General features: G+C 45.3%; 3 pseudogenes; 1 reads left to right on the plus strand and 2 right to left on the minus strand.

The window, feature by feature from the left end:
- The first annotated feature begins 22094 nt into the window (after positions 1-22094).
- LOC119251169 (class I histocompatibility antigen, Gogo-OKO alpha chain-like) lies at positions 22095-34795 on the plus strand (annotated as a pseudogene).
- Positions 34796-67372: 32577 nt separating this feature from the next.
- Positions 67373-68305, minus strand: LOC119251170 (lathosterol oxidase-like; annotated as a pseudogene).
- A 3180-nt stretch (positions 68306-71485) lies between these two features.
- LOC119251171 (popy Class I histocompatibility antigen, A-1 alpha chain-like) overlaps positions 71486-72089 on the minus strand; it is a 12456-nt pseudogene continuing 11852 nt past the window's right edge.

A 72089-nucleotide genomic window follows, 5' to 3' on the forward strand; every position in this document is an offset into this window, starting at 1 on the left:
ATAGTTGGCCAGTTAGTTCATGTTGCCAGAACTTCAACAGTCAGCAGTGGCCATGGACCATCTTACCTGTCATCCATTTTACTGCCTGGAGACAGCTTCTGTGGTTTTTCTTGTAACAGGATGCTTGAATATAATTTTGAAGTGCTCAGTTTTGAAATCTGCACTAAATTTCCTTGTGGGCAGTGTCATAACTAAGTATACAAAGTACACAAAATATGTCTAACATAACAAAAAAGACAAAAATGAATTTGTTCCACCCTTGCTTCCTTGCTTGCTCAACAGTCAAATTACATTTTTTTGAGCTTTTATGTAGTTGTTTATTGGCTTTATATATATTTTTACATGAGTTATTGTATCTATTTATTTATTTATTTAAATTTTTTTTTTTAATTGAAGATTGTGAAATGGGCAATTTCCATAGGAAGAGTCATGAGTTTGCTAGATACTCTAGAAATAGATGTTTATTAGATACACAATTTGGATATAGGTTTCACTTAAAATTTATTTCTTTGGGAATTGAAATGTCATGAAAATGACATACAACTGTCATAAGAATAAGTTGAAATGAAAGCTAATATGGTCACATTACATTCAACAAAATAATAAAATTGCAAGGAATCATAAAAAAGAGAAGCACGTGCAAAATAGTATTAGGTAAAAAAGGCATTAAACAAATTTTATGATATCATTTGTAGAAGCTTAAAAACATCATCTCAATTTCAGTGATTCCTGGGTTGTATGATAATGGACAATTATTGTGTACTTTTTCTTTAATACTGGAACTGTTATTAATGACTACTATTATTTTAATAATTTTAAAAGTTTTTTTTTATAAAGATAAGCTGCTATCCCTGTAGTAGGAATAGCACTGGAATAGTGGAAACACTGTCTTGATTGCTGACACTAATCAGTAATGATACATTACTAATGTGTCACCAGAAAAAGATAAGAACAGAGTGCGGAGCTGGATAAGAGCAATGCTGAAGAATAGTCAGGTTCCATTTAAATAAACTTTCCAGGGCCTCCCCAGGTGGCTCAGTGGTTGAGCGCTGGGCTGCGAAGATGCCCGCAGCCCCTGCACCGCCAGTTCGATGCCCGGCCGTGGGCAAGGGTCCCACATGGTGCACAGACCTCTCCTGCCACGCCCACTGCTCCCCTCAGCAGTGTATTTCGTCAGTCTGCCTGTTCTGTTCCCCGCTCTGGCTCTGGTGAATTCTCTTACCCTTCCGTGCTTCTGACTGTACCCCGTGCTTGTATGAATAAATAAATAAATCTTTAAATAAATAAATAAATAAACTTTCCAGTTGAATACCCAATTGTTCCTGTACCTTTCATTACAAAAGTTTTCCTTGACCCCAATGCATTACTTTGCTGTGTTTGTTAAAAATTAAGTGATTGCCCAAGTGTATCTATTTCCAGACACTCTAAAATCTGTTCTGTTGATAACTGTCAGTACTTAAGCCAGGATCACACGGTCTTGGTTAATACAGCTTTAGTAAATTTTGAATTCAGGTACTGTAAATTTTGCAATTTGTTCTTTTTCAAAGGAAAAGGTATATATGTCCATTTATATGTGTTTTCTGCAGCCAACCTCAGAGAGGAAATGTTCGGAGGCTTTGCAAGTAGCTGAGTGACTGAAACTGTTCCTGGTTTTGCTGCTATCACAGCCTGGCAGGGAAGGCGAGACCTAGAGCCGGCACCTCGCTGAGCTTTGAGTGTGGCCATTTGTCAGGTCTTTCTGCTACTGCTGCTGCTGTTTTGAGTGTCGCTTGTCTGGTGCTGTGCTGGGGCATCTCGGCAGCTCCGTTGAGTATCTCCTGTTGTGTCTTCTTCTGTCTTCCTGAATTGGATCCCGGCCTATAGTCTGATGGCCATGTGCTCCAGGCCCTCAGTGGCAGGAAGATGCTACTTGGGAATATTTGTGTTTAGGACTTTAAAACACTGCCACTGCTTCAGGTGAGGTAAATGGCCATTTGTGGTCTCAGTAACTTTTTTGTTTTTCCCTGGCTTTAAAATAATTCCCACTATTGTTGTCTTCTGAACCTGAGTGTCTTGTAATTGTGTGCACAGGGGAAGAACTCAGACTGGTAAACTATTTGGGCAGTGTCCTTGGTCAGCTGTACTGCCCCTTGCTGCCCTGTATCAGACATGATAGTGGTCTGCATGAGAGGCACCCCAGACCTTCAAACTTGTACATTTAAATGGGTTCTGCCACCCATTGCATAAAGAAAAAACATACTCTAATGCATAAGATTTTCAATAGAAAAGGACTTTAATACACTTAGAGAGCAGCAAGGGGCACTAAAACTAGCCAAGGACAGTGCCCAAATAGTTTACAGGTCACTGTCTGAGTTCTTCACCTGTGTATACAATTGCCAGACTACTCACTTCAGAGAACAACGATAACAGGATTTATTTAACAAACAGGCAAAACAAAGAATCACTGAGGCCACAAGGGCTGTTTATCTCACCCAGGGAGTGTTGCGTGTTTTGAAGTCCTAAACAAAAGGCATCTAAGATGGCATCCACCTGACACTAAAGATATTCAAACCTATCCTGAGAAAAGGCATCCCTCCCAAAAGGACATCTTCCTGCAACTGATGGCCTGGAGCCTATGGCATCCAGACAACAGGCCAGTATCCAACTTGCTAAGTCAGCAGAAGACACAACACCAGATGCTCAATGGAGCTACTGAGAGGTGCGAGCACAGCAAAGACAATCAGCATTGAAGAAGTAGCTGCAGGGCCTCCCCAGTGGCACAACAGTTTGAGCACAGTGCTGTGAAGCTGTCCACAGCCTCTGTAGTGCAGTTTCGATTCCCAGCTGGCCAGGGAGATACCTCTCCTGTCTTGCCCACTGCGCCCCTCAGCAGTACTATCTGTCCTCTGCTGCCTGTTCTGCTCCCCGCTCTGTTGCTTGTGAATCCTCTCACCCTCTGTGCCTCTGGCCTGTACCCTAGCTCTTGTATAAATAAATACATCTTAAAAAAAAAAAAAAGAAAGAAACAGCAGCTGCAGTAGCCAAATGGCCTAAAGAACAGCCCTAATCGGACACAGCTCAGTGAGGCGCCCAGTTCCGGGTCTTCACCTTCCCTTCCAGGCTCTAACAGCAGCAAAGCTGGGAACAGGTGAAGAAGCTGTGATTGCGTCTCAGCCTTGGCCTTGTACCAGAGACTTGGGGGACATGGAAGGAGACATGTGAAACAGATGTGGGTGCAGGGAGATTACAGTGGCAACATTTATCTTGATTTTGCTTTTGCTTTTTTACTTCCTAATTTGTCTGGCTTTTTCTACTCCTTTCCCATAGGTCCCCACCAGAAGGTTCCTTAGACTTTTGACAGGTTTTTGGGCCACACTGTTCCTGTTTTGGGCCAAACTGTTTGGCTGAGGTGACCCACAAGGGGATGGGTAACTTTGGGTCCTTGATTGGGATACCATAGTCTCTATTCTGTCCCTTTATTCTCTTCTTGCACAGTGATTGTATTAAAGTCCCTTACCATTAAATGTTTTATGCACTAGAGTGTGTTTTGTTTTGATGCAGCAGATGGCAGAACCCATTTAGCATGGGCAGGTTTGGGGGTCCTGAGTTCCCTCACTCTGCCTGGTAACAGAACCTCCCTTTACTATGGATATCACACTGTTACAGTCCTGCCCCTAAGCAAAAAAAAAAAAAAAACAAACATGAAGTTTTCTCAAAATATCCAAAATACACCTTCCTTATGGTCAAGCATTCCATTCCTTGGTATTTATCCAAAGAAGGTAAAATCACTAATTCCAAAGGATATGCGCCTCCTGTGCTCACTGCAGCACTGTGCACAATAACCAACTATGGAAACACCTCAGTGCCCAACGACAGATGAGTGGGTTAAGAAGAGGTGGTAGACAGACACGATGGAATACTACTCAGCTGTGAAAAAGTTGAATTTGCAACAACACGGATAGATGTAGAGGGGATTATGCTAAGTTAAATAAGTTAGAATGAGAAAGTCAAATGCTGAGAAATTTCACTCATTAGTGGAATATAAAGAAACAAAGCAGGGACAGATGAGACTAAACCAAAACATACTCTAGAAACATGACTGGAGAACTGAGGCTATGTGGGAGGGGAGGGAGTAGGTTCGATGTAGGAAACAAAGTAGGAAGAGGGCCCGGTGATGGTGGTGAGGACTGTGGGTGCCCTTAGGTGGGTGTGAAGTGGTAACAAACATCTGAAGAGGTGTGATCCTGTGCCTCTGCACACATAGTGTGTAAACCAATGTTGCCTCAATGGAAACAATACAAGCATGGGGGCCTGGGAAAGAAACTATCTTGAGCAAAAGAAAGATAAATTGTCTCCTCCATCAATCACTGACCTCAGGACTTTGCCTTTGCCTCCTCACTGTCATGCAGGGTCAGGAGCTGGTTCCCCACAAGGTCAGAGGCAAGAGGTGCAGGGACTCCTGGGGCTGCTCAGACACCACTGAGTAGAGACACTGCAGAGAGGGTGACTCTGAGGGGACCAGAGACAGAGGGTCAGAGTAACCCCAGTGTTGAGTGAGGGTCTGGTTCCCAAGGAGAGGAGTGTGTGTGTGTGTGTGTGACAGGAGAGAAGGGACACATAACATAAGAAAATGAGGGAGAATTATACATCAAGTCCCAACATAAATAAATTCAAATCTCACAGAGAGGGAGAATGTCAGCCAATACCTCAATAAGTACAGTTCCAGGAAGAAACTGTCTTTCAGCAGGACGTGAAGAAGCACTGGGCCTCAAGAATAGAGTTAGTTTAAAATATGTCGTGGTTAGACTGAGCTGAAGGAGCTGGTTAGGACCCACTCGAGGCCCCTGCTAGGATGTGGTTGCACTTGACATCTCCCTCCCCCAGACTCCAATGTTCACTTCAAGCTCTTCTCCATTGGGATCACTGTAGAAAACCCACAGGCTTCAGAGTCAGGGGTCTCCAGCCTGGCAGCCCCTCTGTTTCCCAAAGGTTCACTTCCTCCATGGGTTGCAGCTACTCTCTTTCCAGACCAGAGCAGGAGGGCATCCCACAGGGGGAAGGATGTGCGTGTGCCCTGTTGGCCTGGCTCAGGGTCAGGATTCGCCCAGGTCACACCAGTTACTGAGCTGAGCCTTTGTCCATAGTCCAGGAAGGGAGGAAGAGATGGAGCAGGGTCCACCTCAGCTCTTGGAGGAAGGTGTAACATTAGAGTGGGTAAATTGATGTTTCTTTCTCATTCTGGGGCTCTCCCATCTCCCCAGGGTAACCCTCCATGTGCATCAGGGAGAGGCTGTCAGATAAACCCAGGCTGATTACCCCACCTCCCTCCCCACTATAGTGTCAGGATGAATCTCCTTGTATTCATGGCCACACTGGAGGAAAACACAGAAAGCTAATGTTTTTACTGTATTTGTTGTGGGGATTTGAGGTAAGATTTTTTTTTACTGTAAAGCTACTTTCATTATTATTTTTTAATTAATTTATTTATATATACTTTACATCATTTTTCCATTTTTAAACAATGTTTGCTTTTTTTTTCCCCTTCAGGTGTAGTCCCCATAGAATTTCCTCCACCAATGCACCCCCTGCACCATCACCTCAGTCCCCTGTGTTCCTCCCTCCCTCTTCCAAATCCTCTCCCTCGCCCTCACCTACAGGATGTCCCTGGTTTATAATTATCTGTATGTTTTTCTTTTGTTTTCTTCTGTGTTTTGTATTGTTATTATTTTTCCCCTTGATGTCTTATTTGGTTCCCCTATATTCCTTCTATAAGTGAAACCATCCAATACTTTTCATTTTCCTTCTGACTTATTTCACTGAGCATAATTCCTTCTAGTTCCATCCACATTGCTACAAATGGCATTAATTTATCTTTATTGATTGCAGAATAGTATTCCATTGTGTACATGTACCACATCTTCTTGATCCAGTTATCTACTTTTGGGCATTTGGGTGGTTTCCACATCTTACCCATTGTAAATAGTGCTGCAGTAACTATAGGGGGACAGGTGTTCTTTTGAATCAATGTTTTTTTGTCCTTTGGGTAGATCCCTAGGAGAGGAATTGCTGGGTCATATGGTAGCTCCATTTTTAGACTGAGGAAACTCCAGACAGCTTTCCATAGTGGTTGGACCAGTTAGCACTCCCACCAGCAACATAGGAGAGTACCTTTTTCACCACATCCTCGCCAACATTTGTTGTTGCTAGTTTTTTTTTTAAATGTGCCATTCTTATTGGTGTAAGGTGGTATTTCATTATAGCTTTGATTTGCATTTCTCTGATTATAAGGGATGTTGAACATTTTTTCATATGTCTGTTGGCCATTTGCATTTCTTCTTTGGAGAAGTGTCTCTTAAGTTCTGCACATTTCTTGACTAGATTATTTACTTTGTTTTTGTTGAGTCATGTGAGTTCTTTGTATATCTTTGTGATCAGTCCCTTATCAGTTGTATGGAGTGCAAAGATTTTTCCCAATCAGTGGGGTGTCTCTTTGTTTTGGTTAATGTCTTTTTTGCTGTACAGAAGCTTTTCAGTTTGATGAAATCCCAGGTGTTTATCTTTTCCTTGACTTTCTTTGCTTTGGGTGATGATTCTTTAAAGATGACACCGAGATATATGTCTTGTGGTGCTTTACCTGTATTCTATATATTTTATTGTTTCAGATCTTATGTCCAGATCTTTTATCCATTTTGAGTTGACTTTGTGCATGGTGAGAGGTAGTGGTCTAGTTTCATTCTTTGGCATGTGGTGGTCCAGTTTTCCTAGCACCATTTATTGAACAAATTGTCCATGTTCCATTGCATATTCTTTGCTCCTTTTCAAATACTAGTTGTCCATTTATGTGTGGCTTTATTTCTGGGCTCTCTATTCTGTTGCATCCATGCCCCTTGGTTGCTTCCAGTTACCCTTGATTTTGACCTGTCGGTCTGCCTGGTGCAGCATGAACTTGTTGGTCTCCTTTTGACGAACCTGGGCTTCTTGAGGGGGTCTGGGGGCAGCCCTGGTGTCAGGTGGGAGACAGCCGCCACCTCTGCAGCAACACCCAGGAAGACACATGATTATTTTTATAGTCCTTGGAATTACACATCCTTAACCTAACAGTCCACTTCCTATTACTAATATATAGGTTTACACAAATGTAGGAATCTTGCAACTATTTAGACATGTGTACTCTGTATCTTTTATGTTGATGGTATTTCCATAGGTGACAAAGCCCGGGAATGTTTTAATTTTCATTTTAAACCATGTTTTTGTATATTAAATAATGAGAAAGGGAACAACAAAAAAAGTGTGATAGATATTTGCATTCCTGATGCTCTTTCTCTTCCCTGAGAGTCTGAGTTTCCCTCTTGTATCATTTGCCTGCAGCCTGGAGATTGCCTTTTACCATTTCACAAGGAGTAGACCTTTGGGGACACAACCTGTGTTTTTGTTTATCTGAAGACCTATTTTGTCTTCACTCATGAAGGACATTTTTGATGAATATAGAATTATGGGTGGACAATTTTTTTCTTTCAGGAGAGGTATCCTACTTCCTTTGCCCCCCATTATTTTTTGGTTTTTGTTTTTTTTTCTCATTTTTGAGGTATCATTTGTTTAAGCCCCTGTACATGACTTAGGGATCAGGCTCACACCTCCCAGATGCAGGTGCCCACACCACACCCACCACCCCAGCACCCACAATCCTTCCCTGTTGACCTTCATGGCCTGTGTTTTCTGCTGAGAGTCATCACACGGGAAAGGAGGCACAGAGGTTCCAACCAGAACTAGAGTGAGGGAGGGAAGATCTATCACATCAGCCTCTGCCATCATCCTCACGGTCATGCCAAGTGAAAGCAGAGGAGGCCGCGCATGAGCAGTCCCTGCAGCACTGAGAGAGGCAGAGCAAGATGAGGAAGGAGGATCCATTTGGCTCCAGAAAATTCCATCAAAGAGAGGGAGGCTTATCATGTCATCCAGGCCACCCAGACAAACCAGGCACTTTTGGAAAAGAAGGAGCAGGGGAGGGAAATACCTTAGGACTGTAAAGTACAATCAATAATAAAAGGGTCCATCTGCCTGGTCTCATCCAAGGGCGCAAGGCCAAGAGCCAAGACACAGTGGGCCTGGCCTTACTGAGAAGCCGCGTCGGCAACACCAAAAAGCTGTCTCCCCGCACATCAGTAACTTCCAGTAAGGACAGAGCCCAGGCGGATGGCCCTGCTCACACCCCAGCTCCTGGAGATAAGGCTCCTTGTTCTCCTCAGCGCACAGACAGGTCAGATAGGCGCATTAACTACACACCTGTTATGGGCTGGTCTCTGTAAAAATCCTTGGAAGTGTAAGATGCTTTCCTGTGGACTCTATAAAATTCTCATCGTGAGGCTCAGAATTTGAACAGCTTTGCCAGAGCTGTTTGGGGATCCTGAGGAGGCTGCACCAGGCTCCAGTCCTCAGTCTTATCTGTCAGGAAGCTCACCTTTGCTCCCTTCATCTTATTAAAACCACAGCCTTCAAGGACAAGGATGATTCCTGCATGATTTCTGGTGGCAACAGCATCCCCAAGCCTCAGACAATACAAGTGAAATCCCAGGACTTGGATACACGCTGCTTGGCTCACGTTGTTCGCATCCCAAGGCTCACTGGGGTGAGTTACTGTGGGGACACCCCTGCAGGACCCCGTTGAAACACATCCCATGAGTCTTTGTCAGAGTGACCCCCCAGATCATGAAAGTGCTTCATCTCCTCACACCACGGACTCTTATGTCACCGGGGTTTCCTGATGCTGAGGTCTGTCTGGGGATCGTCCTCAAAGGTGAGGAGCCAAGGGCAGGAATAAGACTGTGTCTCCACAGACAACACAGTGACTGAGGCACCTGGGGAACTTGGAAGATCTCGTCCAGGAAGATCTCGTCCTTGTTTGGAAGATCTCGTCCAGGAATTTGCCTTCCTATGAAGCATCCCAGGGGGTCTCCATGCACCCCCACTGCTAAGAGTCCAGGGGCTCCCTCAGGGAGAGGCTGCCTGGCTGCCGAGGTGGGGACATCAGCGCCTCCAGCAGCTCAGCTCAGCCCAGAGCCCCGTAAATCACAAAGCTTTTGTCAGCACGTGTTTTGTTTTTGGAAAATGTGGAGCTTAGATTTGGATTATTTTCTACTGTATCTTTTTTTTTTTTTTTTAAAGAGGCATGTATTTTTATTTATTTATTTATTTATTTTTTGTTTGTTTGTTTGTACATGCACTGGGTACAGTCAGAAGCACAGGAGGGTGAGAGAATTCACCAGAGCCAGAGCAGGGAGCAGAGCAGGCAGAAGGACCGAAGTACACTGCTGAGGGGAGCAGCGGGCGGCAGGAGAGGTCTGCACGCCATGTGGGACCCTCCTCCAGTGGCCGGGGAGCAGCTGGGGATCGAACCGGTGCCACAGAGGCCGCAGGCAGCTTCGCAACCCAGCGCTCAACCGCTGCGCCACTGGGGAGGCCCTTCTACTGTATCTTAAGAAACTGGAGGGGAAGTGTCAGAGGAAAGGCCGTGCTCATACGTGCATCTGCCACAGCTCCTCTTGGCATCAGTGGGCAGATCGGGGGACATGTGGGGAACACAGAAAGGCCATGCAGGTCCTTCTCTCACAGACTGGCCAAAGGAGAGTCCCCAAGTGTCTCCTCAGGGGCCTCTGCTGCCTCCCCTAGTGAGCAGAGGACTCACGTCAGGGAGGAGGGAGACTGCCTTGTCACATCTTCCCTCCTGGGGATGAATGTGGGGAGTGAGCCCCAAGCATGTGTGCAGACAGCATAGGACCCAGCACAGGGTGTGCTTGACCTGAGGGCTCCTAGGGCATTTGTGGGAAGTAACTTGAAATATAATTAGAAAGAAGAGTATAAAACAGCACTGAGCTACCTCTGCTGAGAGCCCAAGTTCTAGCTCTCTGGTGACAGCTGAGACAGACAGGCTGGCTCACATGCATGCGGCATTTTCTTTAGCCTGGCTGGGGCCTGGCTTAGTCCTTTTCCTGAGCTCAGGGTTTTCATCTGTTGTTGGGTCTGTGAGAAGGGAAGTCTCTTTCCCCAGCACAACATCATGCATTCAGGTTTTTGCTGGGGGTTCAGGGTGCTCATAGGCCCTTCACAGGGATCCAGGTTGCTTATGTGAGGATACCCTCCATGGTCAGGATCTGGGCATGGGGGCTGTGGCTGGAAATGGATGGTGATTAGGGCCTGGAGCACCTGCCACGGCTCCTCTTGGCATCAGTGGGCAGATCAGGGGACACGTGGGGAACACAGACCTTCCATGCTCATGACCCACACGCTGTGATGTGGGGAGGCTGACACGCCTGTCCCTTCATTGATGTCAACATTGGACTAATATGATAGAGTCCCTGATGCCCAATTTCAAGACTGTTCTAATGAGCGACCGTGGGAAAGCTGTGTCTCTGCTGGAGAAAAGGTGAGTTCTGCCGGTGTTCTCAGAAACCAAAGATTGGGGCTGTTTCTCTTTCATATTTCTTAAAAAGAAAAATATAATGGCCTGCTTTTCTGCACTAGTGATGGTCACCTGTCCTTTTTGATATCCAAGGTCACCTCTGTCTTTGGGATATTTTTGCAGGGTCAGTTTGCTTTCTGGGGTGTGAAAGCCCAGAACTGGCTCACAGGAAGATGACCCACAGGGCCCAGAGAGATTCTTCCCTTTCCCTCAAGGACTCTCCAGCCCCCCAAGGGTGAGTGTCCCCATAAGACAGTGTCACCATCAGTGGCGTGTCTGAGGAGCAGCCTCTTCCCCAGCACAGGGGCCTGCTGTCCAGTCTCTTGGAGGAGCACATGACTCAGTAGAGAGACTCCCACAGTTCCCATCTGTGAGGACCCAGGGCCTCAAGTGAGGTGTGTCACTCCAGGACCTCTCCCACTTCTAGAGAATGAGACTGAGATCAGAGCATCACTGATGGACACAGGAGCCCCAGGGCTAACTTACCCCTGCGTAGACTCAGAGCAGATCATGTCAGCGATCTGTGGCTCATTTTCTCCTCTGCAGCAAGGTATACCATTATTATAATTATTTTTTAAAGATTTATTTTTATTTATTTATGCATACAAGACCTGGGTGTAGGCCAGAGGTTCAGGGGGTGAGAGGATTCACCAGAGACAGAGTGGGGATCAGAACAGGCAGATCAACTGAAATACACTGCTGAGGGGAGCAGCAGGAGAGACAGGAGAGGTCTGCTGCACCGTGTGGGTGAGCTCCCTGGTCAAGGATTGAAGTCATGCTGCAGTGGCTGCTGATAGTTTGATAGCGCTGAGACTTTAACCCCTGCACCTCCTTGGAAGCCCATCCTATTATTATTCATGAATATTATTGAAACAATTTATCATCCTCTTACAATGCACACAGAGCACATTTACTGCTCACCTGACTCTTGAGGCAAAGGGGAAAGTGTGGCTTCTCCTTCCCAGGAGAGAAGCGGGTCTCAGGAGGGGGTGGTCTGCAGGTCACTTGCCACCTAGGGTGGAAGAGCAGCTCTAATGGGGCCCTGGAGGTGACCTTACCCTGTGTCTGCAGTACCCACATGGGGGGAGGGGTCTCTAGGCATCTCTGCCCTTGATGTCCATCCCCACTGTCTGGCTGCAGAGGCCGCTTCTGCCTGATGTGGATGCTGGCTGTGCAGATGACTGATTGGAGGCTGGCTTGGAATGTGGTTATGTGATCTTGTTCCAATGAATGGGACTGGATGGTAAGACCAACCCTCAGTGTATAACATCAGCCTTGCAGTGAGCAGAGCAGGGCACTATAAAGCAGACTGGCTGGGGTTGGCATCAATACCAGGGAGGACAGGCTGACTAGTAGGTTGGGGTGGAAAATTGGAGCAAGGCCAAGTAGGTGGCCCTTGTGTTCACCAGGAAGGTGATCTCTCTCTTAAAAGAGAGAGATTCATGGGGTCACCGAGGCTTGTCCTTAGAGATAGTACATGGGGGAGCTTGTTTCACTTCTGGGCTCCTTTAGAGAATGTCTTTTCCTCTTGCACTGGGGTCTTCACAGCCAGAGGCAGCTTATGGTTTGTTTGTCCTCCAGTCTGGCCTGTAGTTTGTCTGCCCCTCCTCAGTAGAGAGTGGGACAGTCCCTTTTCCCACACCCTGTGTGATGGCACAGAGGGCATGGCCCTGGGGCGGTCTCTTGGACACTTGAGGCTGAAATGTCCCAGTTGCTTCAGGCCCTTTAAGCGGCTGAGTCCCGAGCACCCTGGGCACACATGGGGTCTGAGGTGTCTAAGGTGGGGCCACTGCCAATGGCTGCTGGCATATACTGGGTCTTTCTTCCTCTCCTCATTTAGTCTGGCTGGTCTCCCTGTCACTGCTGACCCTGAAGGTCATACCCAAAAGTGTGAGAAAGGGGTCTGAGGCTCTGGATCCAGCGCAAGACTGGCTAATGTAGGGGCGGCTAGAATGGCTTCATTTTTTTACAGCCCCTGGGGCCAGATTAGTATATATTTTTTATGGCCTCAGCAAGTCTAGCCTGTAGTAATGCAGGGCTTTTATCAGGCTCCTGAGTAACCTTCCTCAATGTGTTACAGTTGAAGGGCTTAACAGTTGTTTTTTGTGTGCCCTGAAGGAGGCAGGTGATCACATGGGTGCTGCTGTAAGGCCAATTCCAGGGACCACTCACCAGAATGTATGATGTTTTAAGAACTCATAAATTTTAGAACATTCTTATTAGTTTATTTTTTTAAGATTTATTTATTTATTCATACAAGAACTGGGGTATAGTCCAAAGGTGTGGGGGGAGAGAGGATTCACCAGAGACAGAGTGGGAAACAGAACAGGCAGACTGACTGAAACACTCTGCTGAGGGGCGCAACGGGCGAGACAGGAGAGGTCTGCTGTGCCATGCACATCAGCTCCCTGGCCAGGGATCGAACCTGTGCTGCAGTGGCTGCGGATAGCTTCATAGTGCTGCGTCTTTTTTTTATTTTCTGGAATTTATTTTTTAATAATAAAAAGCAAATCTTATTAACACAAAAGTAAGATTAAAATCAACAAGTGTTATTGAATGTATTTGATATAAAATAGCTACAGAGTCACATGCTTTACAAAGGGGTAACCAAACAAAATACCGTGTAATTCTTGTGTTCAAGGAGTTTACAATTTCTTTTGAAAACAATATGCCCTGAAGAAAAAAATCAGATAAATTTAGTATTAAGTGATTTAACAATTAATTTTGATTTTTATTAATATTTTTATTTGATAACATTTTCAAACTGATAGTTACAAAAACAAAAAGACCACCCATATAGGATTTGCCCTTTGTTAACATTTTACTCCACTTGATTTTTCACTTGCTCCATGTCTGCGCATACTTAACTATGCCTGGGGAAAACAATAAATGTAATACAAAATTTTGTGTGTGATTTAAAACAAAACACTTCCCTTTACATTCCATTCCATAGGAATGGAACCTCTGTAAGTCAAATAACAAACAACCCAATATGGATAACCATTACTCAAGAATTAATAGTGTTGTGTCTTAACCCCTTGTGGCACCAGGGAGGCTCCCTATTAGTTTATTTTCATGTTGAAAAGGTGTAACCATTTTTTTTGAATGGCAAAAAAATGTTTCTTGACTGGTTTTATTATTATTTTTTTAAAGATTTTATTTATTTATACAAGCACTGGGGTACAGGCCAGAGGCACAAGAGGGTGAAAGAATCCACCAGAGACAGAGCAGGGAGCAGAACAGGCCGAAGGACCAAAATACACTGCTGAGGTAAGCAGCTGGCAAGACAGGAGAGGTCTGCTGCACCATATGGGAATTGAACCTGCACTGCAGACGCTGTGGACAGCTTCACAGCACAGCGCTCAACTCGCTGGGCCATCGGGGAGGCCCTTAACTGGTTTTAATACACTCAAATTGACCCAATTTGTTTACAAGGAAAACAATTTCACCACATGTCTTAGGAGTCCTTTCAAGACTTTTAAAAAATTATTTTATATATTTTTACATCATTTTTAAGTTTTGTACAATGTATGCATTTTCAACTTGGTTATAGTCCCCTGTAAAATTCCCAGCCCCCCCTTGTCTTGATCCTACTCCCTTCTCCCCGGGCCCCCCCACCCCCAACCCGTAGTGTGTCTCTGGTTTATAGTTACCTGTTGATTTTGACCTTTCAAGACCTTAAAGAAAAAAACTTTACTATTTTAGAATATTTACTTTATTATTTTAGAATACTATTTAGAATATTTCATAATCCTATGTATAGGATTATATTCTTATGTACAGGATTATGAAATATACAGATTTTTAAAAACAATTACCCAGAGTGACAAAGATTTTTAAGAGCAGATCTATTTTCTGATAAAGCTTGGCAATGGTGACAGGATTATTAAAAGTTAGTAAAGACAGTCCAAGAATACTTTAGTTCTTCTTGCAAATCAAAAATTTCAGTTTGGTGTCACATAAGGACACTAAAAATATTAAAGTTTAGCTTAAATGCTATTCTAGTGAGTTAGAAGACCGCATAAAAAATTTTTATGATGTCTTTCTTAGACTTTAAATATTTTCTTTTTCTTTTCCATTTATATAATATTTTATTTCAAAGATAGCCAGTTTTATTTTGCTATTAAACCCTTTTTTAAAAACATACATTTAGCCTTACTTGTATTCAGATTTTTTTTTAAGATTTATTTTATTTATTTATTTTTTAAGATTTATTGATTTATTTATTTTATTTATTTATACAAGCACTGGGTACAGTCAGAAGCGCGGGAGGGTGAGAGAATTCACCAGAGCCAGAGCGGGATGCAGAGCAGGCAGAAGTACTGAAGTACACTGCTGAGGGGAGCAGCGGGCGGCAGGAGAGGTCTGCGCACCATGTGGGACCCTCCTCCGGTGACCGGGGAGCAGCCGGGGATCGAACCAGCGCTGCAGAGGCTGCGGGCAGCCTCGCAACACAGCGCTCAACTGCTGCGCCACCGGGGAGGCCCAAGATTTATTTTATTTATACAAGAACCGGGGTACAGGCCAGATGTGCGGAAGGGTGAGAGGATTCACCGGAGACAGACTGGGGAACAGAACAGGCAGATGGACGAAATACACTGCTGAGGGGAGCAGCGGGCAAGAAACGAGAGGTCTGCAGTGCCAAGTGGGATACGTGCCGGCGGGCCAGGATCAAACCCGCGTTGCAGAGGCTGTGGACAGCTTCACAGCGTTGCACTCAACTGCCTGCGCCGCCAAGAGGCCCTGTAATTAGATTTATAACACCCTAGTTTTTTTCCTAGATTGTAAAATTTTGAAGCAAATACATTTTAAATTAAACTACTAAATTTTAATTAGTTTTTATTTGTGAAGACATGGAGAAATTTTTATTAATTTAACTTTTAAGCAGTTTTGACTAATTTGAGGTCATTACTTAGGTCTGCTGAGCCTAAGTAACTCTCTCCAAGATAATGAGTAAGGTCAGGAGTAGCAAAGCCCTGGGGCCTGTGATTAATAGTCACATCAGAGTGGAAACAGAAAGTGATTCAGAAAAGGGAATCCTCTCACCGCCCCACACCTCTGGCCTGTACCCCAGCTCTTGTATGCATAAATAAATAAATCTAAAAAAAAAAAAAAAAAATAGAAAAAAAAAAAAAAAGACCCGGAGTCTTCACTTTACACCACACAGCCTACCCTGAGACTTTTAGGCCAACAGACACCCTAATGGTTTCTTTTTAATTTATTCATGCATACAAGAACTGGGGTGTAGGCTAGAGGTGTGTGTGTGGTGGGGGGTAGTGAGAGGATTCACCCTTGGCAAAGTGGGGAGCAGAAGAGGCAGACTGAATGAAATACACTGCTGAGGGGAGCAGTGGGTGAGTCAGGAGAGATCTGCTGTGTCATATGAGTCAGCTCCCTGGCTTGGGATCAAATGCATGCTGCAGTGGCTGGTGATAGTGCTTAAATGTGCTGAGATTTAACCCTTGCGCCACCAGAAAGGCCCCCACCCTAGTGTTTTCTTTTTAATTATTCATTTATTTATAAAAATTTTATATCATTGTTCATTTTGTGCAATATTTACTTTCTTTTCTCAGGTCTAGTCCCCATAGAATTCCCACCACCAATTCTCTGAGGCCCCATCACCATAGTTTAGTCCCTTGGGCTCTTCCCACACTTGTTTTGATCCCACTCCCTCCCCCTCCCCTGCAAAATGTCTCTGATTTATAGTTGCCTGTTTTTGTTTTTTGTTTTGTTTTTTTATTGTTATTATTTTTCCCAATCCCTTATTTTTTCCCCATATATTCAATCCTATAAGGGAAACCATGAAATATTTTTCTTTTTCGTTCTGACTTATTTCACTGAGCATAATCCCTTCTAGTTCCATCCATGTTGCTGTGAATGGCATGAGTTTATCTTTTTGGATTGTTGAATAGTATTCCATTGTGTATGTAAACCACATCTTCTTCATCCAGTCATCTATTTTGGGGCATTTGGATTCTTTCCAAATCTTACCTATTGTAAATAGTGCAGCAATAAACATAGCAGTGCAGGTATACTCACCAAGTGAAGGAGCACCAACATCTATAAGACAACTGTTATCAGCTCTGAAAACAGAAGTTAGAGAGAAGAACGTTGAAGGAGACTTCAACACCCCACTCTCACCAATGGACAGATCAACGAAACCAAAAATGAACAAGGACACTAGAGCCCTAAATAAAGACCTAGACCTCATGGGCTTAACAGACATCTATCGGACACTCTACCCAAAAAAATCCGAGTACACATTTTCTGAAATGTGCATGGATCATTCTCTAGAATCGATTGCATATTGGGCCACAAGATAAACATCAACAGATACATTAAGATCAAAATCATTCCAACTATCTTCTCTGATAATAAAAAGGCATCAAACCAGAAATAAACCATGAAAAGAAAGGAGGAACTTCCCACTTCATGGAGATTGAAACCCACACTATGGAAAGACCATTGGATTAAAGAAGAGATCAAAGTAGAAATTAAAAAATACTTTGAGTTGACCGACAGTGAGGACACAACTTTCCAGAATGTATGGGACACCCTACTGGTTTTTGTTTTTTTCTAAATTTATTTATACAAGCACTGGGTACAGTCAGAAGTGCGGGAGAGTGAGAGAATTCACCAGAGCCAGAGCAGGGAGCAGAACAGGCAGACTGACCAAGTACACTGCTGAGGGGAGCAGCAGGCAGCAACAGAGGTCTGCGCGCCATGTGGGACCCTCGCCCGGCAGCTGGGGATACAACCGGCCCTGCAGAGGCTGCAGGCAGCTTCGCAACCCAGCGCTCAACCGCTGCGCCACCAGGGAGGCCCCCCTACTGTTTTTTTTTTTTTAATTAATTAATTATTATTTTTTTTAAATAATAAATTTTATTTTTATATTCCCCCCTACTGGTTTTTAACAGGCCCACTGGGCCCTGGTAATTTGGGGGTCCTAGTAAATTTCTTTAATAAGAAAACATTTGTTTTAAGTTTGAATTTATAAGAAATACTTGTTTTTTTGGCTTTAAACTGAGACAGGGGATTTACATTAGTTTCCCAAAGGTCTTGTTTTTCATTTGGTGTCACTGAGAACAAAGGCAGCTTCCCATCAGCTGCTGTGAGTCTCTCACTTTAGCCTCCAGCATTTTACCTCCTGCCTTGATTTTGGTGTAAGAATTGGAATTCATACTCCCAACCTCCTCCAGGATTTCTTTGTTCTCTAGTTTATGAGCTGGCCAGGCAGGAGTTCAAAAGATCTGAGGACACAGTCCAGGGATGAGCAGGCAGTGGAGGCCTCATTACCCACCTGGAAGAGAATAACAGGAAAAGCACCCCTTTTTGTCATCTCTGACCTGTAGCCAAAAGGCACCCCTTTGGGGTCTCAGAATTTGGAGGGGAAGGTGCCTTCACCCACAAGTTGGGGGGAAGAGATCCTATGGATTAGTCACCCTTACCCATGCCCAGCAGTTTCTCTTCCTGTCCCTGCAGTCGGGCACCTGCCTGGAGGGCGGGTCTCAGGGGCTGGTGAGATGCCAGGACACGGAGGAGGAGCCTTTCCCAGATTCCAGGACAATATTTGTGGTGCCTGAATGGAGGAGCAGGGAAACCAAGGAGGGGACCCAGGGGCCAGTCCAGGGGGGACAGAAAATCTGTGAGGACAGACTCGGGGCTGACTAGGACCAGGGTAGTTTCCAGGGTTATGTCCCAAGTGGTATGTGGGGAAAGGTGGGTGTAACTCAGGGCTTGGGACAGATTTAAGAATCACAGATTATTGAAGCAAAACCATGACCACGTGTCAGGGACGTGGACAGAGACCACCTGGCCCAGTATGAAGAATTCTGGGGTCCTGAGAGGAAAAATCTGGAGACAAAGTAAACTGACTTGATAGTCTAGAAACTGAAATAACAAACCACAGACCACAGGCAATGAAGTGGAAACCACGGCTCATGCGCACTCAGTGAACATGGGGAGTTTTGTTGCCATTTGAGGGCCAAAAAGCCACACATTCATTTAATCACAGTGTCAGTGAGGATCATCATGGCTTTTAATATTGTCCTCTGCTTAGGCTCAAGGACGCAAATTGACCCAAAACAAGGTGGATACAATCTGAGCAATTTTGATGGTCATTTCAGCTAAAACCTGGAAAATAGTTTGACTGCCCCACCACTTTACAAAGGTATGTAGTTTGTATGCGGTTATATGAAATGATTTTTATTTTTATGTCTTCAAAAATTGAGAAAAGCTGATGGTTGATGTGATGTTTAAGGCCATAAGTTTTCTGGCTTGTGTGTTTTCTATTAGTAACTTGTTATATAATGTGAAAGTAGTACTCATGTGAAGGAATTGATGTGATTTGGGTGAGTATATACAGGTTAATTATAAAGTGAAATCATTATTTCCTTGTCTTTTTTATTAAAGATTTGTTTTTATTTATTTATGCATACAAGAACTGGGGTATAGGCCACAGGTGTGGGGGTAAGAAGATTCACCAGAGACAGAGTAGGGGAGCAGAACAGGTGGACCTACTGAAATACACTGTTGAAGGGAGCAGCGGGTGAGACAGGAGAGGTCTGCTGTGCCTTGTGGGTTAGCTCCCTAATGAAATGATGCTTCAGACATTGCCTGTAAATGCAAGTTTTTCTAATAAAACTGATAATTAAAGTATTTACCATAGATATTAATGATAATATATGGCCATGAAGGTATGAAAACAGCTAAGCTGATGCTTATGATTAACTGATAGTTTGTGGATGAAAGGAAAAGGCAGAGTTTGATAAACTTATCTGATGAAAGACCAAAGATGAATAACATATCATATATTGATATATCATATTTTTATGGGGCAATAACATATATTTTGGAGTTTTGCACCTATAACCCACCCAAAAATATGGTTGAAAAATCAAAGTTATCAGAATAAATATAATAAAATAAATAACTATGAAAATGAATCAGGCATGGACTCTGTTCCAGGCAGAGTATTGTCTGGGAATGTTCTGAGAATGGAGGGACCAGGGAGGCTTCAGATTGGACTGCAGTAGTTACTCAAAAGGAGGGAGGGCTGATAAATTATATAGTTAAGTGAGACACATCATTGAATTATTTAAATGTTCATTGTTTCCAAGAGAAGAAAGGAATAATATATCATAATGTTCTTCATAAGTGTCAAAACTCCTTTAATTGTGTACTTAACAATTGTGCATTTCTCCAGATAGAGTTTCATCTCAAAAAAAATTCTTAACCCAAGTGTTGAGAAATGAAATGTGGGGAGTCCCTTATGACACAAGGGGTTAAGGCTCAGCACTGTGACACTATTGGCAACCACTGCAGTAAGTTTGAACCCCAGCCAGGGAGCTGACCCACATGGTACAGCAGACCTCTCCTGCCTTACCCGCTGCTCCCCTCAGCAGTGTATTTTGGTAGATCCACCTGCTCTGCTCCCCACTCTGTCTCTGGTGAATCCTCTCACCCTCATATCTCTGACTCTTGTATGCATAAATAAAATAAATGTCTAAAAAATAAAAAAAAAAGAAATGTACTGTTCTGCAGCTAACTTTGAAATGCACCAGAAAAACAAGATGGATGAGTGAGATGGATCCGTGGATAAAGATAAGTCATAAAGCAAATGTGGCGAATGCTAATGCTGGATCTAGGTGGTGTGCTTTGCACTGTTATTTCAATTTTTCTGTGTATTTGAAAATGTTCATAAAGTACAACAGACTGACTGGTGAATGTGGCCACACTCTGGGGGCAGGTCAAGGCCTCCAGCCTGTCCTTCAAAGCTTCCAAGGGCACCCATTTTTCTGAGTAGCCTGGAGGATGGAGACCATCACTCACTAAGGTGTTCCGTGTGCCTGTCAGCCTGGCAGAAATCACGGCTCTGTGTGGAGTTTTCAGTATTTCCTCAGTGTCAGCTCCCAACATGCTCACGCATCTGCTTCTTGGAGGTTCTGCAGCAGCTGCTCTCTGGACTTGGCCTGGTCCATGTCTACCAACACCTGCATTGGTTGAGATGCTTCCTGTTAGAATTTTTTAATATCTTCCGTGACCAGAATCATGTGTTCTTTCAGAAAAGTTGTCTCCTGTGTCAGGGCTGTGGCACTACAGAGCACGGGGGCATGATCTGAAGGGCCTGGGGACCTGCTTCCTCCTGGTGCTTTGGCTCTTGGGTGAGCAGCTGCAGCCTCCTCCCCGGGGAGGTTTGTCACTGTCTCTTGGCAGTCTTTCTAGGGCTCCTGATGGTCGCCCTGCTCTCTGCTTCTGCACATGGAATCTTTCAGCCAGGATCTTGGAGATGTCCCTGTCCACACAGTCCAGGCCTCTTGCCCAGGCCTTGAGAGCTGGTTGAGTGGCAAGGAGGCCTCAAAGTGGCCCCTCAGATCCACAACACAGGCATTTGCCCCCTGAGGCCCCTCTGGCAGGTGGTTGAGATACACACCAGGATTGTGACAGCCAGTCACAGCTGACCAGTGAGTAGATCAGATACTTTTCCTTCTTGGATTTTTTTTTTATTGGCCCTGGAATTATAATTATCCTGTTCCCTCACTAGCTTAGTTCCTGTTGTGCTCATTCCTAATCACCCCCAAGACCACCCTGGGGTCGGAATCTCCATGGACATATCACACACACCAGCTATTCTGCCCACCTCATCCTGGGGAGACCCCTGTCCCACAGCCTCAGTCCTGCCTCCCGGGGCCTGGGGCCTGCTCACCTGGGCAGGGCTTAGGCCCAGATCTCTCACCTCACCCTTGGTGTCTTTCCTGTCCCACTCCCCTGTGGCTGATTTTCCTGTGTCTTGTTCTCTGTGTCCATCATCTTTGTTTCCTCTTTGCCCAACGGTGTCCTTTGCCCACTAGAGGAGGGACGTGGAAAATAACCCCTGAGACCATGAGCAGCTGAAGTGAATGTCTGTGCCCCCAGTGCCTCCCTCACCTGGGCCTGACATGGAGTCTGGGCTGGATTCCCCTGAGGACTGGGCAGGCCTGGCTCCAGGGTCTTCTGGCTTCCAGGTCTGTGTTTTCTCTTGAAGGTTCCAAGGTCTGTCCTTCTCCAGCCTCTTTCTGAAAGTTCCTGGTTGCAGGTCATTGTGATACTGAATGTTGGCCTCAGTTTCCCTCAGCCAATAAAAGGAAACAGAGTTTGAGGAAAAGGAAAGTCTTGTTTTAATTTGTCGACAAATGAGTAGGGCAGCAGACTCCTGTCTGAAAGACAACCGTCTTACTCTTTGGCAGAGTGCAGGGGTATTTATACAAAGGGAAAAACGGGGAGATGGGTTAGAGTCTGCAAAGGGGAGGGGGAGGGGGTCGGCACAGAGACAGGTGGGCGCCAGCTTGCTTGTCTTCAATAGCTGAGGTTTAACTCCCTCTTCCTTGAAACGCAGGAGGACTTGTTAATGCTCATGTGAGAGACATGTTAAAAAGACACACCTGTCAAACAAGGGGGAAATTGCAGGAAATAAGGGAGAGACAAACTTGTTAATGCCTATCTAAGAGACCAGTCATTCGTGACTGCATCATAATCCCCACTCTCTGCTATGACCTCTCATTTCTATGGGAGAAAGGGGCGTCACATCTTCTGGCTGCTTCCTGCTGAATGCGGTCGTGGTGGTGGTTGTGGGGGTTTACCATGGAAGGCCTGCACTAGCTGCGCCACAGTTCCCGACGTGATGTTAAGGCTTTGGTGGCGGTGTGGCAGCCGTAAGTTATACAACATAGCATAGTCCTAGATGTACGAGGGATTACTTTTTCTCTTCCTCAAGATGATGACATTTAGGGTACAGCCCTCACTGAAGAGGACCAGAGACTAATGTAAATAGTTACTGAGACATAATTTCTCTCTACCCTCATCCCAATTCTGTAAAATAGTAAAGCAAATCTAATTTTAAACAATTTTCCCTATATTTGTTTAAACTCATAGGGCAGAATAACCAAAAAGAATATTGTTGGCTTTGTTGAAAACTCCACAGGGCCTAGAGTGAGCCTTTGACACCCAGTCCATGCAGGCTGCGTCAAAGTCACGGTCTTACCAGACTTCACATGAGATTTCCTCTTCTCGAGGTGCCCAGGGCTTTTCCCAGGGTTTTTCCAGCCCTGCCAATGGGGGCAGCTTCCTTACCTTTCATGGAGGGCTGTGGAACCCAGTAAGCAAGGGGACAGGCTCTTCTTGGCTCGTTCCTCTCAGCTCAGCTCAGCTCAAATTTTACTCCCAGAAGAATTTCAATCAAAGCCTTGTAACAAAACATGTTTTTAATTTTCTAATTTAAGAAGAAATAAACCAAATTCCCTATTGAGATTATGCAAAGATACACATGGTCCTGAGAAGTACAAATATGGTCTATACATTTTTTGGGATGAGAAAAGTGAAAAACATGTTTCAGTTTGCTCATAAAAAGATGCAACTTGCTACTACTAAGATCATAGCCCAGTTTAAAGACACGTTTTCTGGAGATAAAACAAAACATTAAAAACCAATATACTTTTTGAAAATGTCATTAAATATTATACAAATCCTCCTCACTGTAGTTTTCCCGTGTATTAAGTCTTTTTATCTTCTGTTGGTAATTTTCATAAATCCAATTTTTGATAGGCTTGGTAGGTCTTCTCAGTTCCAAAACATATCTATATTGTCAGTCTCTTTTTGTGAGCTTTCTGAAGACAAAGCTCAGCAAGTAACCTTTGGAAATAACAAAAACTTATAAATAACCATACCTAAAATTATGGTTTAAGGCAAGAGACAAGGATGTTTGCTCAATTTTATGACACACCCACACACACATATATTTCAGAATAATCAGAATCATCCAGAATAATATTATTATTATTCTGGTATAATAATAATATTATACCAGAACATAGTAGGTTTTAAATATCTCCTATATTTTAGAACACTTTTTTAAAAAAGATTTATTTATTTATTTATATAAGAACCGGGGTACAGTCCAGATTCGCAGGAGGGTGAGAGGATTCACCAGAGGCAGAGCAGGGAACAGAAGAGGCAGACTGCTGAGGGGAGCAGCGGGCATAACAGGAGAGGTCTGCCATGCTATGTGGGACCCTTGCAGGCTGGCTGAAACCGAACTGGTACTATAGAGGCTGTGGACATCTTCACAGCGCTGCGCTCAGCAGCCTGCACCACCAGGGGAGGCCCTATTTTAGAACACTTTAATCAATTTTTATATATGCTGAAGAGGTATAACTTTTTCCTCAATAATGATATTTTTTTTTCTATGAAGTTTTAACATCTCTAGATTGGTCCAATGTGTTTTAGGATTTTCCACATATCAAATCATTCTACTGATCAAAAACTTTACTATTTTTTTTTTATCATTTTACCCATTTTTTTGTCTTTTTTTTTTCCAATTGCAACCCCCCATTCTGACCCCAATCCCTCCCCTCCCACCCCCCACCCCCCAAAAAGTGTCTCTGTTTCATAGTTTTTTGTTGATTTTGATTTTCACTTTCTTATAGTTATTCATTTTCCTGGTCCCTTATTTAAGTTTTCTAGATTCCTGCTATGAGTGAGACCATCCGGTATTTTTCTTTTTCTTTTTGGCTTGTTTGGCTGAGCATGATCCCTTCCAGTGCCATCCATGTTGCTGCAAATTGCATGTGTTTATCTTTTTTGAATGCTGAGTAATATTCCATGGTATATATGTACCACATCTTCTTGATCCAATCATCTATTTTTGGGCATTTGGGCTGTTTCCAAAGCTTGGCTATTGCAAATAGTGCTGCTATAAACATAGGGTGCAGGTGCTCTTTGGAATTGATGTTTCTGTGTCCTTTGGGTAAATACCTAGGAGTGGAATTGCTGGATCCTATGGAAGCTCTATGTTTACTAGGTCCAGAAATCTCCACACAGCTCTCCATAGTGGTTGGACCAGTTTGCACTCCCACCAACAGTGCAGAAGAGTTCCTTTTTCTTCACACCCTCGCCAACATTTGTTGTTGCTAGTTTTTTTAATATGTGCCATTCTCACTGGTGTAAGATGGTATCTCATGGTAGTTTTGATTTGCATTTCCCTGATTACAAGTGATGTTGAACATTTTTTCATATGTCTGTTGGCCATTTGCATTTCCTCTTCAGAGAAGTTTCTTTTTAGCTCTTCTGCCCATTTTTTGACTGGATTATTTTCTTTGTTGTTGTTGAGTCTCATCAGCTCTTTGCAGATTTTTGTGATCAGTCCTTTATCATTAGTGTTGTGTGCAAAAATGTTCTCCCAGTCAGTGGGGTTTCTCTTTGCTTTTGTTATTATCTCTTTTGCTGTGCAGAAGCTCTTTAATTTGATGTAGTCCCAGCTGTTTATCTTTGCCTTCACTATCACTGCTTTGGGTGATGTGTCTGTAAAGATGTCTTTGATGTGCAAATCCCGTAGTGTTTCGCCTATATTTCCTTCTATATATTTTATGGTTTCAGGTCTTATGTCTAGTTCTATAATCCATTTTGAGTTGATTTTTGTGTATGGTGTGAGGTAGTGGTCAAGCTTCATTCTTTTGCATGTAGCGACCCAGTTTTCCCAGCACCATTTATTGAACAATCTTTCTTTGCTCCAATGCATAGTCTTTGCTCCTTTGTCAAAGATTAGTTGACCATAAATCTATGGGTTTATTTCTGGATTTTCTATTCAATTCCATTGGTCTGTATGTCTGTTCTTGTTCCAATACCATGCAGTTTTGATGATTATGGCTTTGTAGTATAGTTTGAAGTCTGGGAGTGTGATGCCTCCATTCCCTTCTTTTTTTTTCAGGAGAGCTTTGGCTATTTGGGTTTTTTTGTGATTCCATATGAATTTCATCAATAATTGTTCTATTTCTTTGAAGAATGACATTGAAATTTTGATTGGAATAGCATTGAATCTGTATATTGCTTTTGGTAGGATGGCCATTTTAATAATGTTTATTCTTCCAATCCATGAGCAGGGGATGTCTTTCCATTTCTTTGTGTCTTCTTCTATTTCTTTTAACAGTGTTTTATAGTTTTCTTTGTATAGGTCCTTTACCTCTTTTGTTAGATTTATTCCCAAGTATTTGATTTTTTTTTTGTTTTGATAATAAAAGGGATGTTTTTTTTTATTTCTTCTTCTTCAGATTTATTGTTTATGTATAGGAAGGCCACTGACTTTTGCGTGTTGATTTTGTATCCTGCCACTTTACTGAACTGATTGATGAGTTGAATGAGTTTTTCTGTGGAGTTTTTGGGGTTCTCTATGTATATTATCATATCATCTGCAAATAGTGATAGTTTGACTTCTTCTTTTCCTATTTGGATTCCTTGGATGTCTTTCTCTTATCTTATTGCTCTGGCTAGGACTTCCAGTATTATATTGAAAAGCAGTGGTGAGAGTGGACATCCTTGTCTTGTTCCAGATCTCAATGGAATTGCTTTCAGCTTTTCACCATTGAGAATGATACTGGCTGTTGGCTTGTCATAGATGGCCTTTATGATGTTGAGGTATGTTCCTTGTATCCCAAGAATTTCAAGGGCTTTTTTCATGAATGCGTGTTGCACTTTGTCAAAAGCTTTCTCAGCATCTATTGATATTATCATATGGTTTTTATATTTCTTTTTGTTGATGTGTTGGATAACGTTGATTGATTTTCGGATGTTAAACCATCCTTGTGTCCCTGGAATGAATCCTACTTGGTCGTGGTGAATTATCTTATGTATACATTGTTGGATTCTGAAAGCTAAAATTTTATTGAGGATTTTTGCATCAGTGTTCATTAGGGAGATTGGTCTGTAGTTTTCCTTTTTTGTGTTGTCCTTGTTCGGTTTTGGTGTTAGTGTAATGTTGGCTTCATAGAACGTGTTTGGTATTGTCCCTTCCTTCTCAATTTTTTGGAAGAGTTTGTGAAGGATAGGCACTAATTCGTCTCTGAATGTTTGGTAGAATTCATTTGTAAATCCATCAGGTCCTGGGCTTTTGTTTTTGGGGAGGTTTTTGATTACCATTTCAATTTTGCTGCTTGTAATTGGTCTGTTTAGGTGTTCTATTTCTTCTTTCTCTAGCTTTGGGTGATTGTAGAGTTGTAGGAATTTGTCCATCTCCTCTAGATTGTTGAACTTATTTCCATATAACTGTTCATAGTAGTTACTGATTATTCTTTTGATTTCTGCTGTGTCCGTTGTGATTTCTCCTCTTTCATTTGTGATCCTGAAAAACTTTACTATTTTTGAAATTTGACTTCAAGAAAAATTTTGTCACAGGCTTAATAAATATATACAGATTTTTATAAAACAACACTAAATTACCCAGACTGATAACTGGAGGTTTTTAAAAGTAGAGATCTTTTCACAGTGCTCAACAATACTGACAGGACTACAATTTTCAGTTAATCAAGTCTGAGGGTAAAAGAGAACCAAGATGTTAGATCACCTAAACACCTTTAATTTCTCATCAGGAACTAGTAAAAGCAGTTTAAGAATACTTGAGTCTTTACTGCAAATGAAAAATAAATTAAAGTTTGGTTTTACGTAAGTACGCTGCTGACAATAAACTTAAAGATTTCTAAGGCAAGTCATTCTAGCACATAACATTTTTTTTAAGATTCCTCTCTCACACCTACAGACCTTCAACACCTTTTTTTTGCCTTCCTATTTTGCACCTTTTTTTTTTTTCAAAGATAGCCATTTGGTTTTGACACTACATTATTCAAGACTTTTAACATACCTGTTTTAAATAAATGTCTTTCTTTCTTTTTAAAGATTTATTATTTAGGCATACAAGAACTGTGGTACAGGCCAGAGGTGCGGTACTGCTTAGGGGAGCAGTAGGACTTCTCTTCACTGACCTCCCTCAGAGGAGGCAGCTCTCCTGAAGGCCTCCCACCTGCGACCATGCAGGCCTCTCTCAGCAAACCTATTCCTTTCAGGACAACTCTTCCTGGCCCTTGTGTATCTATGCAAATGTCTTTTTCTGTTTTATCCCTTCCTTAATAAACCTGGTCTTTAAACATAACTATCATCTCTGTCACGTGGAGAAACTCACCTGGGAACTCACCACGTGTTACTGAAATGGGAGCTCTGATGAAAGCTTTCCAAGAGTGAACCCAAGGGCCCCACACTCCAAACCCACCTCCTCCATAAACCACATCAATGTTAGCTTTCCTGCTTCTCTGCTTTCACAATAAACACACTCTTTCCTCCCAGCACTTGGTTTAGGTCGGGTTTGTCACCTTTACTCAGTGTCCATCTCTCATGACAGTGCAAGCTCCATGTCTCCAGGGTCCTCTCTCTGCTCCCCATTGTATCTGCAGGGGAGGCAGCTTGGGAGGCAGGAGCCAGCCAGGGAGAGGGATGCTGGGAAGTGAAGAGGAGGCAAAGGCAGAGAACACTTGGGAGATGCTTCCTGGTTCATTGAGGCAACCATTTCTCAAAGTGTGGTCTGTGAAGCCCTTGAAGTCACCCAGAGCCTTTCATGGGATCCATGACGTAAAACTATTTTCAAAACATCACTTAGACACAATTTGTCTTTTCACTATTTTGGCATTCACTGAGGTAAAATTTAGTAAGAGTGGAGCTTATAGTACCACTGCAGAAGTAGTAATTCCTCACCAGCACTTACCTGCAGAAATAAAAATTAAAGCCAGTTTCACTTGAAAATGTCCTGGAAAAAGCATTAAAAGTTATCTTCATTATTGTGTCACCCTCAACTCCACATTTTAAAATATGTGGTGTGCTGACCTGGAAGGACACACAGAGCACTTCTGCGTTCCCAAGCACTGTGTCCCAAGGAACATATTTGTATGAGATGAATTAGACTTTTTTTATTTGAGGGCAATAGCAATATTACTTGAAGGGATGAATGACAAAAACTAAGGTTATTTAAATTGGGTTAATTAGCAGACACTTTCCTCAAAATAAATGTCTGTTTCTTGAAGAAAATTAACAATTGGTAAATGATGGTAATTTTACCTGATAAAATATAAGCTCTCAGAGAAAACCACGATTATGAAAAACTGAGTGCATCACTACTTGACAACTTATACTACGAATTTTTCTTTTGGAATTCGTCATTAAAAAATAAAACATTTTTTGATAATTTGATTCCAGTATAATTAGCATTGAAAATCTATGTAACTTAGTGAAACAATGTATCACCTTTAAAAAGCCATGCATTAGCACAAGTTCCAACCAATGCAAGAGGACTACGGAAATGTAAGAGAATAGGAAATATTCCATGATATTATTTCAGGTTTCACTTTGCAAATAACCTTCTAGGAACTACCACCTGTACAGTTTTAATTTAGTATCAATATTCACAATTATGTGAAAATACTTCTAGTTTCTTCATTCCTCCAGGCTGCTGCTTCTCCCCCCCTAAGGTGGGGAGAGAATTTGGAACCTCCCCTTTCTGTGGATGACACACTGTCACAGCATCATGTGTCTCTCTCACAGGCTCTGTGGGGTGGTGCAGCCTTGATGACCCCACACTCAGTCCACTGTCTCTCCCCATTTCCTGGGGGTGTCCAGGGAAGACAATCAGCATCATCCTGCTCTAGTTACAAAGTCTCCAAGGACTCTCCTGGACTCAGGCCCCTGGATGGGGTGTGATGCCCCTCACCCTCCTGCTGCTGCTCTGGGGGCCCCTGGCCCTGATGGAGACCCGGGCGGGTGAGTGCGTGTCCAGCTGGACACTGTTGCTCCAGGAGGGAGGAGCAAGGAGCCCACTGCGGGTGCAGGACCCCAGGAAAGGCACATCTCCCCCAACCTCTTGTTCCCCCTTCAGGCCCGTTGTGTTCTGGCCCCTTCTGTCCCTCCCGCCTCCCCTGAGTGCTCTGGGCCCCTGAGTCTGGGCCCCTCCCCACCCCCAGGTTTCCATTCCCTAAGGATTTTCCACACTGCGATGTCCCGCCCGGGACTCGGGGAGCCCCGCTACATTGCCGTGGGCTACGTGGACGACACGCAGTTCGGGCGGTTCAACAGCGACTCTCCGGGCCAGAGCGCAGAGCTGCAGGCGCCCTGGGCGGGGCAGGTGGGGCAGGAGGACCTGGACGAGGAGACTCTGATCCAAAGGAACAACGCGCAGTGGTTCAAAGCGCTCCTGAGGGACCTGCGCGGCCGCTACAACCAGAGCCAGGACGGTGAGCTTCGCGGAGTGGGGCCAGGGTCAGGTCACCCCCCATTCCCACCCTAAGGCCGGGGTGTCCCGAGTCTCAGGGTCCACTGACCCCTCGAGGCTGGTGGATCTGCCAGGCCCCTCCCCCGGGAAGGGACTTTCCTGCCTGCCCCTTGATTTTTCAATTTAGGTTGATTCAGGGATAAAGGGCGGGGTGACTCCGTGGTGAGCCCTGGGCTGACCACTGCGAGTGGGGGGCTCAGGTTCTCACACCCTCCAGAGGATATTTGGCTGTGAAGTGGGCCCAGACCTGAGCCTCCTCGGCGGGTATGACCATTTCGCCTACGACGGCGCGGATTTCATCTCCCTGAGCGAGGACCTGCGCTCCTGGACCCCGCGGACTCGGGGGCTCAGATCACCCAGCGCGCGTGGGAGGCGGCGGGCAGGGCCGAGCGCGTCAGGCACAGTGTGCAGAGCAGGTGCTTCCCGCGGCTCCGCAGACTCCTGGAGATGGGGAAGGAGGTGCTGCAGCGCACAGGTAAGAGGGGCCACGAGGCCTCGGACCTCCCCTCTCCTGGGCCCCACAGGGAAATGGAATAATGGGCAGAACAGCAGCTGCTTTCTGGGCAGAGAGGGAGAGTCCCCTGGGTTTCATGTTCTGTGCTAGAGAGAGACTCGCCCAGAAGACACCACTTTTCTGGACAGTCAAGGAATCCAGTCTCTCCCGAGGGAGGGGAGGCCATCCTGAAATAACTCTTACTGGATATTTTTGATGCCGCAGCCATCCTGGGAACCATGAGTCTCTCTTTCAAGGTCTTGATTTTGGTCTGAGAACATTTCTGGTTCTGACTCCTGCCTTTCTGTGTCATTCACCCTCCAACCAGGTCAGGAGCAAAAGTCTGTGTTCTCCTTGGAGACCTGCATCCTCCTACCCTGGGCTCTCACCTGATTATCCCAGATTCCCCAGACCAGGCTGGTTTCTGGGTTTTGTGCTTCCTCCCTCCAAACCAATTGTCATGTTCCTTCTGAGGATGGTCAGTGAGACTGCTTCAGTGTCCAGGAAGAAAAAACCCAAAGTGTGATTTTTTTTTACCCTTCTCAGATCCCCCAAAGGCACAAGTGACCCTCAACCTCACCTCTGACCGTGAGGTCACCCTGAAGTGCTGGGCCCTGGGCTTCTACCCTGCGGACATCACCCTGACCTGGCAGCGAGATGGGGAGAACCTGACCCAGGACATGGAGCTGGTGGACACCAGGCCTGGGGGTGATGGAACCTTCCAGAAGTGGGCAGCTGTGGTGGTGCCTTCTGGAGAGGAGCAGAGATACACTTGCCGTGTGCAACATGCAGGGCTGGAGGAGCTCCGAGTCCTGAGATGGGGTGAGGAGGGGGACTGGACACTGAGCTTCTGCTCAGAGGAATCAGGAACCCTTCTACAAACCCTCAGAGGGGCAGGATGAGGCCTGGGGCTCAGAGTCTGACCTTCCCTTCCCTTCCCTTCCAGTGCCCCCTCCTCAGGCCTCAGTCCTCACCGGGGGTGTCGTTGCTGGCCTGGTTCTCCTTGGAGCTGTGCTCACTGGAGCTGCAGTGGCTGCAGCTGTGATGTGGAGGAAGAAGTGCTCAGGTCAGGAAGGAGGTAGGGGATCTTGTCCACTGGGGGCTTTCACATCCCAGGGAGAACTTGCCCTGCCTGGTTAATGGGAAGTACCATCCACACACGGGTGTTGCCCAGAGGGCATTTAGTCCAGTCCCCCTTCATCTCCTTTCTTCATTTTCCCAGTCCTGACCTGGGTCTTTACTCACAGTTCTGGAAACTTCCCTGTGGTGTAGGATTAGAACATTCCTTTAGGATCTCTGACCTGACTGCTCCCTGGTGTCACATGATGTTCTTGTGACAGGTGGACAAGGAGGAAGCTACACTCTGGCTCCAGGTAAGTGTGGATCAAGAGTTTGATCCCTGAGCCTCTGAGGACAGTGTAGACGCAGCCCATGGGGGACTCCCCCGCTACAGTCCCTCCTGGTCTCATCTCTGACCAAGTTTTGTTGTGTTCTCCCCTGAACAGCGGCAGTCCCCAGGGCTCTGAAGTATATCTCAGCCCCTAATGGTGAGACCCTTGAGTATGCAGTAGTTGCTAGGGGTTGAGGCAGAGAGGCTGGGATAGGTGATGGGGATGCTTTCAGGAGGACATCTTGAGAATGCAGTGGACCATTGATAATGTTAACACTCAGGTAATGCACCTGAATTTCTTCATAATCATTTTCTTTCACAGTGTGAGACAGCCTTGTGTTGGCCTGAGTGTTACAGGATTTTTTTCCCCACATTTTCTGGCTTTATGTTCCCCTGGTTTAAACCACTTCACACCAGCAAGAACAGCCCATATCCAAAAGACCAGAAACAACAAGTGCTGGCAAGGATATGGAAAAAAGGAGACAGTCCTGCATTGTTTTTGGATAAAGACTGAGCCAGCCCTTATGGAAACAGTATTGAAGTTTCTTAAGAGAGTAAATGTGGTTCTGCCATTGGACCCAGCAATTCTACACTGAGGATCTCCTCACAGAGGATAAATACTCTCCTGTGAAGGGACCTGCACTCCCGTCACCACTGCAGCACTGTTTACAGTAGCCAAGCTATGGGAACCACCTGAATGCCCCAGACAGGTGGGAAATGAAGTAGAAGATGGGATTACATGTATACGTGTATGTACATATACAGGTGATGTATGTCCCTGTATAATGAAGTAGCATCCACGATCAGAAATCATAACTCATGCCACTGCGGCAACATGGATGGAAGAGGGATAAGTAAAAAGGAAAAAGAGAAATACTTATATATGGATGGAGAGAAAGTAGACAAAGGGCCAGATTAGATTAAGCCAAACTTGAAAACTAACACTTGACCCCCACCAGGCTGCGCCTATTGCTGACCAGGGCTGCAGACCAGCCCAGGCTTCCTGGCCGGGCAGTTCTGGATGGTGGACGGACCCTCTCTAGTTTGGCATCAGACTCATTTGATGACAAAGCCTGACTCCCGCTGACTGAGTCCTCCCTTTTGTATTGTTTCACCGGTACCACCACTGGGTCCCCAGCCTCTGCTGTTTGCTGGGTCTGAGATGGATCTTTTACTCGATGCTGGGGATTATGACTTTTTTACACCACTTATATATCCCCCACATGGCCAGAAGGTGACATCTTCTGACAAATTTTTATTCTTCTGATGGTAACAAATCTTGATGCTTTTATCCTTTATTTTCCCTTTACAACACTGAGTTATTATTTATCTATAATTTCCTAATGAAACATCCACAATTTTTTAAGTATTTTTTTTTAATTTTTGTTTAAAATAACTGGGGTGTGGCCAGTGGTTTAGGGCAGAGTCGTGAGAGGATTCACCAGAGACAGAGTGGGGACCAAAACTGGTGGATATACTGAAATGCACTGCTGAGGGGAGCAGTGGGCGAGACAAGAGAGGTCTGCTGCTCCATGTGGGTCAGCTCCCTGGCCCAGGACCCACTCAGGCTGTTGAAGTGGGCCTTCTTGGTAGTAGTGGTGAGACTTAACTCTTAGGCAACCAGAGAGGTCCAACACCCACAATTTTTAAAGAATCAGGTCTTACAAGAAATTGTTTACTGTTACATCATTACCATGGATTAAATAGTTTCACCATTTCATTGTTCCTGCTGGAGCTGAGAGGATACAGCAAATTATATGACAACATAGGAGAATTCCCAAATGGCTGGATTCAACTCATTATTAGTGAATGGTCCACAAGCTGGCTTATTTAGGTTGTACATCTTGGTCAATATCTGGACAGTTTCCATTCATTATGGTGATTTTTGTGTCTTCAATTCTTAAGGACATTAATTAATGGCTCAGCACCATAACAAGGAAACACAAATACAGGATTCAGGTGGTCCCTGGTGTCAGGAGTGAGCTCTGTTTTCCATACTGGTCCAGCAATTACCACTTATAGTACTTTGTTTTCGGGGAAGACTTAGTATGAGAGCAGTTCTGATATAATCTAGTAGTGACTATGTAAATGATACACTTCATAGTAGGCGTGATAATACTATCATCTCCCTAAACACAGGAAGCTTATTCTCTGGAGATATTATCAAATATTACATTTTACTGATGAATAATTTAACTGGAATTTATAAAAATTATCCATACTACCATGATTCAATCCAGATGTGGGATTATTTAACTAAGGATTTTGATGGTTTTTATTTTTAAAAGCATTATGTAGTAAGTGTAGAATTATGTGAATATAAGTGAATTTAGAAAGAGAAACTTGATGGCCAAGTAGTACATTTGGCTGCCGGATTTTTAACTAAGCTGATACACTGCACTTTTGCTATGTTTCAAAGTGAAAAACCTATACTTTTCTATAAAAGGAAATAATTGACAAATATTTAGGCTTGTCACTGAAGTTTGGTTTGAAATTCATAATCTTTTCTCTGAGTAAGATTTGTTATCAATGGACCTTTTGGACAGGGTAACATGGTGCAACCACTCATTAGAAGCCTCAGTCTGGCTGCAGAGGTGAAGGTGAGAGGTGGGAAGATAAATATATGAAACTAGCACAGATTCTAGGATGGAAAAGTTTGTAGCTTTTTGGGGTGTGATCAGGAAAATAAAAGGAAGTCATTGGAGCTTGATATATTTAGAGAAAGACTTTACAGCATTTCCTAATGTAACATCTGGGGTATGAGAAAGAGGGGTCAGGAGGCCACCCAACACTTCAGACTGTGAAATAGAGATGTGAAGGGCCTGTCACTATCCCTGGATGGATTTCTCACTGATTTGATACAAATTTACAACAGAATTTTTTCAAGTAAAATTTACTAAAGGCATTAATAGATACATGTGAATGTGTACATGCCTGTATATAATAGTATAGTGTGTGACACTGACTCCAGACCCCTGTGGCTTACCCAGCTCTTTCCTGTTCCCTGAGTGGTGGGACATGTGGGTTTTGTTGGTGTGGCTGTCCCAGGGGGCACAGCCAGAGGCCAGTGGGAGCAGGAGTCTGAAAGGGCTGGCAACAGCAGTGGTGGTTTCCTGCCCTGGCACCCTGTGTGTGCAGGTGGGCACAGCTCTAGAGGTGGTGGCAGAGGGGGGTTTCCTGCCAGGGTGCAGGCAGCCTTCAGAGGGTTCCTCCCCCAGAGCAAGCCTGGTTTGAGCAAAGAAGCCCCTAGGGCTTAGGATCCTCCTCCCCTGCCCCCCAGAGGAGCTACTTCTGGGCAGCACCAAGGATGCCCTGCAGTGGGTGCCACAGGACAGCTTCACTGAGGCCACCTCGCTGGGTTAGGCATGAGAGCTGGGGGGCATCAGCTGGGTTTGAATGGAACCCCACCTGCTCTGGCAGGCTCCAGGAGGCCGCTGCTTGAGGACAGGGCCCAGGCCACCCTGACAGCTGTGCCCACTGCAACCAGCAGCGGGAGTGGCAGTGGGTGACAGTGGGTGGGCACTTCACCACCAGCCCCTATTAGTGTCTTCAACAAAGGCGGTGGCCAATCTGGCAGCAGAGGCTCTCTGTCCCCCCCCACACCACCCCAGGGCATGCAACCCTCTGGGGTACAGCAGCAAGATCACCTTTGAGACCTGACATTGCTGCTGACTGTCTGGCACCACCTCCTAGTGCTGTTGCCTCCTTCCCGTCCAGCCAGGCCATCAGACTGTGGCTGTGCCTGCTGGGGTGTCCCCTCAGAGGTGAGCACCTCCTGGGAGCACCTCCCGCTGCCATTGTGAGTTGGACCCTGGCCCAGTGCTTGTGGCTGTGCCCCAACCTCCAGGCCCTCCCTGACAAAACTGTACCATCTTACATGGGCAGCCTTAATTTAGGACTCTTTGGGACACTGCAGACTCTCTCTCGGGTGACACAGCCGGCCACGGAGGCCTTAGAGACTATTTCCCTGCTCTCCTGTTTGTTAGAGAAACCTCATTGCTGTTCCCTGAGCCTGAGTGGTTGCAACTGAGCACATGGGTGAGAACCACAGACAGTGCCCTGTCCTCTACCTTAGCTCTGCCCTTCTGAGAGGGGGCCAGGGAGGAAGGGCCCATACCTGGTACAGGAACCTGCAAACACACAGGCTGCATGTACACGCTACATGACTCATGATCTGTTTTCTTTGAACTAAAGCTCTTGTTTTAAACCGAGATCCTACCCTGCTGATGCCCCAAAGAGTGCCGGACACTGACGCCTTCTGATGTATCAGGGGCAGGATACCCGCGAGGCTGACAGCAAGTTCTGGGGCTGAACATGATGGACACCAGGAGTGTCAGCCTTGATGGGCTGTTCTGATGGACGATTTGCTCAGAACATGAGGGTTTGTTAGTGCAGAGAGCACCGGGAGACACACAGGAGAGAGACATGTGGAGAAGCCGCCTTGCCTCTTGGCTTTGGACTTGAACCAGGAACTTACAGACTTGGAAGGAGACACCTGGAAGAGACTCCATGATGGCCTGAGTTGGATCCCCGGCCAGGGAGCTACCCACATGACGCAGCAGACCTCTCCTGTCATGCCCACTGCTCCCCTCAGCAGTGTATTTCAGTAGATCTGCCTGTTCTTTTCTCCACTCTGTCTCTGATGAATCCTGTCATCACCATTTCCTCCCTCCCCCAACCTCTGACCTACACCCAGATCTTCTACGCATAAATAAATAAATCTTAAAAAAAAAAAAATGTTTGTTTCCATAAATCCAATAAAGTTTTTTCCCCCCTTCTCTTTAATAGACCATTGGAAATATTAGTAATTTACCATGGCTTTATCTGTAATGTTGTGTTTTCAGACACCAGACTGATCTCAGAGCCTACTAGGAAACAGTAAACTGGCACTTGTTTTAGGGGTACAAAAGATCTGTCATTATGGTGAAAATGGCAACCCCTTGACAAGCCCAGAAACTCCAGATGTCTCGGGAGCCTCGAGAGGGATTTCCCTAAAGATACAGGTACCGCAGGCCATGTCTGATGGTGAGACCTTGGCGTGGTCCTGAGCCCTGACTCCTGGCTTTTAGGAGCTCTCAGTCTGAGGTTCGTATAAGTGCCAACAAAGCAAAATTAAAATGTCTGCATAATAATTTCTGTTTCTGTTGAATTCATGCAAACTGACTATGGAGGTGTAGTGTCTGGGTGAGGCGGGGGGCTGATAACAGTCTGGAGGTTGAATGTGCTGGATACAAGGAGCACAACTGTGACGGGCTGTTCTGATGGCTGTTTGCTGTGACTGTTTGTGTGTAACTGATTATAACGAGGCCAGCTGGAGATGAGATGGGGGAACGGACCCTTCAGGGTGCGATGCCCCCCATTCTCTCAGATCAATGGCCCATGGTCTGAAAAGTGAAAGTGCTTGTAGATTCCATTCCTGGCTCTGCTTCTGGCTTTCTGGGGGTGACAGGCCCAGTGCCCAGGCCTATCCCACCAACCGTTGTAGATATTTGCTGTCTGTGCTGTCAGGGGTGTGGTGTGCACGTTCTTCCTCAGGGCTCTCTGCGTTATGGCGCTTCCTGTGCAGCAGCTGTTGAGTGTGCGTGAGCCCCTGGGTCACATTCCCTGTTGTTCTCCTCGCTGCAGGGAACAGGGCCACAGAGATATCTCTGACATGTGTGTCATGGCGCGTTCTGTCCTTGTTGTCTTCCATGGATTTTATGGCTTCTGGTCTTATATCCCAGCCTGTTACCATTTTGAGTTGATTTTTGTGTGAGGTGGGAGACGGTGGTCTCGTTTCATTCTTTTGCACGTGGCTGTCCAGCGTCCCCAGCACCGTTTACCGAAGAGGCTTTCCCTGTGACCCCTCATCTTAGCCTTATGAACCTAAACTTTACTGGAGTCCATGTTGGAGAAAGGGGTTTACTTCATCCCGTCAGGAGCTGTGTTTTCAATTTACAATTCATTTTATATTCTCCACTGTCTTTTGGCAACGTTAGGTATTTACCTGAAACTATTTCAAAAGCACGTAAAACAATTTAAAAAGTTAGAGGCATATGTCCATTAAAGAGGAAAGTAAGTGATCAACCCGTCAGAATCAGGACAATTTGTATCTGACAAGACAGAACAGGGAACAGGGAACAGTGTGTGTTGACAAAGCAGCAAAAACAGGCCCTGAGATGCTGGAGAGGCAGTAAGAGGGTGAGTATACTTCATGCGGGGTGCCCAGTGTCCCCCGGGGTTGTCCAGGGACACCTGCCCTGTGCTCTTTTTCCTCCTCACATGGACCCAAGGGCAGCACTGGGGGGAGATGAGGTTTCAGGGTGTGTCCTCCTGGGCAGTTTTGAGTAGATGTTTCCCCTCCTGCTCCCCTACCCCTGGGGTGGGGGAAGGTGGGGACTGGGCTGGGCTGAGAGCTGGGGTGGGGGTGGGGCACATCCTGCAACTACAACCCCTCCACCATCCCAACACCCCCAGAAGTCTGGCTGGTCCTCTGCCCTGGGGGGCGGGGTGGGACTTTCAGTGTTATCTTGGGAAACTGTTATCCCATCTTCTCTTCCTCTCTATGGCGCTGCTCTACTGTGTTCTTTCGCACTCAGAGTGTGCTCTGCCTTTATGTGGCAGAAGGCCAAGGCCATTTAGAGCATACAGGTTTGGGGGTCCCGGGGGGCCCCTCATTCTGCCTGCTAACTTATTGAAGGTGTTTTCTCTGATCAGGATTCATCTCCCCTTTTCTGCTGCTCTGACTCACTGAGTCCCTCATCCCAAGGCAGGAATCCCCCCCAAAGTTAGAGAGGAGGAGGGAGAAGTCCTCAGTGGGGATCTGACCCGCCTTCTGCTGTGTTTGGGGCAGGACCTTGTTCTTGTCCCTGGCAGGTCAGGGACTGAACTTCAGGTGACTGAACAAGCAGACAGAGTAGGACAGGGCCCCTGGGGAGACCCCGATTCCTTGGGGACAATGTTGTGTGTCCTGATGCTTCTCCGTGACACCTGTTCACAGTGAGGGTTGGACCACAAGCAGGCTCTGGCCTGTCTTCCTGGGGTGCTTGGGTCTGGGTCTCTGTCCTGGGGAGTCACTAGGCGTGATGATGGGGAGGGAGGGCAGTTTGTACCCTGGGTCCAGGTATGGGAATGGAGGGGCCTTGTGCTCTGAGCAGAGTGGCTCTGGGGTGTGGGTTCCACGGGGTGGGAGGGGAAGGGAGGATGTTTTTCTCCAATAAACCTCATGGTCTCCAGCAGCACAGAGGCTCAGCAGCCCTGAGAGGAGCCAGGTCTGTCCTCCTCTGCTTTTGGTATCAAGGGAATGTTGGCCTCATGAGATGTGATGGCGGCATTTCCTCTTCCTCTGTTTGTTTTTTGAAGACTTGAGAAAGTCAAGTATTCATCTTTAAAGATTTTGTAGAAGTCACTAAAAATGCCTGGTCCTGGGCTTTGTTGTTTGGGAAACTTTTTGATTACTATTTCAGTGTCTTTGCTTATAGTTGCTTTGTTCTGAATCTTCCTGACTCAGTCTCAGAAGGTTGTATACGTCCAAGAATTTGTCAGTCTCTTCTAGGTTATTTGAGGTTATTCAGTTTATCAACATATAGATATTTGGTATTATCTTATGATCGTCTCTATTCCTAACATGTCTGTTGTAACTTCTCCACTTGTTTTTTCCCGTTTTTCCTCCTTGAAAATGTAGCAAAAGATTTGTCTGTTTTGTTTATTTTTTTCAAGAACCAGTTTTTGGTTTCATTGATTTTTTGGATGTCTTTGATTTATGTGTCATTTATTTCAGCTTTAATATTTTTCCTTCTACTGTCTCTTTGTTTCATTTGTTCTTTCTAGCTATTTTAGGTGAAAGGTTAGATTCTTTCCTTGAGCTCTGTCTTGACTCTAGGTGTGGCCTGTATTGTTCTATATTCCCCTCTTAGTGCTGCTTCCCCACAAGCAGCACTGATAGGTCGTCATTTGTCTCAAGGTATTTTTAATGTTCTCTTTTGATTTCCTCCTTAACCCAATTGTCAGTGGGTAGTGTGTTGTTCATCTCCACATGTTATTTTTATCCCCCTGGTTTCTTTTTATGGTTGATTCAAGTTTGACACTTTTATGATTTCAGAGAGATACTTGCATGACTTCAGTCATCAGGAATTTATAACACTTGTTGTGTGACCCAACAAGTGGTATATTCTGGAGACTATTCCATGTGCACCTGACAAGAATATGCATTCAGCTTTTTTGGAGTGTAGTGCCCTATAAATATCTTTTCAGTCCACATGGTCTAATTTATCACTTAAAGCTATAGTTTCCCTGAGTTCTGTCAGGTGGGTGTGTCCTTGATGAAAGTGGGGTCTTGAATTTCTTTATCACTATTGTGTTGCTGCCAATATCTGTTTTCAGATGTGTTAATAGTTGCCTTATATATTTTGCTGCTCCTTTGTTTTGTGCAAGTGTATTGATGAGTGTGATGTCTTCCTGATGTAGGATTCCTTAATCATATGGTGTTCATCCCTGTCTCTTGTTACCTTTTTTAGCTGGAAGTTTATTTTATCTTACATGGCAGTCCCTGAAATTTTTGGGGTGCCCCGATTACTTGTGTTCTTTCCCAAGAACTTTTTCAATCCAGTTTATTTATCTTAGTAGCTCCAATGGGTCTCCTGGAGAGGCATAAAGTTGGATTTTATTTTTTGGTACAATCAGTCACTGCACCTTTTTGTTTAGTAAGTTCAATTCATTTCCATAAAGGGTGATGACATGATGACTTACTACTGTGCTTTTGTCTTTAGTCAAATCCAGGCAAGAAATGTGTGGTGTCTGGAGTGGGTGGTGAGGGCTCCAGGGTCACTGCCTCCTTGGTCCCCTGATCAGTTTGCAGGATGGTGTCAGGCGGGAGGCCCAGACATTATCCAGGTGGCTGGGGTTCAGACCTGAGCATTGCCTAACCCCCAGTCTCCATGTCCTTGTTTCTAAAGGGAAATCGGGGGGAGGGGTGTCCGGTCAGTATCAATTCCCAATTCACAGAGTGGCGGGAAAAATCTCCGAGGTCACACAGAGCAAGTAGCTGCTGAAGTCACATACCTGGCTTTCATCAGCTCCCTGAGCCCCTTCTGTTCCTGGGCCCACATCTGGCTTCAAGACCCAGCTCCCATGTCCCCTTCCCACTGAGGAAGGAACCTCCTGGCTCTGCCCTTGGCCCCCTCTGAGGCAGCTATTGCAGCCCTTCTCTCCTCACACCCCAGGCTGCAGGGCCTCCATGGTGGGGTCTCGTGGTTTTCTGTGACCCCAGAACCCAGTGGAGTATGTTCCTGGGTTCCAGCATGTGTTGGGCTAAGGGACCCCAAATGCCCAACTGCAAGTCTATGTCAGCAAAGTCACCTGGGGTGTGTTTAGAGAGAAGTTCCCAGACCTGTCCCCAGAGGCAGAGAGTGGGCTCCGGCTGCCCAGGGCTGGGGAGGCAAAGGTGGGGGTGGTGCCCCATGGGCCCAGGCCCAGGAAACAAGGTTGTTGTGGTGATGGAGATGTTCTCAAGGTAGAGTATGGGAGGGTTGCCCTGCTCTGTGCTTACCAAAAGGACATGAGAGGTGAGCCTTCAACAAATGACCCGATGGTCTTTAGTTATATCTCAATTAAGTGGCTTTAGAATCATACTAAAAAATGGGTATATAAGTTGCCCTGTGTCTGTCCTCCACAGTATCCTCATCGAGGGCTTGTGGGGCAGGAAACTGCCTCAGCCCACGAGGAGCTGAGCACAGATGGCTTCACTGCACAGATGCTCTCAAGGAGCCTCCTCTGCGTGGTTCTGAGCCACGTGATAAGATGCTGACGTCACGCTGCTTCTGTGATGGGAGAGACTTTTAGGGGCCTTGGGTGGGAGGCAGCTTATTTTTCATGTGGGCGGAATGGAAATAATGAGTGTCCAGAAGGTCTGCTGTGTTGGTTTTCAATTTTCCACCCATTCTCTGATACACAGGAGGGGAGACAGCTCCCCCCGTGAGTGTGTCTGACTCGCTGGCTCTTCCTCGTGAGGAGAATGAAGCAGAAGGGACGTGCCACGTCACAGAGTCAGGCTCACAGGGGCTGAGACTTCCCGCCCGGGCTCCCCCCTGGTCCCTCTCTGGGGTGACTCCCTGCACATGGTGGACCCTCAGCTAAGGGGACGCCCACAGGACAAAGACCTGAGGGTTTTCTCCAGGAGCCACATGCATGAGCTCTGAGGCAGGTCCTTCCACGCTGATCACAACTGTTCAGATCCGCCAACATCTCGTCCCCATCGCAGCCTCGTGGGACCCAGAGCTGGAGCCTCTGAGTGAGGCCCCTCCTGCTACCTCCCCCTCAGAGACTGTGCCAGATGCCAGATATTTGTGGTTTAGCTACCAATTTTGAAGTGTTTTGGCACAAACTGTTACTGGAACGCAGCCTTCTCAGCAATGGGAGCGGCAGGAAAATGGTGTTTTCCTCCTGCTACTCCAGCACAGGCAGATGTGCCAGCTGCTCCTCAGAGCCCAGTCATTGCCCTTTGTTTTTTGTTTTTTTTAAGATTTATTTATTTATTTTATACAAGAACCAGGGTACAGACCAGATGCATGGGAGGGTGAGAGGATTCACCAGAGACAGAGTGGGGAACAGAACAGGCAGGCTGACTGAAATCCACTGCTGAGGGGAGCAGCAGGCGAGACAGGAGAGGTCTGCTTCGCCATGTGGGACCCTCGCAGGCCGGCCAGGATTGAACCTGTGCTGCAGAGGCTGCAGACAGCTTCACAGCACTGTGCTTAACTGCCTGCACCACCAGCGGAGTCCCCAGTCACTGACGTTTGTAATGGGCCATCAGGGGTGAGCTGACTGGTGCTAACTGGACCCATCCAACTTGTGGGTGAAAGAGGATAAAAGCCAGGGCTGGAGGGAGCTGAGGAGCCCCCCCCCCACCCCGGGAAAGGAGACGAGGACCCCAGCCCTGAGGGAAGAGGACAAGGGAGCCCCTGAGGAAGGAGAGATGATGTCAGAAGCCCCTGGAGAAAAGAAGCCGTTTCCAGCCTCCTTAGAAAGAGGAAAAGCAGCACCAGCAGCCGCCCTCCGAGGAGGGAGAGAGGCCAAAGGACTCTGTCACAGGCTAGGCCTCGGTCCTGTCGCTGACATTGCCTGAGAGGAGCCCAAAGGCCCTGGGCCTGGCGTCTCCAAGAGCTATTTGGTGCTGGTGTAACCTAACCCCTCACAAAGAGCCTTTAACCCTGGGCGTCTCTGACACCACCTCTGCGGGACCAGTCGTGGCCATCACTACAGGCCAGTGCTGTCCAGCGCCCCTGGGGACCGGTGGCAACCATCACAGATGCTCCCTGGGTGAGGCAGCCACCAATTGTGGGTACAGTGAGCTCTTTGTTTCCCCTGTTTGTAAACAAACCCCATGGTTGTGTTATGGCATTTCCCAGAGAAATCAGACGGCACTCAGCGAGGTGGAGAGAGAGATTTAATGATCACATGGCAGGCTCAGTGGGATCACTCCCAAAAGGCTGAGCACCTAAGAGTAAAAATGGCAGGGTTTTATAGAGTTTGTGTGAGAAACTTGCTCTCCCATCCATCGTAGCATAAGCCTTCTTTATTGTTCAGGAAGGGAGTTCTAGGGTGTCATGGCTACCACAGTGAACAAGCAGTGCAGCACACCGAGCACTTCTCCACTCCAGCCAGAAGCAGAATCAAAGCGGTAGACCCCCCTCAAGCAGCAGGCTTGGGAAAGCAACAGAAATTAAGCATCAGACTCCCCCAAGCAGCAGGCTCAGGTAACGTCCTGCTTCAGTTGTTGTTTCCGGAGCCTGAGGTCTCTTGCAACTGTGTGTGAAGGTGAGAACCACAGACAGTGACCCATCCTCTTACCAGGCACTGTCCTTTGTTAGGCTGCAGCTTTTAGTTTTGGGCCTTTTGGCCTTTGGCCTTTTGGGGCTTTTTGGTGTCACCCTGGTCTCAGAGCCTGGGCAGGGGGTGGCCGTTCCTTCCATCCAGACTCCTGCCCTGTGGCCTCTTTAGTGGCCCTCTCCATCCCTGCTTCAAAAATAGTAGAAAATTCAGGCAATAAAGTGATCAGTGGCTGTTTTCTCACAAGAAACAGTGGTGGTGAGAGCAGCTAGAGTGACACAGTCAAGGCCCTGAGAGAAATAAGGTGTCAAACAAGAATTCTATGTCTCTGGAAGTGTGGGGATGGAGCTATTTCCCTAGTGGGTTTAATAACTATGTTAATCCCTTCTACCCCCACCTCCACTTTCTGGTCTTGTGACCCCTCCCTCCTCAATTTTCTACTCTTAGCCTCTGTCAAGGAGTACAGCTCAGGAATATTGTCCCTCAATTTAGTGTTTTGGTTTTTTTTCTTCTTTGAGTGGGACTGTGGCTTGGGAAAGCAGACCACAGAGGCGCAGGACCACTGTTTACTCAACAGGTCAAGTGCGCATCAGTCAACATTCAATCATGCCCACTTGACTGATCACTGATGGTGTAAGGTAGAGTCTCCCAGTTTTCTTCTTGCAAAGCTTCTTTTAAAAAAAAAATATTTATTTATGCATACAAGATCTGGGGTACAGGCCAGAGGTGTGGGGGTGGGTGGGTGAGAGGCTGCACCAGAGACAGAGTGGGGAACAGAACAGGCAGACTGACTGAAATACACTGCTGAGGGGAACAGCGGGAGAGTCAGGAGAGGTCTGCTGCGTCATGTGGGTAATTCCCTGACAGGGGATCGAACTCCTGCTGCAGTGGCTGTGCATAGCTTCATGGGTTGCATCTTAACCCCTTGTACCACCAGGGAGGCCCCTGCAAAGCTTCTTTTTGTTTCATTTTTTTAGTTACCATTGTCTTTTGAAGTTAGTCACTATGGGAAGCTCACACTTACGGGTGTTCTGCTGTGAACATTTACATGCATGCAGGGTTTTTGTGCAAATATAAGTTTAAATTAGTTGGGTAACTAGTGGGGCAGTGATCACTGGGCTGTATGGTCAGGGTTTTGACAGTTTCAAAGAAACTGTCAAAGATCTACAATGACTGGCCATTTTGCATTCCTGCGGGCAGTGATGAGGCTCCTGTTGTCCACATCCTGGGCAGCACCTGGTACTGTACAGGGTTTGCCTGTTAAACATCTCCTAAGTGTGATGGTGTCACTGTTGTTCTTAACTGTGTTTCCCCTGTGAACTGTGATACTGAGTATCTGTTCATGTTCTTCCTTTTCTTCTGTATCTCTTCTTGGTGAAATGTCTGTTAAGGCCTTTTGTCCACATTTTTACTGAGGTACCATTGATTACTACACTGTTTTTGTCTTTTTTAAAAATAGGGTTATTTCTTTCGAATATTGAGTTTTATTTATTATTTTTTAAAGATTTATTTATTTATACAAGCACTGGGTACAGTCAGAAGCAAGGGTGAGAGAGGGTGAGAGAATTCACCAGAGCAGAGCAGGGAGCAGAACAGGCAGACTGGTGAAATACACTGCTGAGGGGAGCAGCGGGCGGCAGGAGAGGTCTGGCACCATGTGGGATCCTCGCCGGTAGCCAGGGATCGAACTGGTGCTGCAGAGGCTGCGGGCAGCTTCGCAGCCCAGCGCTCAACCGCTGCGCCACCCGGGAGGCCCTGATATTAAGTTTTAAGGGCTATTTTGTAAATTCTAGATATAGTCCTTTATCAGATTCATGACGCAATGTTTTGTCCCACTTTGTGTCCTGAACTCAGGTAGTGATAGGAAAACAAACACTATTGCCCATACAGAAGAATGAATATATTTTTTTGAGAAGAAAAATGATAAATTGTGTACTAGTTTTGAGCAGACACTGGCTGATTGGGGTGCTGGGGGGTGAGGAGAATGAATAAATATGTGTGTCTTTGAGTGTTATTTAAATGTTCTTGCATGCACTAGAAATAGTGTTTTCAAAAGTAAATTATGCTAAATTCCTCAACTGATTTTTTTAAAGATTTATTTATTCACGCATACAAGAACTGGGGTACAAGCCAGCGTTGCGGGGGGGTGAGAGGATTCACCAGAGACAGAGTGGGGAACAGAACAGGCAGAGTGACCAAAACACACTGCTGTGGGGAGCAGTGGGGAAGACAGGAGAGGTCTGTGCCATGTGGGTTGCTCCTTGACAGGAGCAACTCACACTGCAGAGGCTGCTACCAGCTTCACAGAGCTGCACTCAACCCCCTATACCACCAGGGAGGTCCAAATTCCTCAACTTATAAAACACTTCAAAGGTCACATCCAAATTACATATTAACCCCAGAGTGGCATGTGTGTTTCAAGTGAGGGATCCCCACGTCATAGTCACTAGACATGGTTTCCTTTGGGTTCACTCTGGTGTTGTCCATTCTGTGGGTGTTGGACAAATGCATAATGGCCTGCGTCCGTCATGAGAATATCATGCAGAGTATTTTCACTGCCCATAATGTCTTCTGTGCTCCAAGGAAATAAAAGCAAAAAAAAAAAAAAATTCACCAATGGAATAACATCAGACTAAAAAGCTTCTACATAGTGAAGGAAAGTATCATTAAATCAAAAGACAGTACTGATGAGGAGAAAATATTTGTACATCCTGTATCCAACAAGGGATTAATATCCAAGATCCACAAATGACTCCAAAACAAGAAACAAACAACCCAATCAAAACAAGAGCTAAATAGGCACTTCTCTAAAGAAGACACGCATGTGGTCAATACATACATGGATAAATGTTTGTCATCATGTGCTGTCAGGAAAATGCCAAGTAAAACAACAGCGAGATACCACCTCACACCTGTGACAATGACCCATTGTAGGGTGGGGAGGAAAAGGAACTCTGGGACATGTTGGGTGGGGATGGAGGCTGCTCCTGTTAGCAGGCAGAACGAGGGGTTCCCCAGATCCTCACGCCTGATCAATCTAAGTGGGTACTGTCATCTGTTGCATAAACAAAACATACTATATAGTGTGTAAGACCTTTAATAGAAAAGAATGATTATATAATAAGTGTGTAATAGAGAATTAGTGTGCAATAGAGAAAGAATATAGTTAAAATAGTTTCCAAATGAAACACCCAAAGTTACTCGTCCCTTCATGGGTAAATGTCCAGCCAAACGGAGTTGGCCCAAAGCAGCACTGCTGAGGCCCAAAAGCCTGCCCCAGTCTAAGGCACCTCTGGTGGGGACTCCCAGGAAAGGGGCAGGAGGGGCCAGGCAAGCCTGGAAGGACAAGAGCAAAATCAAAATCCACATCAAGATAAAGGCTGCCATTGTAGCCTCCCCTGGGTCTCTCACCCACGTCTTTGTCTCTTTCATGTGTCTCTTTCCATGTCCCCAGGTCCCCGGCCCCAGCCCAAAGCTTAGAAGCAAGCGCGGTTTCTTCTTCTTCACACATCCCTTTGCTCCTTGTGCCTCCTCCAGTCTCCTTTCCCCACCTCATTGCTTCTGCCTCCCTTTATCTTCTCATCCCTGGTGGGCTCCACCCTTCCTGGGATGGGGCAGGAAAACTGGAGCCTTCCTTTTCTATGGATACCACACTGTTACAGAAACCGCCCCTATGAAGAACAGAATGAAGGTTCCTCAAAATATTCAAAATACACCTTCCACATGGTCAAGCATTCCATCCCTTGGTATTTATCCAAAGGAGGTAAAAACACTAATTCCAAAGGATATGTGCCTGCTGTATCCACTGCAGCACTGTGCACAATAACCAACTGTAGAAACAACCTAAGTGCCCAATGACAGGTGAGTGGACAAAGAAGAGGCGGTGGATAGACACAATGGAATACTACTCAGCTGTGAAAAAGATAAAACCTTGAATTTGCAGAACATGGATAGGGGATGATGCTAAGTGAAATATATTTGAAGGAGAAAGTCATATACTAGATGATTTCATTCATATGTGGAATAGAAAGAAACAAAGCAGGGACAGATGAAACTAAGCCAAAAGGAACTCTAGAAATATGACTAGAGAATTGAACCTATGGGTAAGGGAGGGTGAGAGCAGGACACAAAGCAGGAAGGGGCCTAATGGACTATTGTGGGGGACTGTGGGTGCCCTTAGGTGGGTGTGATGTGGAAACAAACATCTGAAGAGAGTGACCCTGGGCCTCTGAGCACACACAGTGTGTAAACTGATGTTGCCTCAGTAGAAATAAAACAGTAGTGAGGGAAACAAGAAAATGCAAAAAAAAGTAAATTATCTCCTCCATTCATCACTGACCTCAGGACTTTGCCTTCGCCTCCTCACTGTCATGCAGGCTGAGGGGCTGGTTTCCCATGAGGTCAGAGGCAGGAGGTGCAGGGATTCCTGGGGATGCTCAGACACTGCTGAGTAGAGACACTGCAGAGATGGTGGCTCTGAGGGGACCAGAGACAGAGGGTCAGCATAACCCCAGTGCTGAGTGAGGATCTGGTTCCCAAGGAGAGGGGAGTGTGTGTGTGTGTGTGTGTGTGTGTGTAACAAAAGAGAAGGGACATACAACATAAGAAAATCTTACACCAGTTAGAATGGCACATATTAAAAAAACTAGCAACAACAAATGTTGGCGAGGGTGTGGAGAAAAAGGAACTCTTCTGCACTGTTGGTGGGAGTGCAAACTGGTCCAACCACTATGGAGAGCTGTGTGGAGATTTCTGGACCTACTAAACATAGAGCTTCCATGTGATCCAGCAATTCCACTCCTAGGTATTTACCCAAAGGACACAGAAACATCAATTCCAAAGAACACCTGCACCCCTATGTTTATAGCAGCACTATTTACAATAGCTAAGCTTTGGAAACAGCCCAAATGCCCAAAAATAGATGACTGGATCAAGAAGATGTGGTACATATATACCATGGAATATTACTCAGCATTCAAAAAAGATAAACACATGCAATTTGCAGCAACATGGATGGCGCTGGAGGGGATCATGCTCAGTGAAATAAGCCAGAAAGAAAAAGAAAAATACCAGATGGTCTCACTCATAGCAGGAATCTAGAAAACTTAAATAAGGGACCAGGAAAATGAATAACTATAAGAAAGTGAAAATCAAAATCAACAAAAATCTATGAACCAGAGACACTTTTGGGGGGGGTGGAGGGAGGGGAGGGATTGGGGTCAAAATGGGGGGGTTGAAATTGTATGGGCATATAAAAATAAAATTTATTAAAAAAAAAAAAAGAAAATGAGGGAGAATTATACATCAAGCTCCAGCATAAATAAATTCACCTCACAGAGAGGGAGAATGTCAGTACAACACCTCAATAAGTACAGTTCCATGAAGGATCTGTCTTTGAGCAGGACGTGAAGAAGCACTGGGCCTCAAGAATAGAGGAAGTTTAGAAATATGTCGTGGTTGGACTGAGCTTTAGGAGCTGGGTAGGACCCTTCAAGTTCCTCTGCTAGGATGCGGTTGCACCTGACATCTCCCTCCCCCAGACTCCAACTTTCATTTCAAGCTCTTCTCCTTTGGGGTCACTGTAAAAAAACCCACTTGCTTCAGAGTCAGGGAACTCCAGCCTGGCAGCCCCTCCATTTCACTTCCTCTGTGGGCTGCAGCTACTTTCTCTCTAGACCAGAGCTGGAGGGAGTCCCACAGGGTGAGGGAGGAGTGTGTATCCTGCTGGCCTGGCTCAGGGGCAGGATTAGCCCAGGTCACCCCAGTTCCTGAGCTGAGCCTTTGCCTGCAGTCCAGGAAGGGAGGGAGATGGAGCAGGGTCTCCCTCAGCTCCTGGGGAAAGATGTAATGTTAGAGGGGGTGAACTCTTTGTATATCTTTGTGATAACTCCCTTACCAGTTGTATGGAGTAGGAAGATTATTTTCCCAACCAGTGGGTGTCTCTTTGTTTTGGTTAATGTCTCTTTTGCTGTACAGAAGCTTTTCAGTTTGATGTAATCCCACGTGTTTATCTTTGCCTTCATTTTCTTTGCTTTGGGTGATGAGTCTTCAAAGTTGTTATTGAGAGGTATGACTTGTGGTGTTTTACCTATATTCTATATATTTTATGGTTTCAGGTCTTATGTCCAGATCTTTTATCCATTTTGAGTTGACTTTTGTGCACGGTGAGAGGTAGTGGTCTAGTTTCATTCTTTGGCATGTGATGGTCCAGTTTTCCCAGCACCACTTATTGAGCAAACTGTCCTTGTTCCATTGCATATTCTTTGTTCCTTTGTCAAAGACTAGTTGTCCATTTATGTGTGGCTTTATTTCTGGGCTTTCTATTCGGTTCCATCCATGCCCCTGGCTTGCTTCCAATTACCCTTCATGTTGACTTGTCAGTCTGCCTGGTGCAGCATGAACTTTTTTGGTCTCCTTTTGACGAACCTGGGCTTCCTGTGGGGTCGGAGGGCAGCCCTGGTGCCGGGTGAGAGACAGCTGCCACCTGTGCAGGCAGCGCCCAGAAAGAGGAACGATTATTTTTATAGTCCACAAAATTACACATCCTTAACCTAACAGTTCACTTCTTATTACTAATATATAGGTTTACACGAGTACAGGAATCTTGCAACTATTTAGACACCTGTACTCTATCTTTTTTATGTTGATCGCGTTACATGTTTTATATTTCCATAAGTGACAAAACCCAAGGAATGTTTTAATTCCCATTTTAAACCACATTTTGTATATTAAGTAATGAGAAAGGGACCAAAAAAAAAGGGTGATAGATATTTGCATTTCTGATCCTCTTTCTCGTCCCTGAGATTCTGAGTTTCCATCCTGATCATTTGTCCGTAGCCTGGAGAATGTCCTTTACCATTTCACACAGAGTGGACCTTTGGGGACACAACCTGTGTTTTTGTTTGTCTGAAGACCTATTTTGTCTTCAATCTTGAGGACATTTTTGGTGGATATAGAATTATGGGTGGACATTTTGTTTCTTTGGGGAGAGGTGTTTTACTTTCTTTGCCCTGCCCCCCACCCCGATTATTGAGGTGTCATTGGTTTAAGATTCTATATATGACTTAGAGATCAGGTTCACACCCCCCAGATGCAGATGCCCACACCACACCCACCACCCAAGCACCCACAGTCCTTCCCTGTGGTTCTTCATGGCCTGTGCTTTCTGCTGAGAGTCATCATATGGGAGAGGAGGGACAGAAGCCTCAACCAGAACTACTATGAGGGAGGGAATATCTATCACATCATCCTCTGCCATCATCCTCAGGATTGCACCAATTAAAAGCAGAGGAGGCTGCACATGAGCAGGACTGCATGAGCAGTCCCTGCAACACTGGGGGAGGCAGAGCAAGAGGAGCAAGACGAGGTTTCAGAAAATCCCCTGAAAGAGAGGAGGGTTTATTACGTCATTCAGGCCACCCAGACAAAGCTGGCACTTTTGGAAAAGAAGAAACAGAGGGAGGGAAAGAACTTAGACTGTAAAGTAAAACCAACAATAAAAGGGTCCATCTGCCTGGTCTCATTTAAGGGCGCCAGCCCAAGAGCCAAGACACAGCGGGCCTGGCCTTACTGAGAAGCCGCGTCAGCAACACCAGAAAGCTGTCTCCCCGCAGATCAGTAACTTCCAGTAAAGACAGAGCTCAAGCCATGGCCCTGCTCACACCCCAGCTGCCGGAGATAAGGCTCCTTGTTCCCCTCAGTGCACAGACAGGTCAGATAGGTGCATTAACTACACACCTGTTACGGGCTGTTCCCTGTAAAAATCCCTGGAAGTGTAAGATGTTTTCCTTGTGGACTCTATAAAATTCTCATCGTGAGGCTCAGAATTTGAACAACTTTGCCAGAGCATCTGGAGGCTGCACCTGCTCCAGTCCTCAGTCTTATTCTTCAGTAAATTCACCTTTGCTCCCTTCATCTTATTGAAACCACAGCCTTCAAGGACAAGGATGATTTCTGCATGATTTCTGGTGGCAACAGTGTCCCCAAGCCTCAGACAATAGAAGTGAAACCCCAGGACTTGGATACATGCTGCTTGGCTCATGTTGTTCGCATCCAAAGGCTCACAGGGATGAGTTACTGTGGGGACACCCCTCCAGGACCCCGTTGAAACACATCCCATGTGTCTTTGTCAGAGTGACCCCCCAGCCCATGAAAGTACTTCATCTCCTCACACCACGGGCTCTTACGTCACTGGGGCTTCCTGACGCTGAGGTCTGTCTGGGGATCGTCCTCAGAGGTGAGGCGCCAAGGGCAGGATGAGACTGTGTCCCCACAGACGACACAGTGACTGAGGCACCTGGGGGACTTGGGGTCCCTTGTTTGGAAGATCTCATCCAGAAATTTGCCTTCCTGGGCCTCCCCTAGTGGCTCAGCGATTGAGCGCTGGGCTGCGAAGCTGTCCACAGCCTCTGCAGTGCCGGTTTGATTCCCGGCCGCCTGTGAGGGTCCCACATGGCACGCAGACCTCTCCTGTCATGCCCGCTGCTCTCAGCAGTGTATTTTGTCAGTCGGCCCGTTCTGCTCCCCGCTCTGGCTCTGGTTAATTCTCTCACCCTCCCATGTTTCTGACTGTACCCAGTGCTTGTATAAATAAATAAATAAAAATCTTCAAAAAAAAAAAAAAAGAAAAGAAAAGAAATTTGCCTTCCTGTGAAGCATTCCCAGGGGGTCTCCATGCACCCCCATTGTAAGAGTAGAGGGGCTTCTCAGGGAGACGCTGCCTGACTGCTGAGGGGGGACCATTAGTGTTTCCAGCAGTTCAGCTCAGCTCAGAGCCCCGGAAAGCACAAAGATTTGTCAGCGCGTGTCTTTGTTTTTGGAAAATCTGGAGCTTAGATTTGGATTATTTTCTACTGAATCTTAAGAAACTGGAGGGAAAGTGTCAGGGAAAGGTGGTGGTGTCCATGCTGGCCCTTCCTTCACAGCCCGGCCCAAGGAGAGTCCCTGAGTGTCTCCTCAGGGGCCTCTGCTGCCTCCTCTAGTGAGCAGAGGACTCACGTCACGGGGAGGGAGACCTGCCCTGTCACGTTTTCCCTCCCGGGGATGAATGTCGGGAGTGAGCCCCCGAGCACGTGTGCAGACAACACAGGACCCAGCACAGGGCGTGCTTGATCCTGAGGGCTCCTAGGGCCTTTGTGGGAAGGAACTTGACATATAATTGGAAAGAAGAGCATAAAACAGCACTGAGTTGCCTCTGCCGAGAGCCCAAGTTTTGGCTCTGGTGACAGCTGAGACTTAGACGGGCTGGCTCACAGGCATCTGGCGGCTTCCTTAGCCCAGCCGGGCCCTGGCCTAGCCATTTCCCTGAGCTCAGGGTTGTCATCTGTTCTTGGATCTGTGAGAAGGGAAGTCCCTTCCCCAGCACAGCCTCATGCACTCAGGTTTTTGTGGGGAGTTCAGAGTGCTCATAGGCCCTTCACAGGGACCCAGGCTCCTTATGTGAGGATGCCCTGCATGGTCAGGATCTGGGCGGGGGGTGGGGAGGTTGTGGCTGGAAATGGACAGTGATTAGGACCTGGAGCACCTGTCATGGCTCCTACTGGCATCAGTGGGCAGATCCGGGGACACGAGGGAAACACAGACCTTCCATCCTCATGACTCACGTGCTGTGATGTGGGGAGGCTGATACACCTGTCCCTTCACTGATGCCAACATGAGACTAATATGATTGGACCCCTGACTCCTAATTCCGAGCCAGTTCTAATGAACGACCGTGGGAAAGATGTGTCTATGCTGGAGACAAGGTCAGGTCCGTCCGTGTCCTCAGAAACCAAAGATCGGGGCTGTTTTCCCTTTAATATTTTTAAAAGAAAAAAATGTAATGGACTGGTTTTTTGCAATAGTGATAGTCACCTGTCCTTTTTGAAATCCAAGGTCACCTCTATCTTTGGGATTTTTTATGCAGGGTCAGTTTCCTTTCTGGGGTGTGAGACCCCAGAATTGGCCCCTGGTAACCCTCACAGCCCAGACACCCTCCTCCTGCAGAGAGAGATTCTTCCCTTTCACTCAAGGACTCTCTCCAGCCACCCCAGGGTGAGTGTCCCCGTAAGACAGTGTCACTATCAGTGGCATGTCTGAGGAGCAGCATCTCCCCCAGCACAGGGGCCTGCTGTCCAGTCTCTTGGAGGAGCACGTGACTGAGCAGAGAGACTCCCACAGTTCTCATTTGTGGAGACCCAGAGCCTTGAGTGAGATGTGTCCCTGCCAGGGCCTCTCCCCCTGCTAGAGACAAGACTGAGGTCAGAGCATCACTGACAGACACAGGAGCCGCAGGTCCTACCCCTGGGTAGACTCAGAGCAGGTCATGTCAGCGATCTGTGGCTCAGTTTCTCCTCTGACACCCGGGACATACCATTATTACTACAATTTTTATTTTTAAAGATTTATTTTTGTTTATTTATGCATATAAGAACTGGGGTGTAGGCCAGAGGTGTGAGGGGTGACAAGATTCACCAGAGACAGAGTGGGGAGCAAAAACAGGTGCATCTATTAATATACACTGCTGAGGGGAGCAGCAAGCGAGACAGTACAGGACTGCTATGCCATGTGGGTCAGCTCCCTGACCAGAGATCTAACTCAGGCTGCAGTGGCTGGCCATAGCTTGATAGTGCTGAGATTTAACCCTTGCACCACCAGGGAGGCTCCAGCTAAATGTTTGTTTGTTTGTTTGTTTTTAATAAGTTACTTATTTATGTATTTTTTACATCATTGTTTTTTTTTTTTTTTTAGTAGAGGCTTGTTTTATTTATTTATTTATTTATTTGTTCATTTGTTTTGTTTATACATGCACTGGGTACAGTCAGAAGCGCGGGAGGGTGAGAGAATTCACCAGAGCCAGAGCAGGGAGCAGAGCAGGCAGAAGGACCGAAGTACACTGCTGAGGGGAGCAGAGGGCAGCAGGAGAGATCTGTGTGCCATGTAGGACCCTCCTCTGGTGGCCAGGGAGCAGCCGGGGATCGAACCGGCACCACAGAAGCCGCGGGCAGCTTCACAACCCAGCGTTCAACCGCTGCGCCACCGGGGAGGCCCCATCATTGTTCATTTTTGTACAATGTTTGCCTTCTTTTCTCAGGTCTAGTCCCCATAGAATTCCCACCACCAATTCTCCCGTGCACCATCACCACAGGTCCTTGTGCTCTTGCCTCCCTTGTTTAGACCCCCCTCCTTCCCCCTCCCCCTACAGAATGTCTCTAATTTATAATTGCCTATAAATTTTATTTTATTTTTTATTGTTATTATTTTTTCCCAGATCCCTTATTTTGTTCTCCTATATTCCCCCTATAAGTGAAACCATCCGATAATTTTCTATTTCCTTCTGACTTATTTCACTGAGCATAATCCCTTCTGGCTCCATCCATGTTGCTGCAAATGGCATGAGTTTATCTTTTTGGATTGCTGACTAGTGTTCCATTGTGTATATATACCACATCTTCTTCATCCAATCATCTATATTTGAGCATTTGGATTCTTTCCAAATCTTACCTATTGTAAATAATGCTGCAATAAACCTAGAGGTGCAGGTATTCTCACTAAATGAAGGTGCACCAACATATATAAGACAATTATTATCAGCTCTGAAAACAGACTTTAGAGAAAATGCATATATAGTAGGAGACTTCAATACCCCACTTTCACCAATGGACAGATCAGTGAGACCAAAAATAAACAAGGACACTAGAGCCCTAAATAAAGATCTAGACCTCATGGGTTAACAGACATCTATAGGACACTGTACCCAAAAAAATCTGAGTACACATTTTTCCCAAGTGTGATCTGATCATTCTCTAGAATCGATCACATATTGGGCCACAAGATAATCAACAGAAACATTACAATCAAAATCATTCTGGGCCTCCTCTGGTGGCACAGCAGATGAGCGCTGGGTTACAAAGCTGCCTGCAGCCTCTGCAGCGCCAGTTCAATCCCCAGCTGCCGGGCAAGAGTCCCACATACCGTGCAGACCTCTCCTGCCGCCCGCTGCTCCCCTCAGCAGTGTACTTCATCAGTCTGCCTTTTCTGTTCCCTGCTCTGGCTCTGGTGAATTCTCTCACCCTCACGTGCTTCTGACTGTACCCAGTGCTTGTATAAATAAATAAATAAATCTTTAAAAAAAAAATCATTCCAACTATCTTCTCTGATCATAAAGGCATCAAACTAGAAATAAACCATGAAAAGAAAGGAGGAACCTCCCGCTTCATGGAGATGGAACCCCAAACCACAGGGAGAACATTGGATTAAGGAGGAGATCACTCAGTGTCATGGGGTGTTTTGTTTCCATTTGAGGCCCAAAGAGCCAGGCACCCATTTGCACCGCAGTGTCAGTGAGGATCATTTATGGATTTTAATATTGTCCTTTGTTGAGGCTCAAGGAGGCAAATTGACCCAAAACAAGGTGGATACAATCTGCACACTTTTGATGATCATTTCAGCTAAAACCTAGGAAATAGTTTGACTGTCCCACCACTTTACTAAGGTATGTAGTTTGCCTGCTGTTATATGAAATGATTTTTATTTTTGTCTTCAAATATCTAAGAAAAGCTGATGATTTGAAGTTTAAGGCTATAAGGTTTCTGGCTTGTGTATTTTCTGTTATTAACTTGTTATATAATGTTAAAGTATTACTCATAGAAAGGAATTGATTTGTTTTGGGTGACTGCATACAGTTTAATTATAAAGTGAAATCATTATTTCCTTCTCTTTAAAAAAGATTTATTTTTATTTATATATGCATACAAGAACTGGGGTGTAGGTCAAAGGGGTAGGGGGTGACAAGATTCACCAGAGACAGATTTGGGAGCAGAACAGGTGCATCTATTAATATACATTGCTAAGGGGAGCAGTGGGTGAGACAAGAAAGGTCTGCTGTGCCATGTGGGTCAGCAACCTGGCCAGGATCCAATCCATGCTGGTGGTAGCTTGATAGCACAGTGGCTGGTGATAGCTTGATAGCACTGACTCTTTAACCCCTGGGCCACCAAGGAGGCCCTATTTCCTTGTCTTTCATCTAACTTCAGACATTCATTTTTCTAAAAAAAATGACCATCTCTTGCTCTAATGAAATAATGCTTCAGGCATTGCACATTTGTCTACTAAAATTGATAATAAAAATATTTACTATAGCTATATATGGTTTACCATATCTATATATGGTAATATTTGGCTGTGAAGGTATGAAAACCGCTAAACTGCTGTTATGATTGGCTATATCTTGTGGATGAAAGGAAAAAGGAGAATTAGATTAACTTATTTGCTGAAAGATCAAAGATGAATAACACATTATATACTGATAAAGCATATTTATATGGATTGATGACATATATTTTGGAGTTTTGTACCTATAACCCTTAAAAAATGTATATATCGTTAAAAAACCAAAGTTTTCCAAATAAATATAATAAAAATAAATAACTATGAAGATGACTCAGGCATGGACTCTGTTCCAAGGAGAGTGTGGTCACAGGAATGTGCTGAGAATGGAGGGACCAGGGAGGCTTCATATTGGACTGTGGTAGTTACTCAAAAGGTGGGGGGACTGCTAAGTTGTATTGTTAAGTGTGACACGTCGTTCAGTTATTTAAATGTTCATTGTTTCCAAGAGAAGAAAAGAATAATATATCATAATGTTCTTGAAAAGGGTCAAAACTCCTCTAATAGTATACTTAAAATTTGTGCATTTCTCCAAATAAAGTTTTATCTCAAAGAAAAATCTTAACCCAATTTGAGCTCTAGTTGTTAATTGGAATGCTCAGTTGTCCAGAAAGGAAAGGTACTGACATGTGCAACTAACTCTGAAATGCATCAGAAAAATAAGATGGATGAACAGAGAGACGGATCTGTGGGTAAAGATAAGCGATAAAGCAAATGTGGCAAATGCTAATGCCAGGATCTAGGAGGTGTGCTCTGCACTGTTATTTCAGTTTTTCTGTGTGCTTGAAAATAATCATAAAATACCACAAAGCAGTGAATGCATGTCTTGTCACCACGTGTGGCAGCGGGATGAATAAGGATTACTCAGAGTCCATGTGCAGAACAATGAGAAGCCTAGAGGGACCACACCACGAAGGGGCAACCCAGCTCCAAGGGCAGTCTTGTTTGTATTTAGCATCAAACAAAAATAAAAAAGATCAAAAAAGCAAGCAGGCAAACGGGGAATGCACAAGTGTGTGGGGAACTCGTAACCAACTGGCCCAGCCAAGGCTGGGAAATCAGGGAGAGTCAGTGGTTTGCTTCTCTAAGCACAACATCGATTGCTGTTTTCAGCACATGCTGAGACAGGACTCACAGGACTTTTGCCCTGAGAGGTTCCTTATCTCAAACTTTCCCTGTTCAGATTCTGAGAGGCACAAATTAGTCAAGGCAAAGAATAATCTGAGCTCCCACATTTCCTCTCCTTTTGTTTTACAGCAGGTCAGAATCAGGAGAGGAGGCAGCAGGAGGCACAGGAAGGGCTTGATACTGTGATGGTTGTAGGAGGGTCAGCCTGGCCTCACCTTGTACGGTCCGCCGGAACAAGGGACAGTGGGCCTTTAGCACTGAAAGAAAACACGAAATACATAATATACCCAATCTAGTTATAACCCATATTCTGATATTGAGACCTGAAAACTGATTTGTTGGATTTAGTCAGTGGACTAGATCATTAAGATGGCTTAAGGTGGAATTTTTTGCCGCTGATTGCCTCATAGCGCTGCACTTAACCTCTTGTGCCACCAGGGAGGCCCCAAAGAGTCACTCTTTTTTTTTTTTTTAATTTTTTTAATATATTTAATTTTATATAATTCTTACATCATTTTTCATTTTTGCACAACGTATGCATTTTCATTTTGGTTATATTCCCCATACATTTCCACCCCCCTTATTTTGACCCTAATCCCTCCTCTCCTCAACACCCCCCCCCAACAGTGTGTCTCTGGTTTATAGTTGCTTATTGATTTTGAATTTTTCTTTATCATAATTAGTCTTTTTCTTGGTACCTTATTTAGGTTTTCTAAATTCCTGCTGTGAGTGATACCATCCATTATTTTTCTTTTTCCTTTTCTTTCTGGCTTATTGCGCTGAGCATGATCCCTTCCAGCTCCATCCATGTTGCTGTGAATTGCATGAGTTTATCTTTTTTGATTGCTGAGTAATATTCCATCGTGTATATGTACCACATCTTCTTGATCCAGTCATCTATTTTTGGGCATTTGGGTTGTTTCCATAGCTTAGCTATTGTAAATAGTGCTGCTATAAACATAGGGGTGCGGGTGCAGGTGCAGGTGCAGGCGCCCTTTTGAATTAATGTTTCTGTGTCCTTTGGGTAAATACCTAGGAGTGGAATTGCTGGATTATATGGAAACTCTATCTTTAGTAGGCTGAGGAATCTCCATGTAGCTTTTCATACTGGTTGGACCATTTTGAACTAATGAACTTGGAGGTTTACATTTTGCTCTGTTGTAAGGAAACTAAAATTTAATGTCATCTCACCTAAAAAATTTAAGACATGTTTAACCTAGTGGATTTGTTCCTGAAGAACTGAAATTGTAGTTGCTCAGTGTCTTCAAAAATATTGGTAAAATAATTATTTCTTAATTATACACATGGCCAAAAATTTTAAATGAAAATCCAGAGATCTCTGTGTCTATCTTTGCTTTTTGCCTCTGGAGGATTGATTATAAATGGCGCCTATAAAAAATCCTAAATTTTGAGATCGTGATCTAAAATTGTGCTAAACAAAAACTAATTCAAAATTTAATGGCTTAAATCATACATGCCTTAAGGTTTTAGTGTTGGGTATTAAGACTTTACTTTGTTTAAATGTGTTTACTTAAAATAAAATCCATGCTATAAAAAAATAATAATAATTAACCTGGTCTATGCTAACAAACAAAGTTACTTCTAGGTTTTTATCTAAACATCTCCTGATAAGGTCTCTTTCCAGGAAGACTGATCCACTTAACTTTTCCCCTTGGAGAAAAAAATGCTTTTCTTCCAGTAAATGATTTGACTTCTTAAAAAAAATTCAAGGTGACATCTAAAACCATATGGACAAGTTACTGAGACTCTCACATGTATACAGAAAATGTATATGGTATTAGGTCTCTGATTTTTTCTTGCTTTTGTCAATCTATTTAGTGCTCTCCTAAGAAAAAAATTGGGTATATGAAATTGTTACAGTGGCAACTCTGCAACTGACTTGAAATTCTAGTTCTAAGAAAAACTAGTTACAGTTTGTTCAAGAGCAGATTGTCCAATCCACTCATGGGTAAGATTAACTGGCAGCCAGACCTCAGCAATTTGTTTTAGAATGAACATATTAGTAATGTTAAGGCTAGTGATGTTATGGTGAGTGATGCAAGGGGTTAACCATGTGGCAGTGGCATGAAAGGTGGTGTTAACACCTTTAACCTTTTGCTGGCTAGAAGCAGAATAAGTAGTCACTGTCATGTTAGGTGTTCTGGACATCATAATACAAATACAGGGTCTGCAGATCATGACCTGAGCTGTAGTGTCATTACTGGTCCATACAAGGCATCTAGCCTTAATTAGATCCTATATGGATCACTTGGGGGAGAAAGGTTAAGGCAATGCACCTGGGGACCCTGGACATCCAGAAGATCTGATGGTGCAGACAAGACGTTCTGCTAGGTCGGCACCAGGCAGGGGTCACAGAGGCCTGACTATCTGAAAAGGGACTTTTACTGTCTTGGCCTACCCTACAGGGCAGACTTCTTTCAGTTCCTATCAAGATAACTTCTAAGATATAAGGTACAAATATTCTTATAAAAATCTTGAGACACCCCTGGGAGACTTTTCCCTGGTGTCTGCTTTGACCCTGCCAGTAGACACAGTCAGAAGTTGAGTTTCCTATTATGTCAGGGATGTAGGTACAGGTTTGCCTCAAATCCAAGGTCCTGCTCATTGATTGCACCTTTGGTATAGTAAATGTTCCTCATGGCAATTTTCCAAAAGGGAGTTTAAGCAAGTAAATATCAGACCCTGGGCTACTGCTGGTTCAAGGGCTATGACTCTGAAAATCACTTTTGTTGTCTGGTAAATGGGCATCATTTGGAATTAGGTTCCAGGTCCTGGTCTGTGGCTTGTGTTGAGTCTCTACTCTTCAGGTGTGTTCAGGGTCTCTTTCATCAGACGAGGAGAGTGACTACTATAAGCTCGCTAGACACTTGGAATGGGTGTAGAAAGACAGGGTCGGGGTCACTGTTAGGGTCCTACAAAGTTCAATACCCCTCGCCTTGTGTTCGGTGGGAGACAGATAGGCCCATACATTGTGTTCCGGTCATGCTGGTAAGGGAGTGATTAAGTCCAATAGACCCCCGTAAGCGAGGAGACTGTTTATCACTCATGGCTGGAGCTCAAGGTTAAGAGGACAGACGCCTCAAGTAGATAGAGGTTGGTGTTGGACACCCGCCTTCCTCTTGTGGAAGGGAGCTTCCTCTTCTGTCTTGAAAAAGGGTGCACCTCTCTCCTGCATCCTAGAGTTGAGACCACTTTTCAGGTGCAGTCTTCTCGGATCCCATCTGTTGCTTCTCTTACTTAGTAAGTCACTTAGACTTGAGTCTCGGCATAGCCAGTCAAGAGGCCATGGTGCATGGTCCTGGTCTGACGGGAGGGCCTCTGACTTAACTGCAGGGATGCCCCTGCTTCATCTCTGCGCTGTTCTTGCAGGTACTTTTTTTTTATTGCTGCAGAGATCATAAAATGCTCTACCTCAATTCCATGGGACTTGCCCTTAAAGCCGTATTCTTAAAAACTAGCCCAATTTGGCTCAGGCTCTAAAAAAAAGAGAACCTAGTCTCTCCTGCCATGCCCAGTCTGGCCCCTTTCACCTGGGAGCTAAACCAGGTCCTGCTCAGCTCGCAGCCTGGCAGGGGCTCCCTAGCCCCACAGGGTGACCCATTCCCAGGCCTCTGACACCCACTCCTGTGTCCCTCCCTCTCCCTCTGCTCCTCTCCCTGATCCCCACCCCCTCTGTCCCTGCACACCCGGCACCAGCCAGCAACTATAGGCTGTTCCCTCCATGGGACCTTCACCCCCAACACCCCTCCCCAGGGCTTTGCTCCCATCCTACTATCTACACTGATCCCCTTGATGGACACAGCTGTCCCCACACCCCTACCTCCCCTGCTGCCCCACCTGCTCTTGCCAGTCCCTCCTCTCAGGCCCTCTGCAGGTGGGGGTGGGGTGGGTTTCTTGTGTTTGTTATTCACTGTCTCCTGCATGAAAGCAGCTCTCTGAAGTTGGGGAATCTCTCTTTTTTGTACACAGCACATAGCACGTAATATATAAATATTAGTGGAGTGAAATGAATTAATAACTGACAAGAGTTTCTGATATAAACAAATCAAAAGCCAAAAATGAGGAGAAAGGTATTCTCATATTTTAGACAGTTGACTTTAAAATCCATTAACCCTTGTCATCCCTCCCGCTCATGTTCCAGCTCAGTGACTGCTCTTAAATGTGTCATCACACTAGTGCTTGGGGAGCACCCCCATCTTTCTAGAGCCAGGGTCCCCCATATAGCTGTCCTTCCTGAAGGAAGAGCTCCCAGAACCCCTGGGCCCCACCCACCCGAGGGAGACATAGGAACAGGGAGGGACACACTCACCTGGGGACCCCAGGGGACAGCTGGAGGAGGAGCAGCAGGCAGGGAGGAGGCAGAGCACAGACCTGGGGCAAGAGCAGGTGCCATCTCCTCCAGCTGGGGAGAGACAAGACCCAGGGACCCCCAACCAGCAGGAGCAGGGCCCTTCCTGGTGACCTTTTAGGTCCTGAGACCAAGAAGGAAAGACCTGGCTCCTCTCAGGGCTTTGGATCTCTCTGTGCTGCTAAATCATGAGGTTTATTGGACAAAAACATCCTTCCTTCCCTTCCCACCCCATGGAATCGGCATCCCAAACCCACTCTGCTCAGAATACCAGGCCCTTCCTTTCCCCGCACATGGGAGCAGTGTGCAATGTGCAAACTGCCCTCCCCTCTCCATCATCACACCCAGTGACTCTCCAGGACAGAGGCCTAGACCCAGGCCCCCATAAAGGAGAGGACAGTGCCTACTTGTGGTCCTGTCCCCTCAGTGTGAGCAGGTGTCCCTGAGAAGCATCAGGACACATGACATTGTCCCCAAGGAGTCGGGATCCCCCCACAGGCCCTTGTCCTGCTCTGTCTGCTTGTTCAGTTCACCTGAAGGTCAGTCCCTCCCCAGCCCTGACCTACCAGGGCCAAGGACAAGGTCCTGCCCCAAACACAGCAGGAGCCGGGTCAGATCCGCACTGAGGACTCAGTCCTTGTCTTCTCTAACTCTGGGGGTGGATTCCTGCCTCTGGGAGAGGAACCCAGTGGAGACAGAGCAGCAAAGAAGGGGAAATGAGTCTTAGAGAAAACGCCCCCAGTCTGTAACAGGCAGAATGAGGAACACCTCTGGACCCTCAAACCTGCATACTCTAAATGGCTTCTGCCATCTGCCGCATAGAGCAGAGCACACTCTGAGTGTGACAGAACACAGGAGAGTCAGGCACACAGAGGGGAAGGGAAGAGAGGAGAATAGTTTCCCAACAGAACACCCAGTTACCGTCCACTCCTGGGTAAATACCAACCACACAGGGTTGCCCCAAAGTGGGGCCACTGCAGCCTGAAAACTTGCCACAAGTCTCAGGCACCTTCTGGCGGGGACCCACAGAAACCGATGAAAGGGGCCAGGCCAGTTTGGGGCAAAAGGAGCAAAATAAAAGCACAAACCACGGTGAAGGCCGGTGTCCCCATGGGTCTCTCCCAAGGTCTCCTTCCATGTCCTCCAATCCCTGGGGTGAGCCCAGCACTGAGAAGCAAGAGGAGCTTCTCCACATGCCCCTCTCCTTTGTTGTCCCCACGTCTCTCTCCAGGTGCTCTCTCCCCCACACACCTGTGTCTTATGGCGGATGCTCCTACAGGGCCTTGACATAGGGGGTCTCTGTCCAGAGAGGCTATGTGACCCCACATCTTACTCAGAGAATAGGCAAAACCCTTCCAACATCCTCAGTGTCTGCATGATGTGGGAGCACAGACCCCGTCTCAGTAACCCCTGCCCCAGCCGCAGCCTCTGATACACAGACATCCCCGTCCTGGGGCGTCTGGGCTGGAGGTCGCCCTGCCTGGACAGAGCTTCCGCAGACACCCTGTGAGCATGGAGTGTCCATCAGGTCTTCTCTCAGAGGTGCCGTCCTCGTGAGGCCCACCTGTCCATGCTAGGAGAATAGCCTCTTCATTGTCCCCACACACCTTCTCTGGGTCACCTTCCCCACAATTCTTACTCACACCAAGATGCGTCTGAAAATTCACCTCTAACAGCAGACTCCTGTAAGCAGGGGCCGCCCTGGGCCTTGTGGGGACAATGGCGGGTGCCTAAGCCTGATCCCTGGACATGAAAAAGGACATGTGTGCTCCAAAAACCCAAGGAAGCAAAATATAAACAGACTCAAGCCTGAGGGCCCCGCCCTAGACTGGCTCAGCCACAAGCAGCCTCCACTGACATCTTGCAGACAGGACAGGCCCAGGTGGGTCTGAGTCCCTGTGATCACAGGCCCTGCTGGGACAGGTGCTCCCGAAGGACAAGGACAAAGGAGCAGAGAGATGACCCCTGAGGAGTGACCTTGTCAAAGCCCATGACGCACTGAGCACCCACTGGACACGGGCCCCGTCCCCCTCGGCTCCTCACAGCCTCTCCCACCCCCACCTGCACAGACTCAGCACAGCAAATCTACAGTTCTGGCTGGTCCTCTGGGCTCCTACTTATTTATTCTCAAATTTTAGGCATCTTTCTAATTAACCCATCAATCCCATATGACAAGGTAAAAAAAAGTAATTTCATATCTGATTATTTTCAATGGGCAAGTAGACATTATTCCTCAGGAAATAAAGTAGACATTATTTCCTCAGGAAAACACAAAGTGCAGGCAGGGGTGGAGTCAGCCCCGCCCGCCTCTGCTGGAGCAGGAAAGTCATCAGGGAGACACAGGTCAGTGTGGGGAGGGGCCTGGTGGGCAGGGCTGGGCCAGTCTCCCCACCTCCTCACGTTATGCTAATGAACAGACACAAGAGGACGCCCTTTGCAGCAAGGGAAATCAGAGGATCTTTATTGAGGAGCATTGGTTACATCACTGCTTACACTTTAGAAGGGCAGGGTCCCCCCTCAGGTGTTGTCACTGTAGCACACCCACACCTGAGCACCGCAGTCCTCCAGCATAATCCACTGTGCTCCCTCCCGGCTTTGTGGTCTCCCTTCCCACTGCCCCTCTGCCAGCCCCTGCTCTACATGCAGACTCCAAGGGTTAGTTTGTGTGTGTGTATGTTTTTAATAATCATAATCAACTTTTATTGGTTTAACATAAATAGCTAATAGTTTGCAAACCATGTTTTTCCAATATATTTATGTTAAAACATATGAATGTATTTATTAAATATTTTTGGCAGAGGAGGTAGGGAATAAGTGTGGTGAAGACTACTGTAGGGTAAGTAAAAGTATCAGGCTCTTCTGCCCTCCCGCCTTAGAATTGATGATGGATCCCTGCGGTCTTGAATGCATCCTAATGGCGGGCACCTGGAGTGGGTGCGGGCATGCGTTGGCAGGCACCTGGGCTGAGAAACTGGGTTTATAAGGGCAGGGCCGTAGGGACACCTGCAGAAGAGCAGAGAAAAAGAGAATGGACCTGCCAGAGTGAAAGAGCAAAAGGAGCAGAGAAGCAAAGGCCACAAGAGATTGTGGGGAAAGCCCAGGGAGGAGAGAAGACTCGCAGGGGGCTAGGAGGCCTGCTAGCCTCCTGCCACCCCAGCACCCCTGCCTGCCATGTACCTGGAAAAACTTAATAAAATCCTGAAAAAGCCACCCAGAGCTCCAGGACTCCTCCTTCACCCCGTCTGCTTGAATCCTAGAGATCCTGCCCTGCGCCATCCTGCCACTACAGCTACAATGTCAAAGCTAATCTTCAGTGACAGGCTAAATACTTGGCCATTGTTCCCCTTCATTGAAAGTTACAGATTTATAATGTCGAAACATGTCAAAACTAAAGTGCCACAGTTCATTGAAAAAACAATAGTGGGCCTCCCCGGTGGCTCAGCAGTTGAGCACTGGACTGCGAATCTGCCCAGCAGCTTCTGCAGTGCCGGTTCGATCCCCGGCCGCCGGCAAGGGTCCCATATGGCACGCAGACCTCTCCTGCCGTACCCGTTGCTGCCCTTAGCAGTGTACTTCGTCAGTCTGCCTGTTCTGTTCCTCACTCTGGCTCTGGTGAATTCTCTCACCCTCCTGCGCTTCTGACTGTACTCAGTGCTTGTATAAATAAATAAATAAATAAATCTTTAAAATAAAATAAAATAAAAAACAATAGTGAAATATATTGCTTGGGCATCACATTTCCCTTTCTACATGTATTTACATTCACATGATTTTATACTTTTTATGTAATGGTTTTTAAAACATTCAGTTCAAAATGTTAAACTAAATAATCCCACATCTAATAAATCATGGTAGTATCAATATTATTTTAAATTCCAGTTTATTTGTCAGTAAAATGTAACATTTGACAATGTCCCCAGAGAATAGGGGGACATATGAAATATGAAAATTTCATCCACATAGTCACACTAGATTGTATCAGACCTGTGGTCACATTGGGGCTCCCCTGTGAACAAAGTACTACAAGTGGTCATTGCCAGACCAGCAGGGAAGACGGAGCTTACTCCTGACACCAGGCACCACCTGTCACTGTATTCCTGTTCTGCTGGAGACCAGCTCCAGCTAGAAGTTGTGTCAGGGGTCTCAGAGAGGAGAGGACGGCATTGGCCAAGTTTTCTCTTGGAGGACTGAGGGGAAGTGGAGTGAGGTAGAAGTGAGGAAGACACTGACACTCTCTCTGGTGCAAGTATCTCCTCCTGAGGAGATACTCAGCGGGTATCTCTCAGCGGGTATCTGATGTCTCAGTGGGTCTTTATTTATACCTTAAGGCGAAGCGGTGAGATGACATCAGCATAAGCATCAAAGCAGAACAGAGACAATCATTACATATTTTTTCATGAACATACAGAGACCCTCTTGATCTCATACTACGAAAGGACACTTCTTTAATCTGATTAAGAAAATCAGCAGGGACAATTACTCTCCTTGGTACAACTCTTTTTCTAACATAATCAATTGCCTAAGACAGTACAATGTTCAGTAACAATCAATCATCCTGTCAAGCCTTCCTAATTTCAGAGTGGACATGAAAGCCCATTGTTATGCTATATTACTAAAATCAACCCATTCTCTAGTACTCAATTAATCTAGCTATTATCAATTACTTCAAAGCGATCTAAAACAACTCATCAAATCTATGTAAGTTCTACTGAAGTCTAACTCTTAACTAGAAATTCCTAATCTCCACACACCCTGCGAACTGTTGGCCTTTCGCATACACCAGGAGTTGTATTGTTGCTGCAAACAGGTACCCCCCAGGTTAGGCTATGGTTTCCAAGCACAGCTGGTTCAGGGCAGCTTGTTCTTCATAGTTCTCAGGGCCAAAACATTTATTTCCTAACTATATCTTTAAGAGCAATTTTTACTTCTTTTGTGATAGTTCAATTGCCGCCTGGGTCCGAATTAGTTTTCACATGCCAGTTAATAACTAACTTACTTCAGCATTAACCAAGAACAAAGAGGAGAGCATTAGCAGGCATTGCCATGGAGACTCCCTAGTTTAGATCTTCTTTGGGAAGTGCAAGAACTCTCCTCTTCTGGGAAGTACAACTTTCCCTCTTCGGGGGAGCACAGGAACTCCCCTCTTCTCCGGAGTCTCCCCCAATGTCCGCACCATGTCAAGAGACAGCATGGGAGGCGCAGCCTGCCGCACTGTTCCTTGTCATGGCGCTGAGCCTTGGTGCTATTCAGCAAAATGAGTTTTTCTTAATGATTGTGGTGGAGTAAAGCAAAAGGATATCACCTGGTCCCCTCACTCATTTATTTTCTCTCCACCTTTTTAAAAATTATTGATGAGACTATATAAGTTACAGATTCACTAGTTAGAAAGAGACAGTAACCTTTTAGTTCAGCCGCTGGTGTTTACACCTGAGGTTGGTTTCTCTTGGTCTCTCAGCATGACCATCCCTCAGCAGAGGCCTCAATGCTGACTTTCAAATGCTACCATTGCTATGTACCCTGGCTGGATGTAGATTTTTTCCCTCATTAAAAATATTGAATAACTGGGCAATAATGTGCTCAGACTTTGTAAACTCTCCACTGAATAATTTCTCATTTTTCACAACAATTTCCTGCTGGCTGCTGTGCTTTTTTCTGTCACCTTCTTCACATAACTGTGACCTCTTCCCTTCAAAGAAGGAAGGAGCCTCCAATTCCACCCCACAATGTATAATATTCTCCACTGTTGTAGTTAGAGAAGAGGTAATGGTCTGTATTATGAGATGAACCATTAATAAATGTCCTTAAGATTTGAGGAGATGAAATCACTGTTACGAATGAAAATTGTGCAGACATTGACCAAGATGTACAACCTAAATAAACCAGCTGGTGTAATGGAAAGATTAAAGGATGGAGATGATAAGGTAGACTCTGAAAAAAGCCATCCACAGGGTGAATGAAAGCCATGACTTGCAGATGAAGAAGGGATCATCCAGAGAGGAGGTTCATGGATTCACTTATCTATAAGTCTATGGTGAAGGCCTCTGTGAATCCAGTAGATTAGCATGTTGGTGAAAAACAGGAAGGACCATAGGGGAACAATGAGTTGAATCCAGCTGTTTAAAAACTCTTCTATGGTGTCATGTAATTTGCTGTATCCTCTCAGCTCACAGAAGCAGTGAAATGGTGGGAATACTTAATCCATGGTAATGACCTAACAGTAAACATGATTCTCAGTAGACTTGATTATTTAAATATTGGGGGTGGTTCATTAGGGAATTACTATAGACAAAGTAATAGCTCATTGTCGCAAAGAGGAAATACAGGAGAATTAGAGTTTATTGGAAGATGTCATACTCTGGCCTTATGGTTGGAGATAGAAATGGTATAAAAAAATAATTATCTGCAGCATTGAGTACAAGATCCATCTTAGCTCTAGCATAAAGGGGAGGATGGAGGACCCAGTGGTGGTGCAGGTGCAACAAGACACAACAGGGGACTCAGTCAGTGGGAGTCAGGCTTTATCATCAAATGAGTCTAATGCCAAACTAGAGAGGGTCAGTCCACCATCCAGCACTGCTGAGCCAGGAGGCCTGGGCTGGTCTACAGCCCTGGTCAGCAATAGGCACAATTTCAAGGGTTAGTTTTTAAGTTTTCCTTAATATAGCCCTTTGTTAGACTTCTTATACCATATATGAGTGACATATTTGTCTTTCTCCTTTGGATTTATTTCAATTATCATGATCTATCCACGTTGCCCAGATGGCTAGTATTTATGTTTTTCTGATAAGTAGTATTCTATTATCTATACCACTTCTTCTTGATTTCCCATCTATTTTCAGGCATTTTGGTTATTCCCATAGTTTGGATATTGTAACTAGTGCTGCAGTGATCATGGATGTGCAAGGTGCCCTTCATATTAGTGTATTTGTGTTCAGTGGGTACATACCGAGGAGTGGGACTGCTGGGCCCTATGGCAGATCCATTTTTCATTGTCTTTATATATATATATATATATATATATATATATATATAACTGGTGAAATTAATTAATTAATTTTTAAAAAGATTTATTTATTTATTTATACAAGCACTGGGTACAGTCAGAGGCGTGGGAGGGTGAGAGAATTCACCAGAGCCAGAGCGGAGAACAGAACAGGCAGAATGAAGAAGTACACTGCTGAGGGGAGCAGTGGGCAGCAGGAGAGGTCTGCGCGCCATGTGGGACCCTCCTCCAGTGGCCGGGGAGCAGCTGGGGATAGCACCGGTGCTGCAGAGGCTGCGGATAGCTTTGCAACCCAGTGCTCAACCGCTGCACCACCAGGGAGGCCCCGTTTTTAATTTTCTAAGAAACCTCAAATCTGTTATATATATATAACAGATATATATAAGATATATAAGATAAGCTATATATGATATATATATATAAAACAGATTTGAGGTTTCTTAGAAAAAATATATATACACACATAATATATATATATATATATATATATATATATACATACACATAAAATATCATTGCTCATTTTTATACATTGTGTGCTTGTGTGCTTTCTCCTTTAAGGTGTATTCCTCATGAAATTCCCAGCATCAATTCACCAGTGACCCATCACCATATCCCTTGTGCCCTTCTCACCCGTTTTGCTTCTTCTACCTCCCCCTCCCTTGCAAAATATCTCTGATTTATAGTTGCCTTCTAATTTTGGCTTTTTATTTATTAATGCTGTTATTTTTTTCCCAGTGCCTTATTTGATTCCCTTATATTCCTCCTAAAAGTGAAACCATCCGATATTTTTCTTCCTCTCTCTGACTTATTTCACTGAACATAATCCCTTTTAGCTCCATCCATGTTGAGAATGGCATGAGCTTATCTTCTTTAATTGTTGAATAGTATTCCACTGTGTATGTACCACATCCTCCTAATCCAGTCATCTATTTTTGAGCATTTTGGTTGTTTCCACATCCTACCTATCATAAATAGTGCTGCAATAAACATAGGGTGGCAGGTATGCATTTTAATTAATACTTTTGTGTCCTTTGGGTAGATTGGGAGTGGAATTGCTGGGCCATGTGATGTCTCCATTTTTAGTAGTTTGAGGAAACGCCACAGTTTTCCATAATGGTTGGACCAGTTTGCATTCCCACCAGCAGTATAGGAGAGTTCCTTTTTCTTCACATTCTTGCTAACATTTGTTGTTGCCTGTTTTTAATATGTGCCATTCTCACTGGTGTAGGGTGGTATCTCAATGTAGTTTTGATTTGCATTTCCCTGAATTAAGTAATGTAGAACGTTTTTCATATACCTTTTGCACTTCCTCTTCGGAGAAGTCTTTTTAGGTTTTCTGCCTATTTTTTGACTGGATTGCTTATTTTTGTTGAGTCCTTTGAGCTCTTTGTAGATCTTTGTTATCAGTCCCTTATCAGTTGCATTGTATGCAAAAATTTTCTCCCTATCAGAAGGGTGTCTGTTTGTTTTGGTTAATGTCTCTTTTGCTGTACAAATCTTTCTCCTTTGATGTAATCCCAGCTGTTTATCTTTTCCTTTGCTTTCTTTGCTTTGGAGGATGTATCTTTAAAGATGTTACTGAGAAGAATGTCCTGTGGTGTTTTGTCTATATTTTCTTTTATGGTTTTAGGTCTTATGTTGAATTCTTTTATCCATTTTGAGTTGGTTTTTGTGCATGGTGTGAGGTAGTATTCTAGCTTCATTTTTTGCATATAGCAGTCAAGTTTTCCCAGCAACATTTATTGAAAAAACTGTTCTTATTCCATTGGCTATATTTTGCTCCTTTGTCAAAGATTAGTTGTCCATAAATATGTGGGTTTTTTTCTGGGTTTTCTATTCAATGACATTGGTCTATGTATCTGTTTTTATTCCAGTACAATATGGTTTTTTATTATTATGGTTTTGTAGTATAGTTTTAAGTCTGGGAGTGTGATGCCTCCTTTCTCCTTCTTTTTAGTCAGGAGAGCTTTGGCTATTTGCAGAAAACTTGATACTGTTTCCATCAAAACTGAACCAGTTTACATTCCCAAATACATTGTAGGGCTGTTCCTTATTCTCCATGTCCTTGTATCAACAGGCCATTCTCACAGACATGAAGTGGTTTTTCATTGTGTTTTAAATCAGGGGATCATAAACAGATTAATAAGATATGATACATATATATAGTGGAATACCACTCAGTGATCAAAAACATGAACACATGCCATTTTGGAAATATGAATGGATAGGAAGGGGTTATACTAAGCTTGATAAGTCAGAAGGAAAAAAAAATAAATATCAGATGGTTTCCCTTATATGTGGGCATACGGAAACTTAACAGAAGGTCAGAGTAAATACAAAACTTGCAACCTGATCATAGATCTGAGGCATACAGCAGGGGAAAGGGAGAGAGATGGTTCCAAACAGGGAAGGGAAGAGCACAAAGGACTGTAGTGGTAGATCATGGATGCTATGGTGGTGAGAGAACTGTAAGTATTACAGGGTAATGAGAGGGCACTTAGAACCCCCAAACCTGCCTGCTCCAAATAGATTCTGCCATCCTCTAAATAGGTTGCTGCATCAACTCAAGACATATAACTTTAATGGAAAGGAGCTTTAATACAATTAAAACAATACAGAAAAGACAAAGAATATAGTTTCTAAATCAAGCACCCAAAGTTACCTGTTCCCTTGTGGCTAAAATTCCACCCAAGCAGGATTGGCCCAGAACAAAACAAGGCCCAAAAGCTGCCTCAAGTCTAAAGCATCTTCCAGAGGGGACCCAAAGAAAAGGATCAGAAACAATTGGACAAGTCTGGAAGGAAAACAGCAAAATCAAAATCAATGTAAAAGATGCCATTGTCACCCCCCCACGGGTCTCTCACCCACATCTGTGTCACCCAGTCCACGACCAAAAGGCAAGCGCAGTTTCTTCACATGTCTCTGGGCTCCATGTGCCTCCTCCAGGTCCCCTTCTAGCTCTCTGTCCTGCTTCCTTCCTTCTAGGTCTCCTCTCCAGCTTTTTTCTCTTCTCTTTAGCTCCACCTTCCATTGCTGGTGCAGGGAATCTGGAACTTTTCCTTTTCCTGGGGACCACTCTGTTACAAAAGGACTACACCTGGGAAGGAAATCAAATATTATACAAAAAATAACAATGATGTAAGAAAACAAATAGATTTAATAAAAAAATTATATCAATCACTGACAGCTAGAAAACAAATAAA

The sequence above is a fragment of the Talpa occidentalis genome, unplaced genomic scaffold, assembly GCF_014898055.3.
Source record: "Talpa occidentalis isolate TD23 unplaced genomic scaffold, MPIMG_talOcc4v2.1 talOcc4.2, whole genome shotgun sequence".
Classification (NCBI taxonomy): domain Eukaryota; kingdom Metazoa; phylum Chordata; class Mammalia; order Eulipotyphla; family Talpidae; genus Talpa; species Talpa occidentalis.